The sequence below is a fragment of the Saccostrea cucullata genome, unplaced genomic scaffold (assembly GCF_032062105.1).
Source record: "Saccostrea cucullata isolate Sc308-1 unplaced genomic scaffold, CSIRO_AGI_Scuc_v1 ctg44, whole genome shotgun sequence".
NCBI lineage: Eukaryota > Metazoa > Mollusca > Bivalvia > Ostreida > Ostreidae > Saccostrea > Saccostrea cuccullata.
In genome coordinates, this window is record NW_026938421.1 from 494,167 (window position 1) to 566,255 (window position 72,089).

At 33.8% G+C, this 72,089-nt stretch overlaps 2 protein-coding genes and 2 non-coding genes across 4 annotated transcripts in view; 1 reads left to right on the forward strand and 3 right to left on the reverse strand.

The window, feature by feature from the left end:
* Window positions 1-750: 750 nt before the first annotated feature.
* Trnat-agu (transfer RNA threonine (anticodon AGU)) lies at window positions 751-824 on the reverse strand. The gene has a single exon. It is a non-coding gene; the product is annotated as a tRNA-Thr (tRNA).
* Window positions 825-1,012: 188 nt separating this feature from the next.
* Trnat-agu (transfer RNA threonine (anticodon AGU)) lies at window positions 1,013-1,086 on the reverse strand. Its single transcript has one exon. It is a non-coding gene; the product is annotated as a tRNA-Thr (tRNA).
* Window positions 1,087-16,727: 15,641 nt separating this feature from the next.
* LOC134250160 (myomodulin neuropeptides 2-like) lies at window positions 16,728-26,579 on the forward strand. The gene is made up of 2 exons (XM_062732512.1): window positions 16,728-16,937; window positions 25,693-26,579. Exons 1-2 carry the CDS (start codon window positions 16,883-16,885, stop codon window positions 26,376-26,378), a joined length of 741 nt encoding a protein of 246 aa, XP_062588496.1. The 5' UTR covers window positions 16,728-16,882; the 3' UTR covers window positions 26,379-26,579.
* A 25,179-nt stretch (window positions 26,580-51,758) lies between these two features.
* The window catches only part of LOC134250202 (myb-related protein A-like), a 20,709-nt gene continuing 378 nt past the window's right edge, over window positions 51,759-72,089 (reverse strand). The window contains exons 2-16 of the mRNA XM_062732557.1: window positions 71,504-71,639; window positions 71,216-71,368; window positions 68,458-68,561; window positions 67,232-67,360; window positions 64,613-64,822; window positions 63,899-64,002; window positions 63,495-63,640; window positions 61,205-61,516; window positions 59,657-59,778; window positions 59,416-59,527; window positions 58,621-58,716; window positions 54,778-54,888; window positions 54,529-54,648; window positions 53,836-53,904; window positions 51,759-52,428 (exon numbers count right to left, since the gene is read on the reverse strand). Coding sequence (XP_062588541.1) covers window positions 52,327-52,428; window positions 53,836-53,904; window positions 54,529-54,648; window positions 54,778-54,888; window positions 58,621-58,716; window positions 59,416-59,527; window positions 59,657-59,778; window positions 61,205-61,516; window positions 63,495-63,640; window positions 63,899-64,002; window positions 64,613-64,822; window positions 67,232-67,360; window positions 68,458-68,561; window positions 71,216-71,368; window positions 71,504-71,639 — 2,026 coding nt within the window. The 3' untranslated portion in view covers window positions 51,759-52,326. The remainder of the gene's footprint in view (window positions 52,429-53,835; window positions 53,905-54,528; window positions 54,649-54,777; window positions 54,889-58,620; window positions 58,717-59,415; window positions 59,528-59,656; window positions 59,779-61,204; window positions 61,517-63,494; window positions 63,641-63,898; window positions 64,003-64,612; window positions 64,823-67,231; window positions 67,361-68,457; window positions 68,562-71,215; window positions 71,369-71,503; window positions 71,640-72,089) is intronic.

Consider the following 72,089-nt stretch of genomic DNA (forward strand, 5'->3'; position numbering starts at 1 on the left):
GCGAAAAAAACCTTTGATTTATTAAGATTCATAAGCTGCAGTAAAAGTTGTTCCTGAGGTATGGATATGCCGAACAGTGGAATTCCACTGAACAATACAAATAATGGGCATAGCAAACTTGAACCTCTAAAAACATTAGATGTCGGATTAGGTGCCATAGAAGAGTAAGCATCACCTTTTAACCGTGTGTTCCTTGTCATTATCGGGCAAACAAAACTTCGTAGACAATTCAGTGTTGAATAATGGCTTAACAATTATTCTGTCAATTAACATTCGACTTAATGATGGATAATATTTGTACAAGTTCATTTTATCAACCGTAGAACTTGCAATCTGTTACGTACCGAATCAATTGGAAGACATAAACCCAATTTGCAGGTAATAAAGGAAATTGCTACATTAGTACGGGAAGGTGACAATAGAAAAATTCAAGTCATCAAGTTTATCATAAAGATTTTTGTTAAGTTACCTTTAACGTTTTCTTTTCTAATAAATAATCCAAAACTGAAAAAATGCGCCAGAACCTGTAATATCTTTTAATTCGAGTTCACTGGAATATATCAATTCTACAAATGAACATTTATTTTTTATTATTGATAATATGTCATTAATATTCCCAAATGTTAAAGTGACCGAGTTGACGGCTAGAGCAGTGTCTTTACTTTTTCTTAGTAACTTTTTGAATAAATTCTGCTTCATACATGTATTAATACATGTAGTAGGAAAGGAGAAATGCACAAAGAAAACATATGGCTGGACCGGGAATCGAACCCGGGACCCCTGTATTACTAGTCAGGTGCTCTAACCACTGAGCTATCCAGGCCGATATCCACGGTCCGTAAAGCCCCAACTTCTACATTCCTCCCTCCTTAAACAGTCTTCGACCTCGAAGACACAAGTTCTAGGGCCCTGCCAGGAATTACTAATTTACACATACACTGTAACCTGAACAAGGCCCCCCACACTGGCCACCAAATGTAGTAGGAAAGGAGAAATGCACAAAGAAAACATATGGCTGGACCGGGAATCGAACCCGGGACCCCTGTATTACTAGTCAGGTGCTCTAACCACTGAGCTATCCAGGCCGATATCCACGGTCCGTAAAGCCCCAACTTCTACATTCCTCCCTCCTTAAAGGTCTTTGGCCCTCCAAAGACCCCAACCCAGGCTCATCCCTGGCAGGTCTTTCACCTGTCAATTCAAGGACATGGCACGGCACCAAATCTGTAACAGGAAAGGAGAAAATGAGTAAACATACATTGAAAATTCATAAATACATATATATTGAAAACATCCTCACAAAGTTAGATGATTTTTATGGGAATGTCTGCACACCGGAAAACATCATGCAGAAATTTTATTCGGATCATCAACAGGAAGGTGAGTCAATTGTTTCCTATGGGTCTAGATTAGAACAGTGTATATCAAAGTCTGTAAAACTAGGTCATATTGATGTAAATGCCAAGGACCCAATGCTTAGATCAAAGTTTTGGTCAGGTTTAAGAAGCACACAGTTAAGAAATGCAACAAGGCACAAGTATGAAACTGTTAAAGAGTTTCACTCCCTTCTTAGAGAAATAAGACAGATTGAACAAGAAGAAACTAGTTTGAAATCTGTAAATTCAGTTCCAAAATCAAGTGTGGCTATGTCAAGTAATGTAGATTCATTGACAATTCAAAATTCTGAACTGCAAAATATGCAAAAACAACTTACAGAATTACTTTCTCAGATGAAGAAACTTGATAGCAGAATGGGTAAAATTGAGCAAAGTTCAAATGCAAGTAATCAAACCCAAAGAATTGGTTTTAATAATACAGATTCTTTTCAGACAAATACCTCCAACAACACTTACCATAGAGTAAATTTCCGGGGCATGAATAAATTTGTCAACAGAGGCAGAGGAATGTATTTCCAATCTCAGAATCAACAGCAACCGCCAAACCAGCAGCACCAGATTCAGCAACAGACTCAGCAACCATGGCAACAGAGGCAGTTTGCTGGTACAACACAGCAGTCTGGTAACATGAATGGGTTTGGTACAGGTAGTACTTTAAACTAGTTTCATCTCCTGTTGCGGGGCAAACTGGAGATTCATTTCAAAATAGCCCTAATTCTACCAAAAATCCATCCAGTCTTTTGTACAGGTTAGTTGGAGAATCCAATGAATCTGAAATTATTGTCAATGGTATAAAAACCAAAGCTCTCATTGACTCAGGATCCATGATAACCTGTATGTCAGAAGAATTTTTCAGAAATTTAAACCCTAGGCCTGAGTTGCATGACCTTTCAGTATTTGAACTCAATGTTCAGAGCGCTAATGGCAGTGCTTTGCCATACAGCGGCTATGCAGAAATTGACATATGTGTACCTTGCTTTGGTGAATTTCTAGTAGTTCTAGTAGTTCCCCAGACAAATTATTCAAGGCAAGTACCTATGATTCTTGGAACTAATTTCATTCGTTTTTACAGGAATGCTTGTAACCAGAATTCCACTGATTCAGATGATGTTCCAGAACAATGGAAGATAGCATTTGACAGTATGAATGATGAAACACCAGTGAAGACGACTAACAAGTGTACCATTCAAGTATTACCAAATGAGACAAAAGTAATCAGAGGTCTGGTAAGAAATAACCATGGTATTGTATCAGCTTTGACTGAGCAAACAAATACTTCATTATCAGGAGGTCTCATTGTTTGTCCGAGAGTTATTTCCCTTACCCAGGGTAAGCAGACTACTACTATTCCTGTTAGGGTTTGCAATATTTCAGCATCTATTGTACATATACCACCGAAATCACTTTTATGTTCAGTAAGTGGTGTACAGTTATTAGACTCTTGGAATCCTGAAACACAGGATCAAGGTATTAAGAAACCCAGAAAGTCTTTACAGGAATTGGACATCAAGATCTCTGAGGACAACCTCACTACTAGGCAAGTAAGTCATGTGAAACAGTTTCTGTCTAACTGGACTCATTTATTCTCGGATGGTCCCACAGATATAGGAAAGACAGATTTACTGAAGCATGAGATTAAACTGACAGATGACCAGCCATTCAAAGAACCTTATCGACGTATACCACCAGGTATGTATGAAGAAGTCAGACAGCATGTCAAGGAAATGTTAGATGTAGGAGCCATTCGACCATCACAGAGCCCTTATTCATCTAATATTGTACTGGTAAGGAAAAAAGACGGAAGCTTGAGATTCTGTATTGATTACAGGAAACTGAACTCTAGGACAGTGAAAGATGCTTACAATCTTCCACGCATAGATGATACAATTGATAGGTTAGTTGGATCCAAGTTCTTTACCAAGTTAGATCTGACAAGTTCGTACTGGCAGGTAGAAATTGATGAAAGAGATCGAGAAAAGACAGCTTTTTCGGTAAGTGGAGTAGGTCTTTTTGAATGTAATCGAATGGGATTCGGATTGACAAACGCCCCGGCTACGTTTCAGAGAGTGATGGAAAGTTGTATGGGTGAATTGAATTTAAGGAAATGTTTAGTTTTTCTAGATGACATCCTGATATTTTCAAGGACATTTGACGAACATATGGACAGACTTACAGCTGTTTTACAAAGACTAGAACAAAACAATCTGAAACTTAAAGCTAAAAAGTGTGAATTTTTCAAAAACAGTGTAAGTTATTTAGGGCATGTAGTTAGCGAGAGAGGCATAGCGACAGATCCAGAGAAGACAAAAGCTATATCATCATGGCCGATTCCTGTTAACATCAAAACTCTTAGAACATTTTTGGGATTCTCAGGTTATTACAGGAGGTATGTGAAAGATTATTCCAAAATCATTAAGCCTCTTAATGATCTACTTAAAGGCCATTCCACAAACAAAGGTAAGTCATGTAAGACAAAAGCACCAGCATGGAGATGGAGTGATGAGGAAACCAAGGCATTTGAAACCATTAAATAGAAATTGATGTCTCCACCTATTCTTGCCTATGCCGACTTTGACCATCCTTTCATTCTTCATACCGACGCATCATGTAATGGTTTAGGTGCTGTTCTCTACCAAATCCAGAATGGTGAGAAAAGAGTTGTTGCTTATGCGAGTCGTGGGTTAAAGAACAGTGAAAGACACTACCCAGCACACAAACTTGAATTCCTTTCCCTGAAATGGGCAGTTACCGATAAGTTTCACGACTATTTGTATGGTAACAAGTTTGAAGTTGTGACAGACAATAACCCTCTCACGTACATTTTGACCACAGCGAAACTCGATGCTACAGGCCACAGATGGTTAGCTGCACTCAGTAACTTCCAGTTTTCCATCCGCTACAGGAAAGGTACAAACAATGCAGATGCAGATGGTTTGTCTAGACGACCAAATGAGATGGTGGAAGTCAATCCTAATGTTGTCCAGTCTATCTGTAGTGCATATGTAGCAGATCATAAAAGTTGCCCTTATTTTGAAAATGTGTTCCTTACAGGAAAGGAGGATCCATTAACGTGCATGACTGTAAGTACTAATGTACTAATGAACTCGGATAATTCAGACAAATCAGATCCCATTACTAGTGGAACTAGTGAGTGTCATTCTGATGATACTTGTGTTTTCTCAGACATTGATTGGGTTAAGGAGCAATCATCTGATAGAGATATCAAAAGAGTTATTCAGCTTGTTGAGCAAGGTTTTCTAAGATCAAATCTAAGAGAAGAGTCAGAAATTGTTTGTAGATATTTGAAAGAGATTGACAAATTAACTTTAGAAAATGGTATATTGTACAGAGAAGCTATTTTACAGAATGAGAATATTAAACAGCTAGTTTTACCAAGTCATTTCAGAGAAACAGCTTTTAGACTCTTGCATACAAACCTTGGACATCATGGACGTGACAGAACCATTCAGCTCATGAAAGAAAGATTTTTCTGGCCCAGAATGATTCAAGATATTACAGAAAGAATCAAGAATTGTGACCGCTGTGTGAAGTTCAAAACTCCTGAGAAGATTTCTGCAGAACTGGTCAACATTGAAAGTTACCAACCATTAGATCTTGTATGTATGGACTATTTATCACTAGAAAAAAGCAAAGGAGGTTTTGAAAATGTATTAGTAATTACTGATCATTTTACTCGTTATTCTCAAGCTTTTCCATCAAGAAATCAAACAGCTAAAACAACTGCTAAAATACTATTTGAAAATTTTATTGTTCATTACGGATTTCCAAACAGATTACACAGTGATCAGGGTAGAAACTTTACTAGCAATGTTATCAAAGAGTTATGTAAGTTAGCAGGTGTACAGCAGTCGCGAACCACTCCCTATCACCCTATGGGGAATGGGATGGTTGAGCGTTTCAACCAGACTTTGATCAAAATGCTTGGTACACTGGAAGACAAGCAAAAAGAAGACTGGAAATCTTATGTGAGTACTCTTGTGCATGCATATAATGCCACAAAACATGACAGTACCGGATATACGCCTTTCTTTCTTATGTTCGGCAGGCATCCGCGTTTAGCTATCGATGCATACCTCGGCTTAGACTCTGACACAGAAAAGATTCGCAGTCGCGACAATTATGCAAAGAAACTCCAGAAGCGTCTAGAGTTCTCTTACAAGATTGCATCACGTGAAGCTGAGAAAAGTGCTTCTCGTCACAAACTCAATTATGACTCGAAGGTTAGAGAAGCCACGGTACATGTTGGAGACCGTGTTCTCATTAGAAATGTTGGTTTAAAAGGAAAAAATAAACTGGCAGATAAATGGGCCAGAGATACCTATATTGTCATTAATCAGCCCAATTCTGACATCCCAGTATTTCAGGTCAAGAAAGAGTATGGGAAAGAAAAAACTAAAACTTTGCATAGGAATATGCTACTTCCCATATCTTATATCCCCAAACTTTCTGAACAGGGTGAACATTCCCCTAAGGTGACCAAACACAAATGTGTTCAAAAACAGGAAAACCCCAATCAAGAGAAACTATCTAGAGTAGATAATGATACTAGTGTATCTAGATCTATTCATTCTCGTTCTGAGTCTGAGTCAGAAGATTCAGATTCTGGTTCATCTGATGGTGGTAACATTTATATTATACCACAAAGACGAGTAGGTCCTAGATCAGGTATAGGTAAGTCTACGCCATTTAGTTCCATTCATTCAGAACATGGGAGCAATTCTGGTATTTCCAACACTAATTCAACATTTGATGTTAGTAGTACTTACAATCCTTCGACACTGAATCGTAATGTATCATCAAATTCTCCCTCTGTAAATATCAGTATTCCACCAGTTCCAAGAAGATCCACGAGACAGGTGAGAAAACCTGAGAGATACGGTGAGTGGGTACATCAGGTGACTCCAGTATATTTTGTGTAAAACACAGAGGAGAATGTCACATAGATGTTAATTTTGTTTGTAAATATGTTTGTGTTTAATACTTTGTCCTTACATGGCAAAATGGACAATGCAATTTGATTTTCATAACTTTAAAATGTCAGGAGCCATTTTCCTTAGCAGGGGAGAATGTCACAGTTGATATTTAATTACATACTTTATTAATAATTCATATTTGATTAGCGCGCATTGCTAATCAAACGTAGCGCTGTTTGTGTGAATGAGTGCCATGTGTGAATGTTTTGTTTGTCACGTGAGGTTTCTATTTTTAGCTTCCCAACCGACCAGGTATACGAGTACGACCAGTGGACCAATGACAGACCTCTATCTGATAATTAATATGCATGTATACTAACTTCGTGCACTATATAAGCGCTTATCCCGCCAAATAAGATATCTATCAGCTTTTACCTTCACGGTTTATGAGGTCTAACCATTTATGAAGTCATCGAGTTATACGATGTCTTGATTACTATTATTATAATATTCATTATTTTATGATACTGGATACCTGGTAAGATTAAATTCTAATGATGTAAATACTTATATCAATTTTGATAATACGTAAAATATCTTAATGACAGCGACGTGAATTTGCATGTTGTGTAATTTGTAACATTGTTTAGCGTGCTGTATTTGTCTCTTGTTAATGTGTGTGTTGTGAGAGTGTTTTCTATGTTTCTAGGTTTCTTTTTGTTATCCACAATAAAACATCATATAAAACCGAATCCAGCGTTTTTCTGAAACGATTGACCCTGTGACATACAAAAATATGGTCCGATAATAACGGATAGCATAAGGCAGCCCTGTATATTCAGTCAGATTGTTAGAAGACCTGATCTCCCAGTATAAATATTGTCAATCAGAAACGCAAGCATTTTTTTTTAAATGTAAAACCAGAGTTCTTGTGTGTACAATCAAAATGATTTTTGGAAAATTATTTTGCAAATTATCAGTGACAAGGTCTGAAAATTTACCCGTTCTATATTTTATTGAAAAAAAAACAGCCATCTTCGAAGTCAAAACATGGACTTTCGAGGAAACGGTTGAATAAAAGTACCCCCAAAGTTTCTGCTTCACTATTGAGAGTAAAGTGAGGGGAAAGGAAAAGTGTTAAGTAGAAGATTTACTAAGTCATGTTCGTGATTCTTCCAAAAACGGAATGGTAAATACATTTCTCCTTTTCTTATACACATGAGACAAAATTGCATCTGTTATGATCTGAATATAAAAAATAAGAGCGTTTGAAAGTTACAAATTAAGACAACTGACACAAAACTGATAAAATAACCAACTTAAATTACATCAAAGATTAAAAAAGCTACATAAATGTATATGTATTTAATCTACGTTACAAGGACAATTGAAATAAAGTAGTAACCCTAACCCCCTACACTTATTTTAGATATATCGACGACGTATTGTCAATTAACAATGGTAGTTTCCATTCTTTTGTCGATACGATATATCCTGGTGAGTTTGATATTATCCCGTTGCACTTGAAATAAGATAAACCACAGCGTCTGACACATCTGTTTCATATTTGGATATTTTACTTGAAAAAGACGTTTATGGTAATCTAACAACCAAGCTCTTTGAAAAACATGATAACTTTAACTTTTCACATTATTTGTTCATTATTTACACACCGAATTTTTCTGCTATATCCCAATCATGACAAGGGGCACACGACGGATGCAGGGGATGCTCAATCCTCCATGGCACCTGATCTTACCGCTGATTTTTTGGAGGTTTGCTCTGCTGCAATTTTGTATTGTTTAATGAACTTTTGAGCTGTTCATATATCCATAGATTTAATTTACATATTTCTCCTTTTCTCCTTAGCTATTTCCCGATCATGACAATGAGCACACGGTGGATGTGACCGGTCGGCAGGGGATGCTCACTCTTCCATAGCACCTGATCCCACCTCTGATGTTTTGGAGGTCCATGTAATTGGGTTTTTTTTAACTTTTGAACTTGAATACTGTTCATTATCTAAATATATTTCATCCGCAAAAGAATTGAAAATAGGTACAATTCAATCGTTAATTTGGCGTTCCATAACCTTCTGGGAGACAGGGACAAAACCATTTTCGTAATCGTGTTTACTTTGATAAGTCAGACAAAATTGCCTCCCAACCTTAAAAATTCAAATTCTCTGACACAGAGTTGCAAACCGAGGCTTCTAAAGATAGACAACTGAGGAGGAGCTGTAGATTTAAACTTAAAAACTGAGACAACTTAAGGAAATCTTTCATTAATTAGACAACTAACAAAAAGAAACATTTTTATTCTTCTTTAACCTCAACAACTGATACAAAATTGTTCGAAAAAATCTCTAAACTAACCTGACCAATTAAACTCTTGATCAGCTCCAAGACTCCCTGACATCCCACTCACAACAGCATGATGTCAACAATGTGTCACTTCCAAATTGAAAGTTCTCGTTACCTTTCCTTAATTAATTTTTAGATCAATCATTTCTTCGTTTTCATAGAAATACTCTATGAAGTCCTTTTTGGCATTAATGAAAATAATTTTCAAACAAATCATCTGGGATAATATACAAACGAGTTTGTAATGTAAATGTATCAGAAATGTCAATATTTAACAATTTTATTAATGAAATATATGGAGATTTCGAACAGTATTCAAGCTCCATAGTCCATTAAATAATACAAAATGGGAGCGGAGCAAACACGGGTCTCCAAAACATCAGACGTGGGATCAGGTGCAATGGAGGAGTGAGCATCCCCTGCCGACCGGTCACATCCGCTGTGTGCTCCTTGTCATGATTGGGTGATAACGGGAAACTCCATTGACAATTCAGTGTATATTTAATGGCCTAAAGATCAGTATGAAAACCGTCCACCAGCATTTGATTTCAGAAGGATATGGAGATAACGAACGGTATACAATCTCAAAGTCCATAAAACAATACAAAATAAGAGCAGAGCAAACACGGACCCTCGAAACATCAGAGGTGGGATCAGGTGCTATGGAGGAGTGAGCATCCCCTGCCGACCGGTCTCACCCGCCGTGTGCTCCTTGTCATGATCAGGAAATAACGTTACAAATCCGTCGTCAATTCAGTGTATAAATAATGGACTAACAATTGGTATGAAAAACGTCAGTCAGCATTTGACTCAATGATAAACTGTATTTGCTGACAAGGTCATTGTATCGACCATAGAACTTACGAAATGATGACTTTAAACGAGACTGCTGATATTCTTGTTTTGTCAACTTGCTTGTCAATAATTTACCTCGTTTTGGAAATTGTTTCTACGTAGAGCATGCTCTTGCGTATCGAATCAACTGAGATACATATACTCCGTATGCAGGTGATGAAGGTATATTGCTGCATAAGTAAGGGAAGTTGACGATAGAAAAGTTTAAGTCATCACGTTTATCATATAGATTGGTTGTTAGATTACCATTAGTGTCTTTTTCAAGTAAAATATCCAAGTATGAAACAGAAGTGTCGGAATCTGTGGTATCTTTTATCTCAAGCTCACCAGGATATATCGTATCGACGTAGGAATGGAAATTACTATTATTAATTGACAATACGTCGTCAATATATCTAAATGTCGAGTTGAAGGCCACAGCAAGTGTTTTCTTCTTTTCACGCATAAGATTTTGCATAAATTCTGCTTCATATTCACCTGTCAGTATTCGAAACTGACAGGTGATTTTGAAGAATTTCTTCCCTAGAAAAAAAGAAGTATGAGTATAAGTAGGATTACCACTTGAAGAATTAAATCCAAGTTCTTCTAGAATGCAATTTATATAATGAGCCTTACAAACGAAGACAATGTTGTTACCTGCTTTGTCGGCAGGAACCAGTACGTACTGATCGTGTAATCTATCTAACTCCTTTTTCACTTCTGGTTTTTTGAATACAGAAGGATATATGGTTTTCATATTGCCCCTCAATCTTTTAATACGGGACTTTAACATGGATCTGATACATTTAATCCATTCTGACAAGGTGTCAATGTCTTCTTTTTCATATCTCGCCCATCGTCTGGCATATTTTTCCACAGAATCCATAATATTTATGAAATTCCGTCGCCAGTTGAAGGATCGGGGTTCCCTATATTTAGGACCTTTTAAAATAAGTAATCTAATCCTCATTCTATATTTACGTCACCTGTAATAACGTGTCCAGCAGGACTATAGTTATAGGGCGAAGAAGAACATGAACACGAAGGAGGATTATGTTTCAGATAGTCGGTATCCAGGCCAAGTAAAGTGTTTTTGTAATTGCAAAGTTTGGAAGCAATGGTCGATGTATATTTGTAGGAAATACAAGGTGTAGTCTTTAACTTGAAATTTGGTGGAATACAAGACTGGACCCTTTTGTGATTAAGAATATTACTTATATTCCTTTATTGGCATATTGAAGTTTAAGGAAAAGACGGATTGTTTTAGCTGCATTTTCTTCCGTGAAGCGTGCGGGTTTAAAGAGCCTATGATATGCAATATCCTTAATCACAGATCCGAGTCTATATTCGGGTGACGAGGAATCTGAAATTGGGTGTTCCTTGGCCTTTTCAAGAAGACTATTTAAAAGTTTCAAAGGGACAGAGTAAAGTTTTGTTCGAATATGATGTAGACCTAACTGTTGATTTACATAAGGTAGTAATGAATCAAAAGAGACGTCGTGTATTGCATGTTTATTGTACGAACGATGTCCATGACTACGCTTACGTCTTTGAGTATGGTTAAAAAGTCCCATCACATTTACATTATTACACTGCGGACTGGAAAGATTTCCAACACTATCGACATTGTCATTACATCCATAGGGAAAGACTGTTCCTAATTTTCTATTCAAAAATTCGTCTCGTTGTCTACGGAAAGGTGTACTCAGCGACGGACTATTTGTGTGGTGATAAATCTTTTCGAGAATTCTAACTTTCATTGATAAAATAGAATGATCAGGTGAATTAAAATGTTTGTATAAAAACTGCTGACCACCATGATTTATTTGAAATCGATGACCTGATATTCTTTTGTTAAGCGATCCCTTGGTTTCACCGACATAAACAAGTCCACACAGATTACATTCTATTCCACAGACAACATTAGAAGATTTGCAGTTCAGATTTTCCCAAGTTTTGGTATAAAAGCTCTGTCCAGTAAGATTACTGGTGAAAGAAGTGTCAGTTATCAAAATGTCACAGGTTTTACAGTTTCGCACAGAACATTTTGAAACAGAAGACATGGGATCGGAAAAGGAATTATCCAATACATCTATAATCTTTACATTCTTTCAATTTGGTGTATGATGTATTGGTTTTATGCCAAAACTGGGAATCTGAAGACTGTACATATGACATATGTTTAATATCCCTGAGGATTATCGGAGGGGCACTAAATGAACTCCTTGAGTCTGTGTCCCTTATAGACCCAAAGGAGTGACGCCTCTTTATACTGGGCGACGCACCTGCCAGTATCATTTCGTTATTCTGTGTACTCATGAATGAATAGGTACCGAACGACAAGTATCCTCGGGGACAAACTGTCCACCAGCAGAGATACATGTTCGGTGGTTAAAAGAAGGATATAGAGATAACGAACAGTATACAATCCCAAAGTCCATAAAACAATACAAAATAAGAGCAGAGCAAACACGGACCCCCGAAACATCAGAGGTGGGATCAGGTACCATGGAGGAGTGAGCATTCCCTGCCGACCGGTCACACCCGCCGTATGCTCCTTGTCATGATCAGGAAATAACGGGAAAAATCCGTCGTCAATTCAGTGTATAAATAATGGACTAACAATTAGTATGAAAAACGTCAGTCAGCATTTGACTCAATGATAAACTGTATTTGCTGACAAGGTCATTGTATCGACCATAGAACTTACGAAATGATGACTTTAAACGAGACTGCTGATATTCTTGTTTCGTCAACTTGCTTGTCAATAATTTACCTCGTTTTGGAAATTGTTTCTACGTAGAGCATGCTCTTGCGTATCGAATCAACGGAGATATATATACTCCATATGCAGGTGATGAAGGTATATTGCTGCATAAGTAAAGGAAGTTGACGATAGAAAAGTTAAAGTCATCACGTTTATCATATAGCTTGGTTGTTAGATTATCATTAGTGTCTTTTTCAAGTAAAATATCCAAGTATGAAACAGAAGTGTCGGACTCTGTGGTATTTTTATCTCAAGCTCACCAGGATATTTAAGGAATAATTGTCATATTTTTCGATTTCATGATGTGATCAATCGATTGGCTTGAGTGATAATTTGAATAAACGCCGAAGGCGTTTATGCATAAAATTATTTTATATCGAACAGAGACATTGGAAATGTAAATGTTTAATGATAAATTGTATTTGCTGATAAGGAAAACATATCAGCCATATAACTTGCGAAATGATGACCTTAAACGAAACTGCTGATATTCTTGTTTCAGCAACTTGTTTGTCAATAATTTACCTCCTTAAAAAAATTGCTTATATGTAGGGCATACTCTTTAGAATTGAATCAATTGAGAGATATATAAACTCAGTATTCAGGTGATGAAGGTATATTTAAGGAATGTGTTTAAGTTTTGTGTGCGCTTCATTAAATATACCTACGTGACAAGTCTGTGTGATTCACACACCAATAATTCACACTAAACTTAAAAATATTCCTTATATTTACATTTTGCATGTTTGGAAGCAACTAAAATATACTCAATATTTGAATTTCTCGCTGCCCTATATCGTTGCATTTTTACTAACTTCGCTGCAGCCTCATTGTGATGTCACGTTAACGCATGTTTCTCTGGGTATATTTCTACGCGTGAGTATACACGAAAATGGTATTCAAATCAATTTCACTGTTGGTTTAGTAGAAAAACACAGCGAATGTAAATATTGTTGTACAAGTAAGGGAAGTGGACGATTGAAAAGTTAATGTCATCTCGTTTGTCATAAAGCTTGATTGTTAGATTACCATTAAAGTCTTTTTAAGTAAAATATCCAAATATTTCACAGATGTTTCAGACTCTGTGGTATCTTTTATTTCAAGCTCGCCGGGATAAATCGTATTGACATAAAAGTGGAAGCTACCATTTTTTATTGACAATACGCTGTCATTATATCTAAATGTCGAGTTGAAAGCCACATCAAGTGTTTTCTTTTCGCGCAAAGATTTTGGACAAATTCTGCTGCATATATACAAAAATGGTCTGCTAATAACGGGGTGCAAGTGGTACCCATCCTATAGACTGTTGGAATTTCTGGTCTCCAAAAACCACATACATGTATTAGTAAATGTCAATCGGATTGCATCTGAGTTAGTAGTGTCTCACAATTTTAGACTGAGCAAACCACTAGTTATAAACATATACATGTATCCTCAAAAGTATCTTGAAAGTTAAATTTAGTTTGCAATACTACATCATGCTCATTATATTAAAGAAAAACCTCGGTTCTTGTTTCGAAATCCTGAAAAGGAATTATTCAATTGTTTCATTTGAATAGATAAGGTCAGCCTAATAATTCCTGATTCTCATCTCACGTAAGAGCAAGCTCTACATATGATCAGTTTTTAAACCGAAGTGAGCTACTGATCATGACAGCTAAGATAATGTTACAGGAGTTTTAACAACTTCTTTTTAAGTCAGCATTTCGTTAATTCAAGGCCGCATTATAATGACCTTAAAAATGTTACTTTTTACGTTTCTTTTCAGTCCAGTCGTCCAGATCCATACACACCATTTTGTGCGTGTTTTGTGACAGGGGGTGCTTACTCCTCCTAGCCATCTGATTTAACATTTGAAATGTCCGGAAGTCCTTGTTTTTAAGCTCTGTTTATAGATTTCATTTCTTAAAATCGATCAATATTATTTTTCACCTTTTTGATTACAACTGTTGAAAAGTAAATACAGTAAACAGATGATGAGAAACATATACTGCTTTTAAACGGATATTTTTTGGCGGGGGAAAGTTTACACTGTAATACATGAAACATTCCCAAAGCAAGCGACAAAATGTGGCGCAGACAATTAAATTTTTATACCTTTGATTGCTGTACTTGCATGGGTCTAAAGAACTCTAAATCTTTTGTCAAAATTATCTTAATCAGAGAACTACAATTCATGATCAGCAGCTATACCTTAGTGTGATATAATTAAGTAATCAAAAAGTGGAATAACAGATTTCAAAAGTATTCTCAAAAATCACTGGAACTTTCTTAACGAATGAAGTTGAAATTTGGTGTTAACACTCGTAAGATCATGATTATATTTTTTGACTTAATATATTGAAGAATAGTCATATTACTACTATGGACATCCTATCAAATATAGATTCAAATGTGGTTGATCATGGCCCTGAGATCACATTTGAAGCCACCATAAAAATGCAGTATTGTAGATCAAATTTTTATTGAGAATAAAGGTGAAAATTTTAGAGTTTACTTCATTAACGCATGTCATAAGAGAGATTCTTTTGAATATATTTCGATTTAAGTTCATAATTTAATTACATAACTGTATTTTTGTATTTTTTCTTCACAAAACTAGAGGTACTGTGAGCAATGAGCTCACTAAATGATACCCCCCGCCTCCCATATGAATATAACGGCAGTGTCCATGTTTTGCTCTGGAAAATCAAAAATGCATGTCAGATCAAAAAGTAAAATAGGAGGTGCACAATGGCAATATGTAATTAAGAATCTGTGAAAGTTTCATGAAATTTCCTTCATTGGTATGAGAGGAGTTGCGGATAAGAGAAGGGTACCCCAAAGCGTAACAGACGGACGGACAGACAGACGGAAGGACGGACGGACGGACGGACGGACAGACGTACAGACGGACGTAATTAACGATTACTATATACCCTCCCGCTTTTCAAGCGGGGGGTATAATAAGAGCAAACATTGCCTTCTGCGAAAAGTGTTACATGCAAAAAACTTTGACACTATTTCCAATTTTCATTTTTTCCCCTCGAATTCATAAAAACCTTTAAATAAACGAAGGAATTGATGACAAGTAGGGGATTAATTAAGGCCAAAAACAGGAAACATTTGATGAATCTTTCAGATGATCTTAAATCAATAACATCGAATTTATTTCACAAAAATGTTTTATTCCACCTTGTTTATTCAAATTTAGATGAATAATATACCTGATAATCTTCTTTTTAAAAATAAATCAGTGAAAAATTGACTAGAAGACAATATTTTCTTCCATAGAGTGTAGCTACATTTAAGAAGAGAATTGATTTGTTTGAGTTCCACACCTTTATCGCCATCATCCTCATAAGATTTAATTTTTTTATAGGAAGGTATCATTTAGTTTTCTGTTTGAAATGATATATAACTTTAAAAATTACATCTATAAAATATAGATATTTATAACCGAATATTAAACGCAAATAATGGATCTTTCTGTCGTAAATTCATTTGATGTTATTTGTAGAACCTATATGCGCAACAATTTATTCTCCCCGCTCCATTCCCTCAGCTCCTTGGAAGACGAATTTATACCCAGATAATTATATCACACGATCTGAGGTGTTTAATGTAGAAACTACAACGACAATATCCCTTCCTTATCATTCTGACATTCGAAAAAAAAAGTTAAAAATCAATTCAGGATCGTTTTCTGGATTAAATGTGGCAAGGAAATTAGCAATAAATTAAAAGATGTTTTGACGTGTTCTATTTTATCAAAAAGTGCAGTAAGGTTCATTTCTACAAATTATGGATTTTTTAAGATTACCTCATGATATTTCAATGTCTTCCATTTCATTTTTTATTCTCTGACATTTCTTTGGAGTGTTAATGTTCCTGTATTTGACATTTTTTAGGTTGTTTCCGGGGAAAATTATTAAAACTCATATGTTTCTTTTCTCACGTATCGACGTGTTTCGATATAAAATATGACTCTAGAAGTACACTTGATTCTATAAATTGAATTTTATATGCTGAACAATTATATCGCCCACAACAGTATACTATGAATACTCCTCGGGGTGCTACTGCGGATTTGCAAAATCAAACAATTTACTAGTGCCTCCGCCCTGGTAGTTTTTTTAATACAAAAATAGACTATGGCATCTATGGGTCAAGATCGATCCAAATTATTACATGAGCTTAAATTCATATTAAAAACTAATTCCTCAAAAGCTGATCTTCCACAAAGTCTGTTTGGAATATCAGCATAGAGGATAGCAGTTTAAGGAACAAGGATGTCAATTGATCATCCGCGCGCAATAGGCGGAGCTAAGGAGGTAAGCGGTGATTCTGATAAAATATCGTTTAGTCAATGAATCAATTGATTCTTATCATGACGTCACAGTCTCTACCATATACACATTATAACTCGTTATAAATTGGCATCAAACTTGATTTACTCTCGTAAGAAGACAACCCCTTTACAAGAATAAGACCACTTTCTTTTCTGACATTATCTGCTTTTTTGGACGAAAAAAAAAATACTTCAAAGAATTTTGGAAACCTTTATTTGCTTGGGACAGTTTTAGTTTTCTACATTCAGCATTAGATATGAAATATTCTGTACATTTAATTTTACTTCTTCAGTTCCTACAGATGGTATGGGGTGAGTACATTTATACGTTTCTTCTTAACAATTAATGGATGCAATAATGAGAAGGAAATAATCTGATAATTTAAAGCTGATTCAAATCAATATATTTAAGTGTATTATTCTTCATCATTTGGTTAATCAAGGTGGAATAAAACATTTTTGTAAAATAGTTTCGATGTTACTGATTTTAAATCATCTTAAAAGATTCATAAAGAAGCTAATCCAATGTTTTTTGTTTTGTTTTTTGTTTTGTTTGTTTGTTTTTTGTTTTTTGTTTTTTTTTGGGGTTTTTTTTTTTTTACAAAAAATGACCTTTAAGTTTTATTTCACTTTCCTATTTAAAAGAAAGTTCGTAAAATTTAATTTGTATTACCAAACTTCCAATATGGTATATTTTTGTGATGTGGATTAATACTGATATCTACTAAGTATATAGGAAATTCATGCAAAAATACCTTGCTCTGCTAACAGTTAAATTCATCACTTTCACATTTTTGAAAGATAAACTTTATTTTTATAAATTGTACATGCAATTTGTGGCTGCTGTCACAAACTGGTTCTGTCATTATTTTTAAAGAGAGAAGAAAATGACTGAAACCGATTTCTCGCGTTTGAAATACAAATCAATGTCACGTTATGCGTTTAGGGCATTTTATATCTATTTTAACTAGTTTATCAAAAGAACAAATCCGTTACAGAGGATAAATTTCGAATCCCACTAATTACCTCAAGTTTGATGGAATCAGCGACCACCATGCCTGTCTATAATATCTGATTGCGATTCCAAGCATTCTTATTTTTTACCAATTTCTCAAAATCTTCGTTACTACAAAAATCGGGAAAAACGAACCAAAACTGACATCTTCTTTATCTTTCTAGGAAAGATATTGATGTAGAAGACCATGGTCATGAATTCTTAATCAATTTCTTTGAACAGAATGTGTAAATTTTTATTCAGTTGTGTTCCATGATGAATTTCCATTTGAATGACATGGTCTGAAGATTCACACAATACTATTTTGATATATGGTTTGTATTTCTCCAGAAAATTAATTCTATTTTGGCAACTCGTGCAAAAATATTCTGTCATTTAGTTATCGTCGACTGATAAGTTTTCTAAGTATTTTCTGACTTTGGTTGTGGTTTTGTTCTGAAAGTACTGGAAAATAAAACATTAGCGCCGCACTTTAAAATTCTCCAAGAATCCAGCAATTTATTCTATTCGGGGGTTGTTTTCAATTCATTGAAAAATAAAATAAAACTGTTAGTAGAAATGTATAAAAATCCTTTGCTGTGGAAGATCACCCCGACCTAATTTAATGTTCTTAATTAATGTTCTAAATTACTTTATTTCTAAACAATGAAGTACTAAAATTTTGTAACAGTTTAACACTTTGAAATGTGACACCTGTAGGAAAAGATCATTGAATGCTTTGATATAAATTGTTTTAATAGAGGTATTCTCACGAGCTCAGTTTTCATTTCAAACTCTAAGTATGACAAAAAGAGTAAACACATGTCTAATTAAAACGAAAGGACGGGGATTATTTATGGAAATTAACAAAATCTATGGAAAATTAACTGTCCAAATGAAAATCCATGTTCATCCTTGTTTGCGCTACGCAATTATAATAGAAATTTGATAATATTTACAAATATGAAATTGATTTGAACGCGACCTCTGAATTCGATAACTGCCGTTACATGCATCAACCATTCTGTAGAAGTGCGTGTAATTTATATCTAAATTGTGGTTTCGTCTCTATTTACATGAATCTCTGCCTGATTGAACAAAGCCTCAAATAATCACGATTTCTACATCTTTTAAAAAATAAAGTGACAGCATCATTTAATACACTCTCTTTAATTTTCTACCAAAAGCATCTATTATTTTTAAAATCATTTTCTCGTCCTTTTTCTCGTTAAAATGAAATTTTCATCCCTTTTTATGCTTTCCACATATGAATGCCTATAGTATTTCTTTTGTATTGCTTAATTGTACACACTAATATTCTGTACAGCTCATTTATAAAATGTTGTTTGAAGGTTGATGAGTATCATTAGTTGCAATTTACTATCCTCGGAGCAACAAAGCGAGAACTGAAAACTAGATAGAAACCCCGTGATGATGAATATCAAGAAAGTGTGTTTTTCAACTGAAAATTGCACACTTTTGTTATATTCAGCACATTAAAGAAAACAGTATGTGAACGTTGTATCTCCATTGCTTGACCTCTGCCTCCTCCATCCATTATTTGATTGCGGACGATAATTGACGACACATAAAATGTATTTTTGGAGTTGATTCGATACGAAAGAGCATGCTCTACGTATGTACAATTCCTAAAACGAGGTAAATTATTGACAAACAAGTTGATTTAACAAGACTACCAGCAGTCTCGTTTGAAGTCATCATTTCGTAAGTTCAATGGTCGATACAATGACCTTGTCAGCAAACACAATTTATCATTGAGTCAAATTACTGACGTTTTTCATATTAATTGTTAGTCCATTATTTACACACTGAATTGATGACGGATTTTCCCGTTATTTCAAGATCATGACAATGAGCACACGGCGGGTGTGACCAGTCGGCAGGTGATGCTCTCTCCACCATGGCATCTGATCCCTCCTGTGAACTGCAATTGGAGGTCCGTGTTTGCTCCGCTCCTATTTCGTATTGTTTTGTGGACTTTCGAGCTTGCATACTGTTCGTTATCTCCAGATATTTCATTAAAAAAGACATATCTGTTGTAAATGCATGTACCATGAAATTTTCAGTTGCTCTCGGCTTATTTTTCATTTTCTTTTAATTTTTCCTTATTGATTTTTCGAGTTTTGTTTTCGGAAACTTTGAAATAACAAGCAAATCAATATACTGAATTTTTCATAAAATATTTAGCATGCTATACGTCTGCATCGTATCTCTGTGATTGTAAGAAAATATTTATACTCTAAATGCTGATGAGAAATAAGGAGTACTTGTATAAGTCGCGCAATAAACGTATCCAGGTATGTTGTATATCGATAATCCAATTAATTCAGTATCAAAATAAATGAAAAAGTCTGAAATATCGGATAAATAAGCTAGCATTATGCAAATTGTATGGAAATTTATTACTGGAATTTTATATATCATGACAAGTTTAAGTTTCTGTTTCTTTTTATATTTTTGGTAGGCTTTTGCTAACAAACACACATATCCTCTCGAAGTTAAAGAGTTGCCTTATTAATAAACGCATGCAATTTAAAAGTTTTTTTCCTCCAAGGACTGCTTCTTAGTCACCCCTTTTTAAAAGGCATGTAACATGCTAAGAAGTAATGAAGAAAGGACAACAAGAACTGTCATTTGAAAGTACTTTTGCAAAGCAGAATCAGCGGCTCTGTATGTGAAGGAACTTTCTCAGAAGCACAGTCATGAGAGACTCTTCAAATGTTCAGAAAGATTTGTTTAGAATCAAAGCGCCTGGCTTCTTTGAAGTTCGACCTCTGTCAGGACACGATGATACAGGCTTAGTCGAAGCCTCTCTCATCATATTAAGTCTCTTGTCAATATCAGTCCTGTGAAGTATGTAATTTTGTGCTGTTGGTTGAATAGAATCCTTTTCTTTGTGTAATAGAAATTATAAGCTTTGTTCACTCATTGCTATCTTTGAGTTTCTACCTCTTTGATGCTGTGATAATTGCAATCTCTAGATCTATACTTAAAAGGGCAATGAGCATCATTGTTTTTGTTAACTGTTCTTTCTGCTATAACAATTATTATTATTTGGCGACGAGGTTGAAGAAAAATGGACCTCAAAATAACGTTTTCAAAACAAGAAAGTGAGACATTACGTACAATATGTATCAAAATATATTTCAAAAAACATATCTCTGCCCCATCTTTAATTCGACATAATATTGATAATGTTCATAATTATTGGGAGAAAAAGAAAACCAAATTCTTTGTGCATTAAAGTACAGAAAATATCAAACAAAATATATTGAATTACTTGAGATCGTAATGAACAAGCAAGAAAACACGCCAAAGAAAATGGTATAATGAATTATTTTTTCTGGAAATGGTGTGTGACAGTGCAACAATTAAAAATAATAGTGAAAGTGCCAGTCTGGTGTTCTTTTCATCTAAAACTTTTTCAAAGACTGCGCTAATCGCGATATCGATACCAAAAGATGGGAAGTTATTTGCGCTCGCTTCCGGTTGCGTCATAAAATAGTTCCCGAATCACTGGGAAAATGGCAGCTTTCTACAAAAATACCGCTAATTTGAACACTTACTGTCAAAATTCTATCAGATAAACTGTTAATGATTGGTTTAACCATTTTGTGTCAATTGAAGTTTGATAGCCATAAACAAGGTCAATTAGGAATCAACATTCTCACTGTTGCTCAATTGTAAAACCTAGCTAAAATAATGATTTGAAAATATTAAGATTTACATATTTAAATCTCAGTGTAATTCAATATTAACATTTTAAAGATTGCTTTCATTTTTCGTCTGATTGATACCACAGCCACCGAACGATGCCATTCTTTCCTACTATGAGGTCGATTATTTTTTATGCATGCTTCATGAGTTTTCATTATGTCTTAAACCAAAAAATATATTTAAAGCTTAAACATAATAAATAGATAAAAATATACATGAAAAACGTGTCTTTACAAAAAAAATTGAAGAAATGAAAAAGAAAAATTCGATATATCACCTATTGCGTGACTTTGAGTCATAAAAGAAAAGGTAAACCATATAAAAACATGTCTTCATAACCAGGAAAGAATTTCTTCATAGTATTTATTTTCCTCTTTGGGAAATTTCAACTGATCGAAGATTATGTTTGAAATCCACTTATGAAATTTTACCCGCGCAATAATCTCTTTTCTGCTTCAAGAATTATACAAATAGTAATCTACTGTGAGAGTTTATCAATGCTAATGGAATATCAGATAGATTTTTCATTATCACTGATTATTTTCTCATTTTTCTGTCACTCTGGCCAACGCTTGCAAAGTTTTTTGCTGTTGTACCTAAGAACCATCTTATTTGTTGACAAAAGGCGAGGTAAAAACGTAAATATAATAAATAATCATTTCAAGAAACATACCTGTGCTTGTGTTTTACACTTAACAAAAATGTGCAAGGAATAGAAAATGACATCAAAGACTCTAACGAAAATAAAATAAAAGTTGGTCAATGAATTATTTTAAGTTACTTTGTTGATTTCAAATCACACACCCGAAAGGATTTTGACCGCTATGGCCTATATTTAGAGGGGGTAGGTAAGGATATAGCAACAGCCCTCTGTCGCCATACGTTATTTATTTTCCTCATCTTTGTCGATTAAAGCGGAAATCGAAAGGCGCTTAATTGTGGATCATTATTCTTCTAACTTTTGATCTGTCACTTGCCTAGTTTTAATTACTTGGGCTATAACCATCTCACAAAACATCTCATTTCATTTTTTTTTTTCATTTCGAGCTTAATTTTCATTTCGTTTTGTGGGTGGCTGGGTTTGAAATCCTTAATACTATATATTATAAAGACACACCGGAAGCCGCTGTAAAGTGTCAGGAATCCTGCTTCTATATTGTTTAATTTATTTCTGCTTAATATTATCAGACCAAAAATGAATTTAAAAGTTTGCCAGGGGGAGTTTCTTCAGTAAAAGCACTAATTCTCTTTATCAAAATATTTTTTGTCGAGGAAGGGAGGGGTGTCTCTTTGCTATTCTGCATATGAATCGACAATGCTACCGAAAACTATTCAAACACGATCTCATAAACTGAAAAAAAATCAAAAGTAAATCATTTGCTTAGAAACTAATATAAATTATATTATGCCGACAAACAAGATATTGCTATTTGTCATGAGAATGATACACTGACGTCATAAAAAGACTGACCATTGATTTAAAGCAGCTTATTAGTTATCTATTATCATCACACCGGAAACTGGTTCCGCCATTTTGGAGAACTGAATGGTCGACGTTGCCCGCCTGATAGCAACTGTGACATAAGAAAGTTTTATTGCGTTTTCTTCATTTCCCGAGCAAGTTCACACGACAGCCATTTTATTGACTTTAATTGACGTTAATGTGCTAATTGACGATTTGGAGCCGTTCCGTCACCGCATTACACATTTCAGCTTTGACATCTTCCACTTTCCTTTCGCCAACATTGCGTGACCAAGCATTGCCGAGGCTATAATAAGACCGTTTTTCTCAGTCCTGCATTAGGCATAATGAGAATGAATTGTCTGTTTTATTAGTGGCCACTGAATAATTCCCGCCATCGATAAATTTGTTACAAGTTCATGAAATGTTAAATGTTAGGTATGATTATTTTATTTGAAACTAATTTCTTCGTATTCGGAGGAATGTCAAATTGTATAGGATGCACAGCGGATGCCAAAAGGATTTTAATATCGAAATCACTATACATGTTTGCTTTTCGAATCCGACGACTTCCTATGCATAGTCACATAGTTCTATGGAGGAAACTATAATTTGGGTTTTTCATTGTATGAATTACTAGTATTTCCATGAGCATACTAAAAGTACAATCATTTTGTAACAATGTTAACTTAACCAGGAAATAAAAACAAGAATTTTCAATTAAGGAGCCGTTAAGGAATAAAAAAAGACCTTAAACCAGATTCAATGATTAATTTTATGGGGAGAAAATGCCATTATAATCCGGGGTCTCAGTCAATTAATGTTGGTCTCTCTAATAAAGAAATTCATAAACTAAACGAATAAAGGTGTGGGAAGGCCGGGGTTAGATCTCACCTGTAATTATTTACATAGGCCTCCACCATCCAAGAAATTGTGCAATTTATGATCAATTTCGCCTGCAAGAAAAACACTTAAACAAGTTATTTCTGATAATGCCTCCTGTAATGTTCCAATTTTTCGCTTTGATTTTTCAAATTCTGAAAGATGGAAATGAAAGTCATTTTTAAAGCTTTTCATACATGAAGTGAAAGAACTATCTTCTTAACCATAACAAACTTTGACACCTTAAACTCTAATTAGACTTGTGTAGGTTATGACAATATTTTTTCTTATTTTGGTAATTGCGATTTAGATTTCAAAGCATTTAACCTTTAGTTTACAAAGGTGAATGAACAATAATATTATGTATCTTGAAAGCATGTGAATGACTTATAGACAGTTCTTTTTATCTCTGTCACATCAAAATCCCTGCCCGGCGTGACTGGCAAATAAAGGATTAATAGTTTAACGTATTGTATAGAAAATTGTCTTTATAATCTCATCATAGTCATGAGCGACCATACCATACGATGGTATTCGATTCGAACCCCCGCCATCTTTCTGCCTAATTTCCTCTTTACATCAATAGACGTTCTCATCAAGATAGAGCAATCCCAGCCAAAACGATCTGGTGTTCTTATAAGATAGAATACACATTAGCAATTGTTTAATTTCGTCCAAGTAATTAAGAAACATGGAAAAATAATGAAGATTTCAGTTAAGAGATATTTTCTCAGATTATTACTGATCATTAGATAAAACTCCACAAACAGTATGGAATACGAATAATCAGTCACTTGATATTGTGCACTTTGTCATAGAAGACATCCTTGATGGTGTTTACCAGCATCGGGTTAAATAACATAAACTTTAAATTTCACATTAATTAATAGATTTAGATTTATTCCTAATTAAGCAACAGACATGACAATATTAGAAAAATTATTCAAACAGAAATATCCATGGTACCTCTTTGTGTTAGAAGAACCATTGCACTTAAATAGCTTTATAAATTCAGAGAATTTAACTAAACAAAATAAGCTGCATTTTACTTCAAAATTGAAAAAAAATTAATTTCTATATAAAACGCCATATAGCTTTTATTTGAATTTGAAAACTTAACATTTCTAATTAAAATTAAGTAAAATTTTATAAATAAGAATTATCAAATTGATTTAATATTAGTTTGCATACTGTACTTAACTTTACTAATTAGGTAAAAAAATCTAAATCAGAATTCTCAAATTAAACTAATCAACTAGGTACATGTATTTAAAATGCTTTGCAGCAGGGAGAATCTAAAATCGAGAAAATGGTAATGTATCATAAAAGAAGTGAGTAATAATGTTGTTTTTATTTGTGTGTGTTTTTATCTGTAACAAGGCGACAGACAGTTTAGGAGGAACAGTGTTACACTAAGAGATACAATAATCTGACAATCTCTATATTTGGCACGAAAGTATTACTACAAATCGTATTATCGATCTTACGTTAATTTATACCATAGATTTATTATTGATAATTACAAAGAACGTTGGGTTTCAGTAATTTGTTTGGTTATATCAGATGATTTTATAAGTAACGATGCCAGTGAACTCGGCTCTAACTTTTTCTAGCGAAAACACACAAGGCTAATAGCCATCAAAGACTATTTGCTCAACAACTAGGATTATTGTGGATTTTGACGGATCGCATTGTTTACATTCGTGTTCTTTTATGAAGAAGGAATAAAGCTGATATTAAGTTCCCTAATTATAGGAATAATTGTAGTTACCCAAACTGATGGACATAAAAATTTCACATGAAATAACGGAAATTTAAAAATATATATATTTTTGCCCGTTTCAATATGACAAACAATGTAAAAAGATGTCCATCTACTGTAGCATGAAAGAGCAAATTCAAAATTAAAACAAAAGTTTAGTATATCGTGGTGTAGAAAACATGTACAATCATAGCAGTGTGTGTCAGTTCTTTATTTTCATTACTTGCAGGTTCCACAGATTCAGTGGATGAAACACACGCCAGAGTGAGGCGAGGTGGACTGAGCATGCTCAGACTTGGGCGCGGACTTCAAATGTTACGATTGGGGAAGCGGGGGATGCCGATGCTTAGATTAGGTCGTTCTAATGGACTGAGTGACTCAGACGAAGAGGACTTTATGTACCCCGAGGAAACAGAATTAGTGGACGGACGAAGACAGGTTCCTCTGCCAAGATATGGCAAAGATCTGCAGCAGCAACTGGAACTCAATGACTTGTTAAAGAGTATGTTTATGGATACTAACGGTGTCAGGATTATTCGCCCCGCTGGTCGTCCAGGACGTTTCAGGAGATCGCTGAAACAGGACGATAGCGCAGAAAAAGATAGTCAAGAAAGAACCATACCACAGCCCCGCATTGGTCGCTTGCTTCCGTCAAAGTTTGATGGATATTATTTAACCGATTCTGAAGTATTTACTGATAAACGAGGAATGCCCATGTTACGACTTGGTCGCGGTATGCCCATGCTTCGTTTAGGCAAAAGGCTTCAAGGTGATGAATCAAAACGAGGCATGCCAATGTTAAGGCTTGGAAAACGCACAAATTTTCAGGAAGATTCTGCATCACAGCAAGATTCACAGACAAATCAAAATAAGCGAGGAATGCCCATGCTTCGTTTAGGAAGAAATCTAAACTAAATTTAAAGAAAACTTTAATGATAAACCAAAAATATCTCAACTCTTTGCAAGCAAACAAACGGTTCTAACATTCCGAAAACTGTACAAGCAAACAAAACGGGGTTATCTATTTTTAGTACGATGTGTGTAAAGATGTTTATTTTTTCAGTTTTAACTTAATGTTAAAATAATCAATGATTTATTAAATTACTGTCGCAATTATCAAGTATTATTTTTATGACTGTTTAAAATATAGAACTCTGTGATCATTATTAATTTATTTTGATTCATTTTGTATACATGATTAAAGGTGTTGATAAAAAAAATTCTATGGCTGGTATTCTATTTTCACTGGATTGATAAGAGTTATTGTGTGTAGTTACAATCTTGATTTGTTGATGATAGAAAAAGCGGCAAAAATTGATAAAAGTATCCATTTAATGGTACAATAAAAAAAAAATGATATTGCATACACCATAAAGCATGTAAAGGTAAATGTTACTTACCTAAGATCCAGAAATGCAGGATAATTTACGCTTCTTTAGATCTTTGTACCTGAAAAAAATAATGCTCAATAAGTGCAATTAATAGGAAATACAAAGCATACTTCAAAAAAATAACAGCAGAAATACTAGTATTCTGGAAAATCTTTATAAAATAGAGCAATATATTCATATGAGAACCATGAGATCATTAACAATTAAAGGCTGTCAACATTTCACTACTCTGATATTTTGACACTGTGTTTTCTAGGTATTATTCTGTTAATCCGAACATGACAAGGAGCACACAGCGTGGGTGACCCAATACTTACTCCTCTATGGCAGCTGATCCCCACCTTTATTTTCAGGTGTCCGTTTTATATTTAGTTCATAATTTGTATCGTTTAAATTTTAATTACCTTTGAAAATTATCGCTATCTCCACACTTTATCTATATGACATTGACTTTTTACCAATCATTTTGAGTAAAGAATTAGCTAAATTCTATACAAATGAGATATTGAAAAACACAAAAAAGTCATTTAATATTAGTTTACGAAAAATTATAAATAAGCAAACTTAAATAAATAAATCAACTAACAAAAAAAGCTAAAAATATACAAACAAAACAGAAAATCTGTTGTTGCTACAATGAAATTGTATTCCAGCCATATGACGCAGAAATACTCTTTAACTACCAATTTTCTAAAACATACAATTATTTGGCCATATAATGAAAACACTAACAGAGAGGACTGGGTGAGATAGTGCGAATCGTGTCATTTCTACAACTTAATTAAATTCATTTGACAATCACCTTGCCTTGGATATTGTAAAACCGTGCAACTTAAAACCAGTATTCTATGCATTCTAAGACAATTGAAATAATTGGATGTCATTGTGCTTTTAAAATAGGGCGACAGGAAATGAGGTTGTTTGTTGTTTTGTCCAATGGGCTTTCTCCAGTCTATATTTGTCTTGCAACGAACAATTTTCGTTGCTTTGATGATTCAGTTAACATTGACGTTTCTTCTACAAATTAAAAATTGATACAAAAATTTTACCGATTTCCAAACCGTTTTTACCCAAACAGCATTAATATCAGATGAAGACTGTCTCTTCAGCGTTTATTCTTATTTTTTACAGTGTTTCCTCAAACATCTAAGATGGATATATTAGATAGTTATATGAATTTATTATTCTCAGATGTCTGTTATAACAAAGATTGTATGTGCAATTTATAGAAGCAAATTCTATTTGCATGGGACCTTGTTTCAGTGTAAAAAAAACAGTGCAAACATCAAGGTTTCAGATGTTATATGGCGTCAGAAGTTCTCGAGTAAGCGCCCTCTTCGTCCCCCTAAACTGAATGAAATTTCTAAATGTATGCTGAAGCTGATTTTTATATAGCTAATTCAATGTTCTATAATGAATTGTTCGAACCCGATCGGAAGATGAACTTGCCACAAGCAAGCTTCCTACATCTTTTTTTCGGATGTAGTACATGCAAGACCACCAGTAATGGTACAATGTCAAAATTAATTATATTGCTTGTAGCAAACTGTATCGAAATATACCAATACAAACTGTGCACATTCTTCTAATTAACGGCAAAGAAATAAAAGTGGTAAATTTAATAGTTATGGTCTGTGTCAGCTAATACTGAACCATGAATAAAACATGAAGGTCAATGTTTCTTTAAATTGACTCTTGGCTAAGGATTCTATATTCAGTGATCGATTTTAAATTTTGTACAACAATTTTACTACATGTTATTATTCAATTGCTTTATATTTAGTCACAAAATTTGAAGAAATAGATATCCTACGAGTGTAAAACTTCAGTTCTTATACATAGCAAGAAATTAGATGGATAGTAAATCAATTGGATTTCATTTCTGTTCTCAAAATTGTCTTCGAAATTACATTACACTAAATCGCAGATCGTATCACGAAATACGAAATTGAATAAAGCATAATAGGGGTGAAGTTAAGCCAAAAAATATTTCCAAAGAAAATTTGAAAATCAAATCTTCAATTGGCAGCAACAGGGAAGTTTGGTCATATCTATTTTTTTTAAAATAAACATAGTCTTCCTATATTGATTAGTTGATACAGATTGCACCAAAAACATAAACAATAAACATCAATTTACGTCCCTTCGATAAATTTTTATTCTGTAAAAGCAACAAAATATGAATGAACATTTATCACTTAAACTGTTGGTATTTTTATGGAGATATTTCAACAAAGGGTTTCTTTCCCTAGCATAAGAAGATTATACATAAATAATAGCCTAAATTCATGGGGAGGTGTATTAATTACGATCCTTGGGGCAGATTATTGTTTCCAAAATAATTCTCAGCTAGAAAGTAACAAGGATATTATTGGAATAACATTTGGTAAGTGTTTTACCCTTTGTGCCTGAAGAGTCGATTGTCGTTCTAATTACAGGTGAATAGGACCAATACAGAGAGAAGACCCCAGTGTTCAGCCAGGGGTAATTCCGGTCCAAACAAAGCCACACTTTTCATCAAACGGTTCCGTAAGACCCATTAAACCTCGTTATACCACCACAATCGATGGGACAGTAATATTACTTAATCGCTGGCCATATTCTCGGCGCGAACATCGGGTGAAAAATGTATCGGAACCCTTTTGCATGGTCACTAATAACTTTGATGGTATTAAGCAGATATTGAAGAAAAGTGTTCCGACGCACTGGGGATGGCCATCAAGAAAATAAAAACCCGGACGTTGTCACTTCCGGTTCTTTAATATTTATAACTCAATTTTTGTATCCGAGTTGCAGACCCATCACGCCCAAGAATCAAGCTTTTATCGGCCATTAATGGTGTTCACAACTACCTAGTTTTCAAACGTAAATAACCCACGCTCTATCTGACTGTCCATACATCAACACTTTAATGGTTGAATTTTCACCGTAGTTTTTTTTTTATATTTGCGAAGAAGTGAGTGATGAATCAAGAATTTGCGAAAATCTGTATTATGGGTCACTTTGGAATTATAGGGTTATTCTTTGTTGGTTTTACTTAAAGTACAATTAATGTGCTGTAAACCTAATTAAATATTTTGGCGAACGTAGATTAAAAAATATTAAAGTTACGGTATATGTACTGTAACAACCGTATCCAAATGGGTAATTGAATCTCCGAAAGCTTAGCAAAGAAACTTTCTTTTAAGTAACTAATTTAATTATATGATAATGTCATTGAACAGAAATCTAGAATCTGGTTGTGAATCCTGAATCTTCCGATATTCTTCAGCTATGCTATAAAATTGGTAACATTTCTATGACTGCTCATCTGGTAATTGAAGGAGTGAAATATTTGGAGATAACGAACACTATTCAAGCTCAAAAGTCCATAAAACAATACAAAATAGAGCAAAAACGCACCTCCAAAACATCATAGGTGGGATCAGGTTTCATGGAGAAGTTAGCATCCCCTGCCCACCGGCCGTGTGCTCCTTGTCATGATCGAGAAATAACGGAAAAATCCGTCGTCAATTCAGTTTGTAAATAATGGACTAACAATTAATTTGTTTGAAAAACGTCAGTCAGCAATTTGACTCAATGCTATATTGTATTTGCTGACAAGGTCAATGTATCGACCATAGAACTTACGAAATGATGACTTTAAACAAAAATGCTGATATTCTTGTTTCATCAACTTGTTTGATAATAATTTAACTCGTTTTTGAACATCCGAAGAGCATGCTCTTGCGTATCGAATCAACTGAGAGATTTAAACTCTGTGTAGTTGATGAAGGTATATTGCTGCATAAGTAAGGGAAACTGACGATAGAAAAGTTATAAAGTTATCACGTTTATCATAGAGCTTGGTTGTTAAATTATTATTAACGTCTTTTTTCAAGTAACATAACAAAATATGAAACAGACTTATCAGACTTTATGGTATCCTTTATCTCAAGCTCACCGGGAGATATCGTAGCGACATAAGAATTAAAATAACCATTGTCAATTGACAATACGTCGTCGATATAATTATCTAAATGTCGAGTTGAAAGCACAAGCAAGTGTTTTCTTCTTTTCATGTATAAAATTTTGAACAAAGTCCTCATCATATGAATACAAAAATAAGTCTGCTAATAACGGGACGAATGGGAATTCCAACAGATAATAGGGAGACATGGTCTCCAGAAACCACATAGATATTGTCAATCAGAAACTCAAGCATCTCTTTGATGTCAACTTTAGAGTACTTATGTGTACAATCAGAATGTTTTTAACATAATAATTTTGAGCTTGGTTATTAAATTACCACTAACGTCTTTTTACAAGTAAGTGTATACAGTTGAAAAGTCGTAATTTTTAAAGCTGTTGATTTAGTTACAGTCTTTTGATTTCAAATTGTCTAAAGGTCCCTTGGAATTTTTAAATATCCACATCTGACTTACACCACTTATTGAATATATGTTTACACAGTACTCCTGAGGTTTCTCCTTCACTACTGTTAATATCTTAGTGAGAAGTAAAGAAAGAGGCTTGGTTGAACATTTACTGGAACCCGCTATATATCTTTCTTGTAAGGATTTTTTTTTATTAAATTTTGGAATCCAATATAGATATGGTAATTCAAATTCATTTTGGTTGTTTGGAAGCTATTCTTTATTGTGAAGAGTTTTATAATACGGTTAATATATGAGCAAAAAAAATGTTATTTCTTATAAGTGTCCTTAACTCGCACCACATTCTTTAGACATTTTTAATGAAGTATTTCTTGGCTTCAGTGACATGCTAGTAGTCGACGGAAGAAGTTTTTACTTTAATGTAAGCAGTTATGTCATTGTTAACTTGGCTTTTGACAATCTTCGTGACAAATGTTGTGTTCATATGTATCATATATATATATCTTAACATTGCCTCTAGTGTTTTTATTTCGAAATTATCGCACAAAACAAACCTACATTTGTTAGTCGGATAGATAGGTTTATTAATTTATAGGTATTTTCAAAGTTTGGTATGCTCAGGTTTGCCCATAAGCCGTTAGTGAATTTCATAAACAGAAATTTTACAACTTACTTAAACTTATCCTAATCCTTTGTCGTCTTCAGGATCTATCTGCATTAAAAACTCTAGGCAAAAACCAAAATTAGTTAAATTAACATTTGTATTAAATATTGTTCTGGAGTAAAGAATACGTTTATTTGTATTCTTCAGCAAATCCTTAGAATCTGACTATAGAATTCTAGTTAGAAGAATGCCATTTTATTATGAACTTAGAACGGTTGTAAAGTTTAACAATCCTAAAGAAAGTAATACATTTTTATCATTCAATCACCCAAGGTGACATTAATCTACCCTTCCTGTACTGGATTCATAAACTTGGTAAAAAAAAATCCTATTCTTACAAGCAAAGATACATTGCTAGGTACAGCAAATGCTCTAACAAGCCTTTATCTTTACTCCTTACAAAAATATTACTTTAGACACACAATTCAAAGGCATTCAAGAATTGGTGTAAATCATAAGTAGATCCTCAATAACTCTAAAGAACTTTTAGAAAATTTGAAATCTCCAAATTTTTCAAAGGTCAATTGTCATTTAAACGTATGACAATTCTGCACTTTATACAATTCTTGACGATGAATTCAAATCTTGAATTTTTGATATCACAGACAATTGTTTCTTCATTAAAAAAAAAAACTCTCAAGTCTTTTGATTTTCCAGCTATGCTTGCACTATTGGGTAAATTACAGGTAAATTGAATTCAGACTTCTTATATTTTTAGTCCTTGGAACGAGGATACCGGTATGGCTTCTTTCTGGATTAATTTGCTGTGGGGTGGAATTTTTTTAATTTTATCTTGATACGAGGGACGTTCAATAAATAATGTCATCAGCTCGATGACATACAACATAGAAATCATATGCCATTAAGCTTGACTTTCTCTAATTATTGAATGAGTTGATTACAGTTTATTTGACCACTTTTCATCACATAGTTCCATTGTGAGAAGCTGGAAAACAAGGGCTATTCGAGACACTGCATTTAAAATGAATAGTCAAGAATCGGTAAACTAGAGTGAAATTAAACGCTTCATTAAAGCTTCTGTAAAACTTGTTAAGAATCCCAAAGATATAGTAACTGAAATATGTGAAATTTACAGCAACCAATGTCTGTTTTATACACACATGAGCAGGTGGATTTCAAAGAACAAAAATGATATAATGGGTCTCAAAATTGGGCACTGTCCTTGGCGACAAGGACATACAAAATCCAATGTATATTTGCAAAAACTCAATAAATTATCACTGATTATGTTAGATTGACTTTTTGACAGATAGCAAATTTGATAGACATCATTTTGGGGGAGTTCAACTTGTTTTAAAGAATCGTTTAATAGTAAAAAAGTTTAATACTCAAAGGTCACCCAATATTTTGAAAAATGAGAGAAAACGACAGCGTGTAGGAATATCTAAATAATTATTTTTAAAAATTTAAAAAAAAATGTACTTATTCATGTTTGTTTGAAATTCAAACAGATCATGAAACTTGAATCCATTTTCCTTCAAAACCCTCAAAACAAACTTGCAATGAGATGCACTTGACAAAACAGCAAAGGCCTGAAAAGAATAAAGAATTGCAAGAGCACAAATTATTTTCTTAAATATTAGTGGTCTAATGTTGTTCAAATTCTTATTGGGGGAGTAATTTCAATTTCTGGAAGAGTCTAGAAAGCAAATATTTTGCAAAAAAGTGAAGGGTTTATAAGATGAAGGAGCCGGAATGAGGGATTCATTACATTTAATTTCTTCATGACAGCGTCCAAACCCATAGGCCATGAAGAGAAAAGGAGTTCCATGGGTAAGTTAATGTTTTGTCACACCAATTATATTGGCCAGAACTTTCAACCTTTGCCTTGTTTCATTTTCCAAACTTGAAAAAAACATCTTTCAGAAAGAAGAAACAAGTACAGGAAATCATAGGATCTGCCATATTCCAGTACACGAAGGGTCATACTCAAAAATGTGTTCTCAAACCAATTAAAAATTGAATAGAAATATTACGGATATTTTCTTTTAATTTAAAGAGAATATTTTAGTTTTATCATTAAGACTAAATCATAGAAAAACGTTTTCTTGTTTCTTTGCGAGCAACGATGACATAATTTATTGAACGTCCCTCGTAGTTCTTGATTTAAGAAACGAAATCAATTTGTTTCATATAAAACTCTTTATGATAATCTAATTTGTAATTCAGTCTTAATATTATTTCTAGATGTGGATCAGTCCCTATGGAGTTCTTCATTTATTACGTTTACATTTGTTGGAAAGTTTTACCATCCGATTCTGATCTTAGTTTTTAGCTCTACTGGTCAGAGATCAGAAGAGCTTATACGATAGTAAGGTGTTCGTCTTTCGTCTGTCTGTTAACATTTTATTTTTCAAAATGCTACTCCTCCCACAGTTTTGGTCTGATTTCAATACAACTTGGCACGCAAGTAGACAAAATTAAGATACATAATTCTATTTATCGTTTTTTTTATTTCGATGAACGGTGTTGCCATGGATACTAAAAATAGAAAATTCTGACAAATACTTTCAAAATTTTACTAATCTCACAGTTTTAGTCTATTTCAATATAACTTGGCACATAAGTAGACTACACTAAGATACATATATAATTTTGTGAATTGTTTTTTTTTTTCGATGAACGGTGTTGCCGTGGTTTCTAAAAATAGAAAAATTGTGCAAAATACATTCAAAATGCTTCTCCTTCCACAGTTGGTCTGATTTTAATATAATGCAGCATTCAAGTAGACTACACTGAAATACATTATTCTCTTTTTTGATAAATGATGCTGCCATGGTAACTAATATTGAAATTTCTGTAGTATTCTTTTAAAGGCTACTCCTACAGTTCTAGTCTTATCACAATCTTGCCACAAAAAGAAACTAAATCAAGGATCATCATTCTATTTTTTGCTGTTGCAAAGTTGCAAGCCCAACTGCTACTTTTCTCTTCCTTTCTTATAAGTACGAACCAGTAGAGCTACAGTAACGATAAAAACTAGTTTTTAATAAGCCCAGGTATATAAGTTCGTTTTTAAAACAACTTCTACTATTAATGTAGTGATATGTTAAATTATGTAGTTAAAATTTTAACATGCCTTATTGAAATTTGAATGCCATCAGTTATATATTTAACGACTTAATATTGTTCATGTGTTCAAATGACTTTGATAACCCTTTACATGAGTTTACAAATAAATATGACGCCGTTCTGCTAAAGTACAAATACTCATACTGAGTAATTGTTGATATGATGTCACAAAAGAATACTAACTTTTCAGAGCCACATAAAAATATTTTTTTCAGAAACATATGATCCGCTTGAAAGTTCTTTTTGTTTGTTCGTTTATTTATTTTTTTACTTTGTGTTTGTATTTCTGAGACGGGATTTGTGCTTTTGTGTGAATTTCTACACTCAGCAAAATATTTTGACTCAGCAAATGTTAAGGAAGGTTCATACTTTTACGGATCCGGTTTTTATTTTACACGCCAATTTAAAATTCTGATTATTACTTGTCTATTGAAATAAAATCTTTTTGGATAATTGAAAATAATTTAGCAAGTATAATTTGTTTTTTATAGTGTCCCTGTGCTGTCCCTGTGCTGAGAAAGCATTTAATATTCATTATTTATGGAAATTAACACTAAATGCACTCTGTATATGGGATCTATATTTCATTTTGTACATACCCAGACACAAAATTCCTAACTGCCTTTATGGACCTAAAACTTTTTTAAAAAAATTTAAACAAACTAACTTGAGATCTATTTTTATCGATTTCAAAGGTGCATGGACACAGATTTGAAGTTAATATTTTCTGTATAATATCACCGACTTATATATTTTAATGGCATTTCACACGAAAATAAATTAAAAATTTTATTTCTTAGAGTTATTGAAACTTCAAATTTTTGGGTGGGGTTGATTGAAACAAATTTTACTTTTATTCTTAATAATTAGTAAAAGTGGCAATCTTGTTGTGTAATAATGCAAAATATTAAGACTTTAATCCAGAAAAATAATTATATTTAGAGTAGAAATGTTAGAAAGCAAAACCCCTTCACAAGTATCCTCATTCTGCGCTAAGTTTTGTGTACAGTTTAGCAAATTGATCACACCCGTGAAACGTACACAGTTTTTGTAAACTGGGAACGAGCTCTGTTATTGTTGATGTTAAGGATTCACCGGGTGTGTTCAATTGTTAAAGTCTGCTTACCACAACTGCACGAACTGACAATATACTGTGTGTATGTTTTGCTTTCGAACATTTCTACTCTTCGATTATAGTTTTGATATTTTTCATTTATACAAACAAGATTGTCACTTTTCCTAATTACTAAGAATAAAATTAAAATTTGTGAAAGTGCAAGGATGTGTCAATCAAACCCGTCTAAATATTTGAAGTTTTAATAACTGTTAGATGAAATAAGATTTTTAATATAATTTTATGTGAAATGCTATTAAAAGAAATAAGACATATTATGCAGAAAATATTAACTTCAAATCTGTGTCTATGCACCTTTAAGCCTACATCATATTTTTAAATTTTACTTTTTTTTTAATTTTGCAAAGAATGGTGAAAAAATTATATTCCAACAACGGGGGTATACGTGTTCGAAAGGCTATTTTGTTAAATTTTTCTGGTCAACTATAATAGTATGTATTTTTGTTAACCTTATATATTATTCTTAAAGTTTTAAAGAAAAAATAGCATATAAACAGTTTAGATATTGAGAATTATTAAAAATAAAGATATTTTGAGATTTTTTCCTGAAAGACGTAGACAGATTCAACATCAGTTTGTTAAAGTTTTCCATAAAGATGTCAAACATTCTCTTGGCAAATGAATATTTTTGATTTTCATAAGTTTTAATACAGATTTGCTGTGATTTGGTGCATAGCTAAATAAAATATGATATCACACTTCTTTGCGTTCAATTTTTAACTGTTGAATTTTTAGAGGTATGTAATCTGAGACATGTTGTATGAAAATTAATCTGCAAAGATATGTCTTTTATAGGTGTTTTAGTTAGTTTATGACTTATTCAAAGTATTCCGATTTTTAAAAAAATTATCAGTTTGACAGAATTTTTTTAAAGTACGGACCTTCCTTAAATCTAGAACACATGAATAAAAATCAAAATGGGAGTTCAATTTGACTCTGCCCCCCCCCCCCCCTAATTTATCAAGCCTAAAGAATGAAAGTAAAATGAATTACAACAACATATTTGATATAAAAAGTTATATGCAGTGTTTTGAAATACCTTTGAAACCATGCATTATTTGTCAATGCTTATTTTAACATTTCTGTGCATGCTAAATTCTACAAACACAAAATGCACTATTATTTTGAAAAAAATGAAGGTTGAACTAATACTGTCGTTTCATCCAGCACAAGTAAACAAGATTATATGTTCTCTTGATTAATATCACGTTTGTATTTAATGTAATTATAGGATTGAAAATTTAATAGACACTCCTACATTCATCCGATGGATTGTCAATTTGTTATTTTATAAAATTAAAATCCGTTAAAATAAGAACAAGGTCGGTCTACCGTCATTATTATACTAGCAATCTTTTTCAAAAAATAGAAAATTTTCTCTATAAACTTTATTTTAGTCTCTCATAATATATTAAAACTAAAAAAATAAGAAAAATGAACATAAAGTTCAAGAAAGCATATTAAAAAGCACAACAAATCCAGAGCTTTAGAAAAATATTTTGCATTTAAAAATAAAATGCGTTATACTGATGGAAGATTCAAATTACCAAAACTTCAAATGTCAGATTTAAACTTTTTTAAAAAGAATCAAAATAATGAAAATTTCAAAGAGCAAATAAAAGGTTACAAAAGACTGATAGACCTTAAAACAGACCTTACATATAGTGACACTAAACTTTCCCCAAAAGACTATATTCCCCGAACAGGTTTATTAAGAAGAGGATTATTCGGGGGGGGGGGGGGGGGGGGGGGGGGGGGGTCAACGTTAAAGACAAGCTATGCATGTACTTTACATCAATGTAAGAAAAGTAACAGAACCTTCTATATTATTTTTTCCAAGCTTTAGAATATCATTTACTAAAAAATATTCAAGTTGCAAATACTCATCTTTGTTGGTGAAGCAGAGTGAACTTGTGCGTCTTCTATGCGTACAGTTATTCATGTTGCAAAATTCTTGATGTGATATCAAATTACGACAATATAATCTGACCGCTAACTAACACCAGAAATGCGAATTTTCATAATTTTTGTAGCATGAAATATTTGCAAATATATTACTATTATTATTAAACTGATGTTTTGGAGTTTCGTGTTTGCTCTGCTCCTATTTTGTAATACCTGGTATTTAATGTACTTTTGAGCTCGAATACCCTTCGTTATCACCACATATTTCATCGGAGAAAACAAACAGTATTCAAGCCCAAAAGTACAATACAAATCAAGAACTCTTAAAACATCAGCGGTGGGATCAGGTATCATGAAGGAGTTAGCAACCCTTACCGACTGATCACACCCGCTGTGTGCTACTCGTCATAATTGCAAAATTACGGAAAAATCGGTCGACAATTCAGTGTGTAAATAATGGCCTTACAATTGATATGAGAAACGTCCATCAGCTTTAGTGATAGATTGCGTTTGCTGACAAGGTCGTTGCATTGAATATAGAAAAAAATTATGACGAGGCTGTTGATAATCTTGTTTCATCAACTTCTTTGTTAATAACTTACCTCGTTGAAGAAATTGTTCATGCGTAGAGGATACTCTTGCGTATCGAATCAATAAAAAAATATAAACCTCATATGCAGGTAAGAAGGGTTCAACTAAATTGCTGCATGTGTAAGGGAAATTGATTGACTGATTGATTGTATATGGTTTAACGTTCCTCTCGAGAATTTTTCACTCATATGGAGACGCCACCACTTGCCGGTGGAGAGCTGCAAATTTTGTCCTACACTTTGCACTCAAAGCCATTGAGCAAGGAGGGATTTTTTTCATGCCAGTACCTATACTGCGACACGGGACCTCGGTTTACGCAGTATCATCCGAATGACCGGTCTCCACGTCCCACAGTGGGATTCGAACCCGCGACGTAAGGAACAATTCCTTACTTTGCGATTCTAGAGCAGACGCTCCAACCACTGCTCCACGCGGGCGACGTAGGGGAAGTTGAAGATAGGAAAGTAAAAATTCATCACGTTTTTCATAAATCTTTTGTTGTTAGATTACTATAAACGTATTTTTCTTATAAAATATCCAAACATAAAACATGTGTCAGACTGTTTGGTAGGAAATCTTATGTCCACATATGAATGGAAATAACTATTATTAATTAATTATACGCCATGGATATATCTCATGTCGAGTTGAAGACCACAACAAGACTAGTGCTTTTATACGATTTTGAATAGTGGTAAATTCTTCTTCATATGAAAACAAAAATATGTCTGTTAATAACGGGATGATGTTTAAATAGGATTGTAAAATACGTATGTATTGCATTATCTTATACACATATGATAGCAATTAGAAATAATAAAATACTGATACTTATACTGATACCTATTACTATTTTAAAATATTATGTGGTTTACGTTTTTTTTCTGTTTTGTAAAAAGATAATTCCAATCACACTAAACAGGGACAAATATTTGAAATAAATAATTATCGGCTATCCAGATTGTTGAAATAAGAGATATTTCTACTCTATTGGATTGCATTTTGTCTGCAATTAATTATACCAATTGCTACGTCATTGTATTATGCTATTTTAAACAAATGACTATTTTCTGTATCTATTCATTAAATAAACCTCACTCTGGGTATGACAATCGACAGTGGATGTTTACTCCTCTTGAATAGTTGATGAAATATATGGATAGAACGGTCAGTATTCAAGCTCAAAAGACCAGAAAATAATACAAAATTGGAGCAGAGCAAAAACGGACCTCCAAAACATCAGAGGTGGGATCAGGTGTCATTTTCCCTCTAGCATTTTGCAGTCTCTGTTTTGAAAAGTTATAGTCATCACTTTTACCATTAAGTTTTATTGTTATTTTAACAAAGATTTCGTTTTAATGAAATATCCAAACATAAAACAAATGTGTTAGACTGTCTGGTATCTTTTATTTCAAATTCACTGGGATATTAGTATATTTAATGTCAAAATTTCTAGGATAAAAATTATCAAGACTTCTCAGTGACGTTTTCTGTATTAACGATTTGATAATTTATAAATTGTACCCTGTTAAATAATGTAAAGAAAAAAAAAACTCCATACTTTTTCTTTATTCAATGACAAACCTTGGAAAATAGAAATATGTTGGGAAATATTTTTAAAACAGAACATTGACAAATAGCAATGTGTAGGCAGAGGCTGTGTTCAGATTAGATGACAAAATACAATCTGATTAAATTACGGTAAATATTTGATCCTATTAAAGGATCTTACTTTAATCATGTTGGATGAAAATATTAAAATATCTATGTTCTATGCAGGCAATTTTTGAAACTTTTGCTGACAAATATGTGATTTGGTGTTTATATTTCATTTAATAAGTTGTAGCCACATTGTGCAACGGGTCAAGATGCTACAGCACTTTTTAAAAAAATTCTAATTAGACTTAGATCAGTTAAATTAAATATTCAAGACGTAAAGTATTTTTTTTCTTTTTTGTCATTTTTTTCTGCAGTACTTTAAGACTACAGTACTAAAGAGAAGTCAATGCTCTATGCTAAAGTATTTAGGAAATTTTCTATAAAATCCTTGTTTCACATCAAGCGATTGAAGGGCAATATGACAACCATATATCCTCTGTCTTTCATCTGACTTCCACTGTACAGAAGTGAAACAAGAATAAGACAGATAACAATCAGTATGTACTGGTTTTAGATGACAAAAAATATAACAACATTATCTTAGTTTGTAAAGCTCATTATTTGTATTGTATTTTATAGGTAGTAAGATTCAATTCTGCAATTTGTTACTAGTATCCAACTTACACCCATAGCTCCCTTCCTAAGGAGAAAAAAATCAAAATCATATGCTAATTTCCTATTCCTATCATAAATATGAATTTGAATTACCCTACTTATACTGGATTCCGTTACTCTGTTAAAATCCTTACAAAGATAAATAGCGGGTTTCAGTAAATGTTCAACCATGCCACTTCACTTATACTCTTCAATAAATTATTTACAGCAGTGCTGGAGAAACTTTAGAAATACTGTTAAACACTATATCTAAACTTCCAAACTTCATGTAGCTTTAGAAAATTATTATCTCAAAATTTTACCAAAATTATTAACACCAAGACGTACGATTTTTAAAACTTTATACAAAGTATTACCGAAGATAAATTAAAGTCAAGCCTTTTTCATATCATAGACAGCTATTTTCCAATAAGAATAAATCTCGAAAATATATTTACTGTGTCTGTGGTCATTTTCAAAATTCTTTTGTTAAAAAAAAGTCGGATTATGCAAACAGGTACCCTAAAAGTTGATACAAAATATGCCTGAGTTTCTGATTGACAATATTTATGTAATTTTTGGAGATCAGGTCATCCAACAATCTGCTGATATTCCCAGGGGTACCAATTGCGTCCAGTTATTAGCAGAGCCTTTTTGGTATATATACAGGAAGCGGAATTTATTCGACAGCTATGAAAACACCTGCTGCTTAAAACTCGACATGTAGATATGTCGACTAGTTATTTCCATTCATATGTCGACTCGTGTTTGAAATAGAGGATTCCCTAGATTCTGACATATCTCTTTCATATTTGGATATTTCATTAGAAAAAGAAGTACATGTATGTAACAGTTAACCTAACAATAAAACTCTTATTACATTCAATGTACTTAGTAATAAATACAGGATTTTTCATATATGCGATATGCCTGACGTCACGATAGCCGTATCAGTTAAACTAAGTATGTCTTGCTGTTCAATGGATTTCAACAACAATTTCGAAAATTCTGCGGCTGTTATAATAACCTCGTTTTGAATACATACTACCGTATCGTTGGTTCAAATCGTTGAAACAAATGTTTATACCATTTTGTTAGTTTTTTTTAAATGATACTAAATTTGACAACGGTATAATCCATTCACCTGATAAATACAGAGGGATCAAGGAGGATGTCGGCAGGTATGCTTCTTCCTCGTTAGCATCTGATCCTGGTTTATGTTTTGGTTATTCTCTCTTTTCTTTTTTTTTATTTGTTTATAAATTAACAAGATTATAAATTGCATTATCTTTTTTGTTGTTTTCATTCAGGCTATTTCTGTTTTTTAAATGCTTAAAGTGATCAAGTCTTCGATAAATGCATTGCTTTTGATCTGCTTTAATCCTAGAGCAGATGTAAATAAAAAGCTTAATTAATCACAACGCTAGTGACAATGAAAGGTAATCCAATGACGGGCTTCGTTGCACTTCTGTTGTTGCACAGAAAAGGTGCTCTTTAATTGTGCAGAAAAAATAGCCCAAGGCCGGACGATCGTCAGTGTTCTCATCAATGAACAAACTCGTATTTCTATTTCCTTCACTGACTTGTTGTTAATTTTAATTGTGTGCAGTGCTTTTTACCTGCTTAAAAATCCGTGCCAATCACCTAAGGTCACGTGACGCATGACGCCGGTTTTTCGGTAATTAATCACATAACTTGTATCTGCCCTAACTCTAGGACTTCTGCAGTGCCATCATTTCCGTGTACTTCTATATCTGTTTTTCTGTGAACTTCCCGTTATGAATTGTGGTTTTGCTTCATATAGCATTCCCTTGAAGCAGCAAGTTTCATCCACGTGCAAACTATCAGTTCTTATAAACATTATTAAAATAAGTGCAAGCTCTGTACCTTCCCATCTGATCCATGTCACTTAATGCACTCAATTCCAATACCTTCGATAATTTGCACAACTTTTTGGACAAAAATGCCCATATAGGATACACCAACTGAGTTTTTTTGGCTTGGGAAACAAATTTAAGTCACTTTATGATAATACATGTTAATGCCTTATTAATTCTGATTTTACATTTATTATACATGAGACTACCGTATTTTATCACATATGAAAGGTCCATAATTGCAGCTTCTGATTTGATCTGTGACTACCTGCTTATGAAATACGCAAAAACACCATGACCTCAGTAGCCACACAGATGTGATCGCAGTGTGTCATGAGTGAGGGATATCTACAGGAATACTGAGTTAGAGCTTAGTTCTTGTGGAACCTGTCGACAAGGGATACTTATTCCTCCAAAGCACCTGATTCCACAAATATTCTTTGAGTCCATGTCTTATGGCCAAAGCGCAGATTTGTCTTGTTTGCAGGGTTTTTTGAAATCGATAACTGTTCGTTAGTTTACTTTTTTTCATTTTGCCGAGAACGGAATTCAACTTTTTTTCGTTATCTACAGTATCCAACTGCAGAAAAAAGTCTCATTCTTGTGAACATAGAAAAGATAAGTTACAGATATCGAAACCTGTCTAAAGGGTGTAATATAAATCAACAGGTTAGGCAGATTTTGGTTGTTTGTTGGTATTTATCTCATACTCTACATATACTGAAAGGAAAAAGAAACGTAGGGTAAAATTTTCAAGTGAAATAATTTTATTTTTCCTTTTGTATTTTTAGCTCACCTGAGCCGAAGGCTCTAGTGAGCTTTTCTGATCACACTTTGTCCGTCGTCCGTCCTTTTGTCTGTCTGTCTGTCCATCCGTCTGTAAACTTTTCACATTTTCGACTCCTTCTCAAGAACCAATGGGCCAATTTTCACCAAACTTATTACAAAGCATTCTTGGGTGAAGGGGAGTTTAAATTGTTAAAATGAAGGGCCAAGTCGCCTTACAAGGGGAGATAATCAAGATAAGACAAAAATAGGGTGGGGTCACTAAAAAATCTTCTTCTCAAGAACCACTGGGCCAGGAAAGCTGAAACTTATGTGGGAGCATCCTTGGGTAGTGTAGATATTAAATTGTTAAAATCATGACCCCCGGGGGTAGGGCGGGGCCACAATAGGGAATCCAAGTTTTACATAGAAATATATAGAACAAATCTTTAAAAATCTTCTTCTCAAGAACCACTGGGCCAGGAAAGCTGAAGCTTATGTGGAAACATCCTTGGGTAGTGTAGATATTAAATTGTCAAAATCATGACCCCCGGGGGTAGGGCATGGCAGCAATAGGGAATCCAAGTTTTACATAGAAATATATAGAACAAATCTTTAAAAATCTTCTTCTCAAGAACCACTGGGCCAGGAAAGCTGAAACTTATGTGGAAACATCCTTGGGTAGTGCAAATATTAAATTGTTAAAATCATGACCCCTGGGGGTAGGGAGGGGCCACAATAGGGAATCCAAGTTTTACATAGAAATATATAGAACAAATCTTTAAAAATCTTCTCCTCAAGAACCACTGGGCCAGGAAAGCTGAAACTTATGTGGAAGCATCCTTGGGTAGTGTAGATTCTAAAGTTTTAAAATAAAAAAGGGAAGGGAGTTGTTGGGCATGATAGGTATAGCAAGAGGGGGAATCTGGTAAAGATCTGCATCACCCAAGTTACTCAGGTGAGCGATGGGGTCCATGGGCCTCTTGTTTTCTTTATTTTGAGAATCTCCAGTATTAGCAATGAAAAGCAGTCATTTTGAGGAAATATAGGCATCACATCCTAGGAAAGAAGGATTTTTTCCCGGGATTTTAGTACAATACTTATGACAAACAGCTACAAAACCTTGAAAAACCATAATATTGTTTAAAATTTTATTAAAAATGCAAAAATTTGATTTCTGTTAAGAGGGCTAAAAAGCAACTTCCGGTAGAGGAAAGAAATTCATTCAACCGTTAAATAACTGATTTGGCAAAGTAAAAGATGTCCTAACTTTTTTGGTACATAGTTATAACCTGTATATACTTTTCACCCTTTAGAGTGTTGCGTTTTCATTGACGGTGAGTATATATACAATTCCATGAACAAAAAGGTCAGTTCAATTTATCAAATTTTGAGATCTTTGAAAGTTCGTTATAAAAGATGTAAATTTCATCATATTTAACTTCAACGAGACCCAAAATCAGTTCGCTATATCTGTAAATTCGTTATATCAGAGTTCGTTATAACCGTAAAATTTAAACAAGGATTTGTTAAGAATTTAACATTCTTTGTAAGGCAGATGTTGTTAGCTCACCTGAGCCGAAGGCTCAAGTGAGCTTTTCTGATCACATTTTGTCCGGCGTCCGTCTAGCTGTCTGTCTGTAAACTTTTCACATTTTCGACTTCTTCTCAAGAACCGCTGGGCTAATTTCAACCGAACTTGCCACAAAGCATCCTTGGGTAAAGGGATTCAAGTTTGTTCAAATGAAGGGCCACGCCCTCATTCAAGGGGAGATAATTGGGAGTTAATGAAAATTTGGTGGTATGTCTTAAAAATCTTCTTCTCAAGAACCACTGTGCCAGGAAAGATGAAACTTATGGGGAAAGATCCTCAGGTAGTGTAGATTCAAATTTTGTTCAAATCATGACCCCCCGGGGGTAGGGCGGGGCCACAATGGCCAACCAAAGTTTTACATAGAAATATATAGGAAAATTCATTAAAAATCTTCTTCTCAAGAATAGCAAAGCCATAATTGATCATATTTATATGGAAGCATCCTCAGGTAGTGTAGATTCAAGTTTGTTCAAATCATGACCCCCGGGGGTAGGGCGGGGCCAAAATGGCTGACTAAAGTTTTACATAGAAATATATAGGAAAAATCTTTTTTAAAAATTTCTTCGCAAGAATAGCAAAGCCATAATTGATCATATTTATGTGGAAGCATCCTCAGGTAGTGTAGATTCCAATCAGTTGAAATCATGACCCCCGGGGGTAGGACGGGGCCACAATGGCCAATCAAAGGTTTACATAAACATATATAGAAAAATTCTTTAAAAATCATCTTCTCAATAATAGCAAAGCCATGATTGCATGGTCATGGGACTACTTTTGGATTTAAACTTTTCAATAATAAACCAATTTCTACTTTTTCCTAGCCACAGTGCTCAGGTAATTGATCATATTTATATGGAAGCATCCTCAGGTAGTGTAGATTCAAGTTTATTCAAATCATGACCCTTGGGAGTAGGGCGGGGCCACAATGGCCGACCAAAGTTTTACATAGAAATATATAGGAAAATTCTTTAAAACACTTCTTCTTTAAAACTCTTCTTCTCAAGAATAACAAAGCCATATTAAATTGGATCATATTTATTTGGAAGCATCCTCAGGTAGTGTAGATTCAAGTTTGTTTCAATCATGACCCCCTAGGATAGGGCAATGGCCAACCAAAGTTTTACATAGAAATATATAGGAAAATTCTTTAAAAATCTTCTTCTCAAGAATAGCAAATCCTTGATTTGTCATGGGACTACTTTTGGATTAAAACTTCTCAATAATAAACCAATTTTTACTTTTGGGGAGCCACAGTGCTCAGGTGAGTGATGTGGCCCATGGGCCTCTTGTTTCAGTATTCGTATCTAACACCATAACATGTAAAATTTACATTTTAAACTGGAAAAACAATAATGTGTACTACATATCTGTACCCAAGCAAAATGATTCCGTCTTTGGAAATACGAGTATTTCCCACTTCTTTGTCAACCCTGTATCAGACCCAATCAACCCTTGAAGTTTCCAAATCAGGGACACTGAAGATCTCTGAGGAGGTTGAGATCACTTGGAAGAAACACATGGTGACAAAGAGCAGTGGAAACGCTTAGGATCATGTGATCGAATAGAAGAGGTTTCAGAACCAGAGGAGCCAATGAATGAAAAGGAACCATCATTGAAAGAAATGCTAGATGTTGTAAAGAGAGCTAGAACATCATCAGCTCCAGGCCCCAACGGCATCCCCTATAAAGTCTATAAGAGATGTTCAAAGATTCTTATACACCTATGGAAACTATTCAGAGTGGTATGGAGGAAAGGGAAGATTCCATCTTTTTTACAGAAAGGCTGAGGGGTGTTTTGTGCCAAAGGAAGAGAACTCGGAGGTGATAAAGAAGTTCCAGACAATCTCCTTGTAAACATGGAAGAGAAAACCTTCTGTCTTGGCGAGGTTGACAGGTTCCATGACAAGGAATCACTTTATGGATATATCAGTACAGAAAGGAGAAGTAACTGGGTTCTCCGGATGTATTGAACATACTGGCATCATAACACAACTAATCCATGACGCAGAAGTCAACAAGAAAGACCTCACGGTTTTTTGGTAAGATTTAGCAAATGCATACGGAACGATCCATTTATGCTCATAGAGGAGGCCCTTGAATACTACCATATACCAGAACACGTTCAGATGATGATCAAATGTTACTTCTGTGGGATACACCTACGCTTCACAACGGCCAGCTATACAACATCTTGGCAGAAACTGCAGAAGGGAATTGTGACAGTGTGTACCATCTAAGTGATCCTGTTTGTAATGGGTATGAATATGACCATCAAGGTCGGTGAGAGCAAAACCATAGGTCCCATGACATCAAGCAACATCGGGCAACCACCCACCAAACAGAGGCTTCGTGGATGATCTTACAATAACAACAGATACCATATCCAAGCAAGATGGATGCTAAAGGCTCTAGAAGAAACAGCATCATGTGCAAGAAAGACATTCAAACCTAAGAAGTCAAGATCCTTGATAATAAAAAAGGGAAAGAACCACAGAAGTTCGTGCTAACAATCCAAGGGGAGAAAATTCCATCTATAATTGGAAACCTATAAAGTATTTAAGTGCTTAGGCAAATGGTTTGATATAACACTTGGAGACGAAGCCAACATTCAGAAAACAGAACAAGTTAGAGAATTGATGAGGAACATAGACAAAGCAGGATAACCAAGGAAATTCAAGGCATGGATTTACCCACTATGGCCTCTTACCACGCATGGCCTGGCCATTGATGTTGTATCATATATCAACAACAACAGTGGAGGAATTGGAGAGAATCATCAATAAACACCTCAGGAAATGGTTTGGAGTACCAAGCTTTACATCAATCGGCTTGTATCGCAAATCAGCCAAACTACAATTTCCTGTGACATCAATGGTAGAAGAGTTTAAGACCGGCAAAGCAAGGCTTGTCATGACCTTGAAGGACTCAAGAGATGATCAGGTCCGATTATATGGAGTAGAAGTACGGACAGGGCGGAAATGGTCAGCAACAAAGGCAGTAAGACGCGGATATAGGCCGTAGGCCTGCTGTTCAATCCATATTCATATTGTACGTTTCTTTGCATATTATGAATAAAATACTTCTTAAACTAAACTAATTAAACTAGTAAGAGGCGGAGAGCAGATTGAGACATGAAGACATTGTAGGTACAGTGGCAGTGGAAAGGCGAGTCTATGGACATCCATTAGCAGCTTTTGGACGAAGGAGAGGCTTAGCATGGTGCAGAGAGATTCGAGCCAGAGAGGAAGAAATCCGCCAAGCTAAGGCAGTAGAGATGGGAGTCGTGGGTGCTTGGACACGACGGGAAATCGACCAACGGACACAGGTGGCATTATCACAGGGAAGATAAATGTGGCGCCATACTCAGATTCTACAGGAGATGGCAGACACTATGGAGAAATAGCGGAAGAATAAAAGCAAACAGACAACAGAGAAACATATACATATTTGCTTTGTAAGAGAAGGCGAAACTGAAGAAGAAAGAGGTCCTCTGGAATACTTAACCAGGCAGATGATTGGAAACTGGCTGTGGATCTAGGTCAGAAACTGACATTCCCAGAGATAATCCCAACTAATCTCAAGCCTGATACGGTACTGTGATCAGCAAGTAGCTGCAGAACTGTAGTATTTAATTAACCTTTCAGCGGTTTATGGTTTGGACATCAAAAACGGGAATCTTTTAAACTGACATTCCAAATTAAACTATTAAGCACTGCTTCAGACCGTTAAAAGGTAAATGAAGTATCAAAAATAGGAGTAAAATTTATGATTGATTATCAGATACAATTCCAAAAGCCAGAGAAAGCATAAACTACAAGAAATAATGCCCTAAGTGAGCAACAAAGAAGCAGTGGCGTAAATCAAAGGTTTTTACAACGCATGGATCTGTAGCTCTGTGCTTCATCTGTCCGAATTTTCTCAAGCTCAGGGGTACAGTTCTGCACCTAGTAAGCAAGTACTACGATCATTGTCATAGAGCTGAAAGTTCCCTGGGAAGAAAGATGTGATGAAGCCTATGAAAGGAAAAAGGCAAAATATGACTCACTGCTGGCAGAATGTAGGGATAAAGCATAGCAGACCTGGAACTATCCAGTAGAAGTTGGTTGTAGGCTTCCTGACACAGTCAATTTGGAGGATGTTCTCTGGGCTACGGGTGACAGGGAGAAGCAGAACGACAGTCCAAAAATGACCCAAGCAGCAGAAAGATCATCATGCTGGGTTTGGATAAAGAGAGAAACTAGTAGCTGGATACCCACCACCAACACGCAGTGATTGATCACCACTGTGGACCCCCCAACCCCTCCTGAGAGTGTACCAAACTAGGGATCAAAACACACAATATGGGATGGCCTCAACTGGAAACGTTGATGGTGCAGCAGCAATATCAAAACAGCTGTATATAAGTAAATAACTAGAAAATATCTCTTAATGATGAAGTCACACTAATATGGTTTTATAGGTGACATTTAACTTTCTGTATCAGAAAATTTTGTTATTTCATATCTTTGAACATGCAAACAATCTGAGAAAAAAGTTGCTTTTCCAATTCTTTTGCTACTTTTAGGGCAAGGGTGTAATAAATTTTTAGTTCTTATGCTCAAACCTTTGGTAATTATAAATTAAAAATAATAATTTCACATTATTTTGTTTTGCTATCTGTTACAAGGATTCCCCCAAAAATCTTGGAAAGATTATACATACTATGTACATGTATATTTCTTATATTTTCATTAAAGAAGATTTATACAAACAAATATATTTTAACTGTAGTTTTATTGTACCATCTACATGCTGTGTTTGTGAAAATGTATCCTGTATTTGAAACAAAATCAAAATAATTCAAAACAAAAGAAATCAACAAGCAATGAACAGACAAATAATCAAGAACAAATATAAAAATCTACAAGACATAAACACTAATAGCACATCATCAGAATAATCTGACAAAAGATATTACTTATTTTCTCTAATTAGCACATTTTTATTTATAAACATACTGTATCTTAGCACAATGACCCAATATGATATGTTTGTAAATCACGTTACAGGCAGACTGAACTAGTCTGTTAGTGCAGAGTAAATAACTGTTTTGATTAATTCTCTCATTTTTTATGCAAAAGACAGCTTCCAAAGATTGATATATTCCATGAGAATTGCTATAGAATTGTGAAAATTACAAAGTTTTAATACAATTTGAAGAGCCAAAATAAAAATTAAAAATAAATTATAGTTTATCTTTGACAAATCTAAAAAAACATTTTCATTTTGAAAATAAACTAGAAATATGTCCATAGGACATGAATGCCCCGCCGAGGATATATTAGTAAAGCAACATGAAAATTTGTATGTGTTTAAATTTAATCAGTTTGGTTCAGGTAGGGCTTATAGTTACTAGGGAATAAAAATGTAGGTCAGATCCAGCATCTGAAGCAAGTCTGGTAGTGTCCATCCCTAGATGCATCATCCATGAAAGTTTGGTTCAGGCAGGGCTTATAGTTACTAGGGAATAAAAATGTAGGTCAGATCCAGCATCTGAAGCAAGTCTGGTAATGTCCATCCCTAGATGCATCATCCATGCAAGTTTGGTTCAGGTAGGGCTTATAGTTACATTCCCATGTAGGTCAGATCCAGCATCCGAAGCAAGGTGTCCATCCCTAGATGCATCATCCATGCAAGTTTGGTTCAGGCAGGGCTTATAGTTCCTAAGGAATGGACCTGCTCCAAAAACTTTAACCTGGTCACTCATCTGGAAAATGTAAGTCAGATCCAGCATCCTAAGCAAGTCTGGTAGTGTTCATCCCTAGATGCATCATCCCTGCAAGTTTGGTTTGGGTAGGGCTTATAGTTCCTTGGAAATGGACCTGCTCCAAAAACTTTAACCTGGTCACTCATCTGGAAAATGTAGGTCAGATCCAGCATCTGAAGCAAGTCTGGTAGTGTCCATCCCTAGATGCATCATCCATGCAAGTTTGGTCCAAGTAGGGCTTATAGTTCCTTAGGAATGGACCTGCTCCAAACACTTTAACCTGGTCACTCATCTGGAAAATGTACGTCAGATCCAGCATCCGAAGCAAGTCTGGTAGTGTTCATCCATAGATGCATCATCTGTGCAAGCTTGTATCAACATGTGAAGTTTGATAACACCATCTTGAATGGTATGTTTAAAACTGAGCTAAACACGAATTTAAGAAAAGTGAGGTCAAGGTCAAAGGAAAGGTCAAGGTCAAAAAATGTTGATGCAGTTGCATAGCTCTCATCAATATCTATCAGCATATGAAGTTTGATGAAAATATCTTGGATAGTTTCTTTGAAACTCAGCTTTGAACAGAGCTAAACGCAAAGTGTGACAGAAGGACAGAAGGACGGAAGGACGGAAGGACGGAAGACAGACATGACAAACACTATATGCCCCGGCCATATTCATGGCGGGGCATAAAAATTACATATGATTTAAATAATTATAACAGTTATGAAATAAATGGTGACAATTATTACATTTTTACAGAGTTATTGTAAAAGAAACTACTACAAATAAATAGCTACACTTAAATACAACAAAACATAACCAATAAACAACTCTTAAAAAAAAATGTGCAAATTTTATAACCTGTTGGAAAATGTAGTATCAAATCGTTGAATCATGAAATCTTCTACCCCCGGGGGAATACCCTGAATTACATTCAGTCTTAATAAATCAATGGAGTAAGAAATATGTCATAACAGATTATCAGTGCTTGCTTCCAGTAATAAACAACAAGGCATATTATGAAAGCAGCTTTTGCACATGTACATGTTCATCTATACAAGAATTGACAAATTTACTTCAATCCTAGCAATACCCTTACAATATCATTTTTACTGTTCTATCAATCTGTCAACAAAGGCAAGAAAAAAAACAGGAATGAAAGCTGCCATATCATAACTATTACATCTGACTATCAAATGCAAGAAAATTTAAAGTAACTACACAAGTGCTTGCTTGCATTCACAAGCATAGTCTTTGAAGCATAGGATTACTTATGGATTTTTAAAAAATATTTCCTATGCTACAACTGATACCATATGATCTGTAAGTTAATTTTCAGGAAGACAAACAATTTAATTTTCTCAGAACAGTGGAAAATCCTTATCTTAAACACAAATCCATCTTGCTGATTCATAAAAACTGCACAGTATGATAAGAGCTTGTTTCATTTCACAATGCTGTGTTTTTACGTCAGCTATATAAAAGAAGCACTTTTAACTATGCTCCTGGCATAATCAATCATAAGGATTTGATCATCAGTTCTTCCACAAGCAATCTTCACATAATCTTTATTCATCTGTAAAAATAAAAAGCAGAGAGTCGGAATAATTGTAACCCTAAAGATTAAAATGCCACGCCTATCACTTCTTTGCAAAATTTGGTTTTTCTGAGGCAGTAGTATAATGAGATGAAAATGTGATTTTTTGCATGCACTTCATGAAGCAATGTTTTTCATTCTGTTATTGTGGTATTCATTATACTTGTATTATACTGCTTCAAGTTCTGTCCTTAAAAAAAAAAAATAAGTGCCCCATGCAATATTTTGTATGAACACATAAATTTAAATTTGAAATTAATACATTAACCACATTAAAATAATAAGAGTTTGAAATTTGTATTTTTGTATTCATTCACTAGAGGGTGTTTTAATTAGTGTTGAATAATCGGGAAAATTTCATAATCGATAATCGGTCAAAATCGGAGAAGCTTAATCAATCAATGATCGACTTAATTGGTAATTAAAATTTCAAATACAAAATTCCATTTCTTTATAGCATTCATCATTTATGTAACAAACTAAAAATAAAATTTTATTAAGTTTATTCTAAAGACAAGTTTTTGTATTATAAGTAACAAAGAAACAGAAAAAAAATACATATTTGCTCATAAAAACTAAAAATGTTTGTCATGACATCAGATTTTGCATTCCCTTGTTATAATAACCTAACTGTGTCTCGGTAAAAGCCCTCACCACAGTTAGAATACGTCCCATATAGGCCTACTTGCAATGTAGCAAATCGGAGTGGATCCGCTCCAAAATGATTTTGAAGAATATAAAAGGATTTGCACTGGAAATAACTTCCAAATTAATTGCTTATGACTTTTATCCCAAAAAATAATCCATATAAAGACGACAAATCCAATTAATGTTCTCCACGTTTTCTCTTGCTTCAAATTTACCTGCCATGTTTACATTTGGAACTCTCTAGATTGTCCGAGTACGAGTTATTGCCCGTGTTTGTTTCGCTACATTACGAATACAGTGAACAAACTCAATCGTTAAACCCGGTCCGTAGGACAACATCATTTTAACGATAGAACGGTCTATCTATGCATTCCCTGGATATGGGTAAATTTCTACTTGATTGTTGTTAACTTCGTCTTCGGACGCCATTATTGTTGACCTCCTTTCGTTTTACATGTATTGTTAATGCGTACGTATTTGTTTCATTCAAATTGTACGAGTTTATTTGGGCAAGTTTATGTGGGCGACAATCGATTATGAAAAACGCAATTGATAATCGGAATCGAACACCCAAAAACAATCGACAATCGATCGTCGGCGACAATCGTTTCATCACTAGTTTTAATGATCCCTCTATCATAATATACCGATATAGTGAGACTATATCACCATATATACACTGGCATATCATCTTAGTAATACATAATCCTTTAGTATTATTTGCGTCCTGACACCTACCTTTGAATTGCTGAGTGACTCTGTTTCTGCAAACTGGATTTTCCTACTGGATTTCCTTACCACAGAACTCTGAAATAATCAGTTTATTAACTTCACATGACAAACTGGAGATCTCATAACATGACTAATACATGTATATCCTATGGGGGAACATTCTAAACATGACATGAAAATAAATTCCAGACATTTTTTTTCTTGTTTTCCACACAAGACAAATTTCTATGCCATATATTTTTTTTTTACTTTTTTCACTATAGAAAACTTGTGTTTCTTTGAATTTAAAAGTAAGATAGTGGAAAACAAATGAAGATACTTTTTATGGTTCAACTTTAAAGGCATGTGCCTAATGGACACAGACTGGGAGGCCAATTCAGTTTATGGTTTGATTAAATATATTTTATCAAAAACATTTACAAATTCCACATTTTTTTTTTAAATCTACTGTACTTTATAAGTATGATTTATATCAAAAGCAAAATTTATGAAGATGCAACTGAAAATAATCCAGTACATGAAAAAATTTGCCATAAATGTGGTTAATTGGCTCTCAAAGGCAGGTATTTTCTTTTCTTTAGAGCCATTTCCCAAATTTGAAATATTTTTTATTTGTATATTTTTTGTAAAATTTACAGGCATGAATTTCATACTGGGAGTAGAGTACTAATGCACTGATCAACCTCCCAGATACTGTACCTTATTGGTGGCCTCCTTTTTGGGAGGTTTTGTTTCCTCCAGGATTTCCTCTGGTAGAGTTTCCTTGATGATGGAAGGAGGAGAGAACAGCACACTGGCATCATTCAGCAGCGATTTACTCTGAAAAGTTTGAAAATGTAATAAAACATAAAGTACAGGTGTAGAAAAGTGTAATCTTTAGATATCCATATTAACATTATTATGATTAAGAATAATATTGAATAATATTAATATTGGAATTTGCCTTACTGGTGTTTCAGGTGATAAAACCATTGGTTTTTCCTCTGGAAAGCCTATATTTCTCCTTGGTGACAGCCATCTTGTTGCCAGACATTTTCTCATCTTGCGCTTTGGCTGAGCCTACAGATCACATTACAGATTCAGTACAAATACATGCATTGGTGTCATAATAGAACTGTGAATTGTAAAACTGCACAGTCATATTCAAGAATGTTAGAGCTATACCTAAGGAAGCAGGGCCTAAGTTTACTAAACACAGACACTAAAATAAATTTCCAAATCACAGAAAACAATATAATTTGCAATTTTTAGGTAGTTAAAGCAAGTTTTTCACAGTGGAAAATTTTCTATTTTGTAGCAGATCATTATTTGCAGACATTTAATTTCACAAATCATGGCTTTGAAGTACTTGAGAAGGAGATTATAACAAGATTTCTATATATTCTTAAATGAAAAATTTTTCATTTAATCTTGAACAAATTTGTATATATGTTTTCCACATGAGTTTCAGTTTTGCATTTATTTTTTTTTTAATTTTTTCACTAATTCATAATTATCTCCCCTTGGAAAAGGGCGTGGCCCATCTTTAAAAAATTGTCCCCTTCACCCAAGGATACTTTGTGCCAAGTTTGGTTGAAATTGACAGTGACTGAGAAGAAGATAAAATGTGAAAAGCCGACAACAACGACAAGAAACGGACAAATTTTTTTCTAATAATTGCAATTTTTAGGTAGTTAAAGCAAGTTCACAGCAGAAAATTTTCTATCATGTAGCAGATCATTATTTGCAGACATTTAATTTGAAATGTCCTCAAACAAAGAATATAACATAAGTGGTTCATCAACTTAAAAAAAAGTTTTCGTTTACCTACCAACATATTTTGTACGAGGGTTGATCCAAAAGTAATGTCACAACTTTGATAAAATTGCTATAAATCGACGTAAAGCAACAAAATTATACATGATGAAAAGCTTTATTTATTTAAAATCAGAAGTGAAAAATTCAAAAGAAATGATTGAGATACTTGGTTAAAAAATGTAAACAATAACAAGCCGCACCTAAATATAACGTCATATGATGGATACTATACTTTTAAGCGTTATTCGTTTCATTAAAAAATATTTGTGATTCGCAAACACTTTCACCAAACTCTCTTTAAGAATTCTTATTTTGACACTTTTTAATTAAGCCCTTTGTCAAATTTTTTGAACAGTAGCATAAGACAAACTTAAAAATTCACATGTCACTTAGTCTGTCTTTTTTATAGCAAAAACGATGTACAAACTCCTTTCTTTTGGAGTTAACCTTATCATTCAGTGACCAATCACCCGCCCAAAATTGCTGAAACCATCTATTATAATGTCTCTTATTTACATTCTTTATTCTGGGTGATTATTAACGAAAATATCGCTAGTGATGATTTCCGTATTTTGAAGCAAAAATGCATTACAACTCGTCGAGCCTTTTTTTCTCCATTTCAACAATCCTTTTGTTCAATTCAACTGTAAAACAACAATGTTTATGATCACAAAATACCAATGCCGTCGTTTAATTTTCAATTAAACCTAGAAAGTGACGAGAATTGTGTCTTTAAAAAATGGGAGATTAGGTGCTTATTCAGAATTTTTTTAATGTGTTTGGTTTTTTACATAGAAAAAATGCACTTTAAAAGAGGTTGTAACATGGGCGACAACCCCTATGCACTATGTTTTAAACATCTATAAAATAAATTCAAATAAACATTATTTAATTAAAATTTCAATTTTAATTAGATTTATATTTGTGCATCTTTTGGTATATTGTATTTGACAATATTGCCAAACATAAAAGATATGGACATAACATTACTTTTGGATCAACCCTCGTATATGTTTTTTTCAGTTTTGCATTTATATTTTTTAATATTTTCTAAAACTACGTTTGTTAGGCCATCTTTAAAAAATTGTTTGCATCTTCAACTAATCAGTAAAAATGGCCTCACTAGAAACTTTTTTCTACATTCCAAACATGAAATTCTTTTTTCCTTTACTCTCTCCCCGTCAACAATTAAAAAAGATTTTGCACACATTGCAACTATTTTACCCCGAGTTGTGAGAGGGCAAGCAAACATTATTTTAAACATGGCCTTACATGTTCAAAAATATTTGATTAATCGCCATTCGATTCATCGCCATTTTCAAACATGATTTTCAGAACATTTTTCCTGCTATATAAAATTCTCTTTATAACGCCAAATTCCCCCCATCCGCCACCCTGTTTTCATAACAAACGTCCATTTTTAAGTGTCCTTGATAATACCGCCACAGGTGCGTGTGGTCAGTGAAGCGCGGCTAATTGGTTGTGACGCTATTCCTGTTTAAAGCATGTAAAGGCAGACAAGGTACATGCAATTAAGTAATTAAACAAGAATTAATAAACAATAATTTTAACATGAACTGTTATAATAATTTTGATTTCTTTTTAAAAATCATTTATATACATGAAAGCGGTAGTTGTTAACAATACAGTCGAACCGTCAAACCTAACACCAGAATCCCTTGACGGGGGTATGGCGCTACAAAATTCACAAGTGCCGTTTTGGAAAAACGTGTGGTCCACAAAATATGCTCGTGCAAAGTGATGGATTATTTCGTAGCTATGTACTCAAATTTGATAGATTAAAGATGTTTAAAGAGATTGTATTGCGAAAAAGTATATGTTTATTGTAAAAAAGAATTCAAAGTTGTATTTTCCTTATCCATGATACAACTAGATTTTTTATTCATAATTTAATAAAACGGATGAATAAACAAACAATTGCTTGTTTAAAGTTGAACTACATATAATTCCCTTCCCCGGTATTAAAAATCTTGTGTAATTAGCATGTTATTTATTATTTATGACACTTTCTTCGTGCATGTTCGAATTTTTGTCCTGTAAACAAACTTTTGTGCCTCAGAAATGACGAAAATAAAGACGAAAACATTTTTATTATTTTTTTTTTGAAAACAGAGGTGTAGACAATTTATTTTTGTATGTTTATGATTTTTAAAAAATATAATTTTTTAAATAAGAAGAGTTATCGTTCTTCTGCCGAGCGTTGCATTTAGAAGGAAAACCCTCGTTTGAGGGTATACCCTCGTTTGAGGACATAAAATTCACAATTTTAAGCCGATAACGATATTATTTTGATGATCTCTGCCTTAAACGATGCTAAGTTTGCTAAAAAAATAATTATATGTGGTATAACTTGTGAACGTTTCATTATCGATGATGCCATAAACAGTGAATTTAGAATTTTCAAAGAAATTCATTTTACGTACTATCTGCAATATATCACGACGATCGACCCAGCATTTTTTGTTCACAGACGTGCAGATTTACAAGCATACACATGTACTTGTCTTTATTTCATAACTGCACATTTTGTTTTAGCGAAATTATACATAAAAAAATTACTTGAAGTATTTTTAAATTTAGAAATATAATTTTATATACAATCATGTTCATGTAATAATAAGAATAGAAACGCTAAATGGTATTTCTAAGAACGGTAACTCTACTTCTTGTTTCCTAAAAATGGGAAATTCAATTCATCGCCAAATTCGTTATACCGCCATGATTTCTAAATTACAAAAGGTGGCAAGGATCATGAAATTAACTGTAATTGCTTTTGACCAGTTATACATAAAGAAATGTATTGAGATCATTTGGTTACATATAAATGTGATAACAAGCTGGAATGAATTTATGAGACTATATGTATTCATGCAAATATTTACCAGTATAAGGCTATTTTGACACTTTTTAAAATGATATTTATGAAATTTTATTTAGTGTTTTATAGCAAAAACAATGTACAGATGAGTTAACCTTTTTGACAGATACTTGTTTTCCTCCCCGGGTGATTTGAGCGATGTCTGGGGTAAATGTCAGTCTGTTTTCTTCCTTCCCATCAACATCTTCTGGCTGTAAATACAGAGAAGTGTATCAGATTTAGGTACCTATAGAAAAATACATAAATATGTGTTCTCAAAATACATGCAAGCAATAAAAACATAGAATACCACATTAGAACAGCATCGAACCCAAAGATGAATTGATTATATTTATACAAGGATAATTGGGTGAAAAATTAGTACATTTGTATATCAAGAAATACCTAATACTATTTCAATTGCTCTCCCAATAGGGGTACAGAGCAAAGACCTCATCCAAAAGTAGCCACAGAGGGACTTCTAATGAAAATTTAACTCATTTAAATGGGTACGTCAGATATGTCACCCAAAATAATGTCAGGGTGACATATTGCAATTGCCTCACGGTCTTTCACCTATAATTTTTCTGAGAGCTGTTCTTACAGATGACTTAGAGATTCCAGCTGAAACTTCACAGAAATGTTATCAGCAGGTCTAGTCTTGCTAAGTAAAAGGCCCATAAGATAGTTGGATAAACAGATGGACTTGAAAACAACAGCTGATCAGAAAAGTCACAAGCTTTTAGCCAAAAAGAGATAAAACAATATTTGAGGATGGATAGAATGAAAAACAATAAAACATACAGACAAAGTTGACATCATAAGACACCACTAAATTCTTAAAGGATTCTAAAATTTAGCATATCATTATTATTAGAATAACTTGCATTGTAATACATATGAAAGTTTACCATATCATTAATTTTATTCTTCTTGTCAGCAACAGCCTCCTTAAAAGGAGTGGGAGTCCTGGGGGTGGCATTCAGCAGGGTCCTCCTAATCCTGGGGGTACACTGGGCCGACCTGTAACAAGGTCAAGGTCAAACATTTAATAGGACTTAAAATCAACCACTATTGTATGTACCATACAAAATAATGCTGGCATTCTAACAAATAAATAATTTGACCATGTACAACCACAACATAACATACTTGGGTTGACTTGTTTTGGTTGCACTGCTCTGCAGTGGACAGGTGGGTGTGGCTGCCTCTCGCTGACTGCACACTGGAGTGGAAGTCACTCTACCCATAGGAATCCCAGGACTGTTCAGGAACTGCAAAACGGGTTTATATACATGTACAGTAGTACAGAGCTTTTCCAGTCTGATTGTAAACTTTACTTTACTATATATGGCAAGACTCATTTTAGACAAGAATAAAGGTTGCAAGTATATGGTTGGCAGGGTTCGACACTAACGGTAAACGGCCCGAGTCCACCAAAAAATTGGAAGGTCCACCAAATGTTCAGGACTAGGAGGACCGTCGGTCCACTTAAAATTTAAACACCATATTTAAAGACAGTGAAATTCCAGGGTTTCTTTTTCTTTAAATCGAAATTCGTAACTCAAATTATTAATTCCTCCATGCCTTTATTATAAAAGAATTAAATATACATGTAAAAAATGTTTAGGTAATGAGGTGGGGGGGGGGGGGGGGGGGAATAACTCGATATATTTTACATGTAAAATTAATAACTCCAATATTAACAATAATATTGAGACGCAAGAACATTCAACACGGACCTTGAATAAGCATGAAAAATCCGTGTCAAATTTAGCCAGTCTCTCCTCTGTTTACGTAATGCACAGAAAGGTGTGAAAATTACATTGGGTAACAGGAAATCGCTTCACGCCTGAACGCACACTGTTGGAGATAATTAGAATTGATTGACAGCTGCACTTAAGCATTGTTTTTTAAATAGATGTTCAAATAGGCGTAATTTACATTAAATGAACTATTATCTGCAGTTTCATTTTCTTTTCTTGATATACATATTATATCACTACTTATTTGAATAAATAATAAATTTAAAAGATAATTGATTAATACAGATACATGTACCTATGTCAGTTTTGCACCGTAGTAAAAAAAATGATCTAGCCATGGATACATGAAAAATTCACTTGTTTAATAATTGAACGAATTAATTAATAATTGGAGTTTTAAATTTAATCTACCTGTGGAAGTGAAATAAATGCAGGTTTTCACCATTGTAACTTAATGATAATTATTAAAAATATTTCTTTGGTTTATAGATTGATAGTTTTTTAAAATTTTTTTACAATATTTCTGAAAATATCTGACTAGTCCTTAATATTGATTTGATTCTGTTGACTGGTTAGATTTATGCTTTATTGGTCTGTCTGGTATCGGTATATATTAAAGTTAGTTTTAATTAACGCCTTGTGTAATGTTTCATTCATTTATTCAATCATTTATAAAGGTCCACCAGATATTAAGAAGGTCCACCAATAATTTTTGACAAGTGGACCTGCGGTCCACCAAGGTAAAAAAGTTAATGTCGAACCCTGGTTGGAACATACTCCTTTAAATGAATCATTATTTCAGAAACTTTTTGGGTTTAATGATACTGGACTTTTTTGGGGACACATTTCACCCACACCATATTAAAAGAACTGGTTAATATACCTCCTCCAGCTTTGCTGTGAAGAGATAATAATACACTAATGTAAAACTCACCACTGAGGGAGAAAATGGCAAAGTCTTGATTGGTGTTCCATTGGGAGTCACAGACTCTAGTTCTGACACGGAATTACTTCCTTTTTCAGGGACATCATCTAAATTTTCTGGATTGATCTCCCTCAGAACAACTCCCAGTTCTATCTGATTTACAGGCTTCTCCTTGTAGGCCTTGAAGGGCAGACCAACAGGGTCTGTGTTTTCTGTGTCACTAGCCTCACTTTCATTTCCGATGGCTGTACCTAGGTCAGCTGACTCCAGGTAATGTCTTTTTGTTATGTTTATTATGTTTCTCTTTTTTAACACTTTGCTCTGAAACAAAGAAAAGAAACATATGCATTAAAAAGATTTCATGCAAAACAAAACAGTGCCCTTGGAACCAATGATAATTTTATGCATGTCAAAATTTAATTACATGATGGGTTTGTGCATCCAAGTTCTAGGAATACAAAGAAATCCAAGCTTTGTTAGATTATAAAATTTAAATTGATAGCCAAAGCGAGAAAGGAAAATATTTCTAGCCTTGGAAGTATTAGATATTAAAGAATGGGGCATACTGTAAAATCACATATTTTCGTAAGATTCAAATTTTTAGGAAAAAATAGTTTGTGGGGATTTTATTTTGTGGTTGGAAAATGTTAAGTAGTACTGCATATAAAATTTTACATTTCGTGGTGGTCATAATTCATGGTTCTCTCCAAACCACAAAATCAACGAAAATTAGTGATTTCACAGTATGTTATCCAGGATAATTTTTTTTTTCATCTATGCACAAATAAAATTCTCCTAATCAAGAAATTTCAAAAAAAAAAAAGAAAAAAAAAAGATAAATGTGCTTCAAGCTTTGTTGAAGTCTATGTTGATATTTCAGCTGAATAAATAGTTTTTTCAGAGAACAAAAATTTGACCTTGAGGAAAAACAATGTCAATCTTCTTGACCATGAAAAAGGTTTGATTTCAATAATGCCTATTTATAATATTAAAAGTAATGTTTAGCAGCAATGATTAGGAATACTGAATTTTTGAATGTCACTTCCTCCTCTTTAGAAATAATATACAGATTTGTCACTATTAACCCACCAGATTGACAGAGAGAAAATAAAATCAACACTTAAATCCCCTACCAAAAGGGCAATAGTCTGGGAAAATATCCCGTAACTCACTAAATTCTATATCAGGTAATTTGCCCAGTAATTAAAACCTCATACGGAAACTTACCTTTTATTCCTGCCATAAGTTGTAATAAAGAATTCCTTAATTCAAACTTTGCTTCAAGGAAGACAATATATTGTTTTATAATGAATTCCTTTTCTTTTTACATAATGAGTTTTAGATATGTACAGTAAATGAATCATCAAATTTTTCAGTGCTTTGTATCATAATGACCTATAAACATGGCCTTAGTGGTAATCTACCCAGTGACCCTGTAGGGGACATTAGCTTACTGGATATTCATCAGTGTTACATGCCATAATTTCCAAATATACTGCATTGATCTTGGGAGCTCAGAGTCATATTTCTTTTTTTCAATCATGTTCATGCACAATAATTTAAACTATGTTAAGGATAACAGGTACATTTGTCCATGAACTACATACATGTATTTATTCCTGCAAAATCACCCTCAACCGAACTTGAGTTTTAAATTTTCCCTGGAAATGACACTTCCTGACATGTTCTATTATTTTCTCTCTCTCTTTTTTTTTTTTTTTGGTTTACATATTATATGTTCCTTCACTCTGAACATTCAATCATTGTTTCCTCTTCAATCCCTTAACCAACTCCCAGCATTCACTCAGTGATCACTCTTATAAGTGATATTAAAATTATTTGTATTTACATAGTAATTCCTTAAACTATCATTATCTTTGGAGTGATGGAGTCCATTCTAGATTGGAGTTAAAAATTTAATGCATTGTTGGATATTCATATAAATGGATTATTAATGCACACACAAGCATGGAAAAGTGCAAGCAGCATGTGAAGTGCACAAAAAATGTTTCTTTTCTCATCTTTTTTAAAATTTTAACTCAGAACCTTACATGTTAGGTTTTTTTGTCTTTGATTAAAACATAATTCTATTATTGATTGATAAATACCCTGGTACCTTAATGCCTCTCATAAGAGTTTTGATATGCAAGTAAGAAAGTTCTAAAATGCAAGTCCTCTACTTGCAGGTAAAATGATTAAATTTTTGTTTAGTTTCTTTGATGAAATGTGGTTTGAGCATATCAAAGATCAAACATACAGGTAATAAATCATCACCTTTTGTGAAATTAAATTAACCTACCATTTTGGCCACATTTTTCCTTCTGTCCTTTCCCCTTCTTAAGATTGAGGGTACAGCTGAAAACTTGGACGTCACCGGGGAGGGGATTGGAATCAGTCGTCCCGGACTCTTCAGTTTCTTTATAGCTTTCCCATCAAATCTGTACTCTTGAAATCAAAATAAGCTATTGCAAATTCTCTGAGCAAATCATTAAACTTGATAATAAACAATGCAATTTAGTGAAAATTCATTATCCAAATCTAGAAAAGTTTATGCCAAATAATATATTACCATAATACATACATATATAAAGCTTCAGATAGATATTTTTTTCCTAAAATAAACTACATAATTACATGTATATGACAGATTTTCAATTTGTAGGACTACTTAATGCATCAGTAGAGGTGCAGTAAACATCAAACCTTTAGAATACAGTGAAGTGAACTTTGATGGAGTCTTTTTGCTGCCTCCATTTTTTCCAACTGGTACAATGTTCAACACATTCACCCTCTGACCACCATCTGGACTGTGATGAAATTGAAATATGTGTAAAATTAAGTTCAAAGTTACAAGTTCTCAGTATATTGCTAACAGTAACTTCTTTATTTTTAGAAGTATAAAAATTTTAACATATACATGATAAAAAAAAGCAAGCCTCTTTAATCCAGATACCAATAATCAGGACATTTCACCTTCCCAGAGTTCAACACTAATGGTTGCCCTAAAATTGAGGAAGTCATTCAGCTTTTCCTGCTGGGCTGATGAAATCTTAAATTAAACACATTCACAGAAAGCAATTGCAAAAATTGTACCTTTCATTGCTTTATTTCTCTGCCAGCACTTTTTGGCTGCTAAACAACAAATTCTTGAACAGGGCCAGTTAGAATACGATTAAAACTAGTGTTGAACCCTGCTTCCAGTTTAAAATTGTAGGAAACAGATTTACCATTTATACATGTATTTACTTTTGTAAAAGGTATGTTTTTGTGATGCAACACTTCATTAGTGCTGACTATTAACTTGGAAACACACATTTCCAGATTAAAGAGGCTCAACTGTACTTAAAACTTTGTGATCTTCTTTTTAGCTGACTTCATCCCTAAAATTGATCTGTTTCTCCTAGTGCACAAACTCACCCTGTAATAAAGGCATTCACAGAATCTTGGCTGATGTGGGCATTAGGGAAGAGCTGGACTGGCTGAAGTGAAGGGACTGTGGAATTACTTGGAGTGCAGGGCTGCCCAGTAATGATCGCTGGGGTGTACGTAAAGTCAGCTGGTGGGATCCGCTCCTCATACTTTCTCTTCATTGTAGAATTCCAATGATTCTTTATTGCATTATCAGTCCTCGAAAAAATAAAAATTTCTTTATCTTTCATTGAACAAAAAAGCAAACTCATTTTGTACTACTTATTATCACTTGGGATAAACTAGGACAGAACTTTAATTGTTTTTCTTTACAGACATGTATGTTAATCCAACAAAGCATTGTTGCATTCTACATGTAAGTTGGATGGATTGTAAAAGAATCAATTACAGTATAGAACATCTTAACTAAATGTTGTTATAAGTAAGATAATCTCAGCATTCTATCATGCATAACAATACAATGCAAGACCAAGCTGAAAAAGTTCTTTGTTTGCAGTTACCAAACCACATTTTTAGAGTGGTTGGGTAATGGGTAGGTATGGATCTTTTTTTAAATTGATTTGTGATATCAGGTTTTTCTTACAGATTAAAAGCATTCTGATAGAATTATTGAAAAGTTTATGTACCTGCACCAAGTGCATGCTTCACTTAACTGAAGACTTGCACAAATAATAATAAGGATGTGCAATAGAAAGTAAACTGAGTGTCTACAATTGAAAAATTTGAATATCTAAAAAATAAATTATCTCCCTAGAGGATCCCTCTAAATATAGTGAGTTGTGTCATTTTGGGGAGGTCAGTAAGCAGCTTTCAATAAGCAATTTTGTTCTATGCCAAATATGTACAAGTTTTCTTTGGACACACCAAGTAACAAGAAACCCATGGGCCACATTGCTCACCTGAGTACCTTTGGCCATGCTGTTACCAGATTCCCCCTTTTTATATCTACTGTGACCACTTCCTACCCCCAGGGGTCACAATTGGTAATTCAGAATATACACTATCCCAGGATGCTTCCACTTTAGTTTCAGCTTTTCTGGCAAAGTGATTCTTGAGATTTTTCCTATATATTTCAATATATAAGTTGGATTCCCTATTGTGGCCCTGCCCTATCCCCGGGTCATGATTTGGACAATTTAGAATCTAAACTTTCCCAGGATGCTTCCACTTAAGTTTTAGCTTTTCTGGCTCAGCAGTTCTTGTGAAGAAGATTTTTTAATGATTGACAGTCAGCTCTCACCCTATTTTTGTCTTTTCTTGATTATCTCCCCCATAAGGGAACTTGGGCCCTTTATTTTGATAGTTTGAAATCCCTTTAACCTAAGGATGTTCTGTACCAAGTTTGGTTAAAATTGACCCAGTGGTTCCTGAGGAACTAGAAAAGTTGAAAATGTGAAAAGTTAACAGACAGAAGGATAGCTAGATGGATGGATGACGGACAATGGGTGATCAGAAAAACTCACTTGAGCTTTCAGCTCAGGTGAGCTAAAAACTCGATATGGATGCAGATGCTAGGGTGTAAAAATTTGTATAGAATCCAGTCATATTTTTTTCTTTCTTATTTTTTGTTTTTTGAATAATGAAAAGGAAGTGAGGCTATTACAACACAACATCTTTTGATAGATGGATCTAAACATTTGATCAACATCTTGTAGGGAATCGATTTAAATTCATTGGCATAAAACAATGTTCATTATGAAACCTGCATGTTACACAGACATTATCATCAACTGAACAGTGAAAGACCCACTGAATACTTTTTAGCATGTATACATATTCCTTATGCAGGTCCTAAAATAAATGAATTCCTAAAAAAAATGATGTCAGTTGGCATAAAAGGAGAAAAATTATGACAATTGTTTGTCTAGTCAACTATGATATTTCTGTGAAATGTCAATCCTCAAATTACGCTGTTACAGAAATATGTCAAATAACCTGAGGATCAAAGCGATCATTTTCTATCAATAGCCAAGACACTTAACTCTTGTCACATTTATGTGTCATCTCAAAGACAAGTGTCTACATCTTAAATACAACAAAGAAAGAAAATCTGCAAGAGGGCTTTCATGTTTCAGGTAACAAGGTAACACAGGTGCAAAGAGGAGGAAGTGGGCACTACCTGATATTCTATTCTTCATCATTCTTTTAAATTACCTAATTCTAACAAATTTCTTCCATCATTACATATATTTTTCATATTTCCCTTTTCCTAAAATATAATTATTATGTACATGTGTGCTTGAGGCGTTAACTACAATGACTTTTTAATCATACTGGATAAAAGAACATGGTGTCTTAGAATTATTGTACTAGAACTCTGACACAAAAGGTGCCAAAAAATTACTTCTGGCAAATTTTTCATATTGCATATTTTTCGCATTGCAATATTTGCCTTGAAGGAGGATTCCAGAATTCATAATTAATAACAAGAAAATGATTTCCCATTAAATGTAATTTGACCTTATAAATCTCAAACAAGGTTGAATTATTAACATATCAATAAGCAGTAAAATCTTAAGAATAAGCCTCAAACAAGAGCATCTATAATATTCGTTAGATAAGCCTGTAAGGTTCTGTTATCATGAGATAGGACAGCTGTGGGAGTACCTGCCGGGTAGATACTTGGCTATTTCTGCCCATCTGTTGCCGAGGGCCCCGTGAAGTCGGTAAATCAGTGCGTCTTCTTCTCGGGTCCAGGCCGATTTCTTTATTTCTGGATTTAAGTGATTATGCCACCTACAAGATGAATTCAGCAATGAATTAAAACATGCAGGATGTGCTGTTTTTTGTATTCATTTTTCCAGGTTTTACATTTCACAACTCCTGTCACTGAACAGGATTGTGGTTAACTTTTGAAACCTTAGGGGCCACATGGACTCCTAACTTCTTAAATTTTACTGGCCCACAATGTGATATACGGCCCACATTATATGTCAACTAAACAAAAAAAAATCCTAAAAAATTTTAATGTTTTTTTTTTAAATTATAGGCATCAATTTGCTAGTAGTATTTGAACTTTTTAATGCCCCGGCCATATTCATGGCGGGGCATAAAAATTTAAATGTTTTTTTTTAAATTATAGGCATCAATTTGTTAGTAGTATTTGAACTTTTTAATCTGGTTTTCTTTTTTTCATAAAACTTTGATAAAATTACAACAAAACACCCTTATAACAAACTTTGCTTTGTAATACCTTAATCTATTATATCCACTACGTTTACAATATTTACTGTAAGTGTTCACTATAAGCATTTTTCACTGTATATGTTCATAATCATTACATTTTGAAGTGTTTATAACCATACAAATGTTGTCTATGCTTTAACAAGGGGACATTATCAAACTACATACAACCTGTGATGAAGTTTGATTCCGTGCATTTGACACAATAATGTCAATTCTACATCTATCTATTAAGAACTAGTCCAGATGGAGTGTCTGACAACTGTAGCCGATTGTTAAAAAATTTCTATAAGAACAATCTCAAATGTTTGCTCTCACATGATCAAATTTATCAGAGATTTCAAATTTAGGCACTTTGATAAATCACCATTTTTGTTCTGTCACATACATGTTTGACTAATATGCTTGCATGCAACAAAAATAATCTAGGGTAGTACATGCACAGCATTTTCTTAAAAACAAAAACTACATGAACATTAAATCTGAAATGTCATTACGTTAAAAAATAATTGTTTGCCATGTGGGCAAGCAGATTTTCAATATCTAATCACCACAGCAAATTATTAGGCATTTGAAAGTGGGCAAGTGTTTATCCACAACCCTGCTGAAAGAAGCTAAGCTGTAATCTTAAAATAGCACTAGTTGCCTACCTCTCTCTGCACTGTTTCCCAGTCCTGCCCTGAAGCTGCTTGGAGATTTGGGTCCAATGCTTTGCTCCAATTTCTCTCACCAGCTGAATTACTTTTTCATCCTCCTACAAATAAAGAATGTAAATTGCTTTAAAAAAAATTAGGTTACAATCTGAACATTTGTCTTCTTCATTAAGGGGAAGAAGGTTGTATAGTCACATGACTCACTTTAATTACGTCATAATCTCTGATAAAACATGTACAAAACAAGATTGAAACTACAGTACTTGTAGAACTTTTTGACTGTTTGTTAGAGTTCACCATCTTGTATAAAAATATCTAAAAACATTCAAACTTTCTTGCAAATATTATCAAATTACGGAGTAGATTGATCCACTCTTCTGTTTCCCTACACTGCGCGTCCAACGAGTCATTGACGTCATAGTGGATCCCTTAGTACAGTAAGATTATACACGGTGAAACACGGGTTGTGTAATATCATAAAAACGGGTCATGATCAGTACATGGTGGGGTACTTTATGAATTAGAGAACACAAAAAAATATTTTTACATGGTTGTTGACGGAAATATTTTGTAGGTTTGTCTTATTTCGCTTATTTCGCAAATGTGTGACGTCACAGTTGGCTTATCCCTTACTCCAGAAATGACACGTTTCTGTCATGCTCATGTCTTGTTTAAGTATGCCCTGTGCAATACTGAGCTCAGCTTCACTAATTGATATTTTTACAGTTAATCAATAACATGACGAACTTGAATTTCAATGTAAATTTTCAAATATTGAATGATAGGATTTTTTGCAAATTAATTTTATTGTTGTTTAAGTTGTCTTAAAAAGTACGTAATTTTCCATCTTCAGATGCGGTGTGACAAAGGACTCTTGCTTTTTCGAATTTTTAACCATATTCATACTCTGAAATATTTTAAAAGACTCATGTTCGCTGACATATTCTTTATTTATGCTGAAAAAATTCAATTATTGACCGAGTAATGGGCCCAGAAACACAGAGAATCAAAACTCCACTTGGACACTGTGGGGCATAGAATTTGTCACTCAATATCTCAAAAATAAGTCTAGAAACCTACTGATATATCTGCTTAAAAGTATGTGGGACATACTTAATTAGAGATACAGTCAATTCTCGATTTATTGCCCCTCGATTCATCGCCATTTTCGCAATACCACCATGATTTCCCAAGAACGTTTTTCCTCCTATATAAAATTCTCTTTATGACGCCAAATTCGCATACCGCCATCCGCCACCCTGTTTTCACAACAAACGTCCATTTTTAAGTGTCAATTATCTTGATATACCGCCACAGGTGCATGTGGTCAGTGAAGCGCGGCAAATTGGTTGACGTAATCCCGTTTGTACAGCATGCAAAGGCAGACAAGGTACTTGCAAATAAGTAATTAAACAAGAATTAAATAAACAATAATTTTAAAGCGGTCGTTGTTAAAGTACGTCGTTAACGATATCATTTTGATAATCTCTGCTTTAAACAATGCAAAGTTTGCTGAAAAAATAATTATATGGTATAAATTGTGAACGTTTCATTAACAATGACGCCATAAAAAATGAATTTATTCAAGAATTCATTTTACATACTATCGGCAGTATATCACGACAATCGACCCGGCATGTATTTTTCTCAATATCAGACGTGCAGATTACATGCATACACATGTACTTGTCTTTATTTCATAACTGCACATTTTGTTTTAGCAAAATTGTACATTAAAAAAAATTACTTGAAGTATTTTCTATCAGAAATATGTTTTACATGTGCATGTAATAATAAAAATAGAAACGTTAAGTGGTATTTCTAAGAATGGTAACTCTACTTTTTGTTTTCTAAAAGATGGGAAATTCAATTCATTGCCAAATTCGTTATACCACCATGATTTCTAAATCACAAAATGTGGCGATTTATCGAGAATTAACTGTATACAAAATAGGACAAAAATTGAACGAAAGGTATCTTTTCAGCTAAAGGTCCTTCTTCCCCTTAAGGTACAAATAAGGCCATAATAAATAAATTGCTAGATTCTCATCCGAATTTTTTTTTAAATCGAGGCGGGCGGGCGGCTTTTATTTTATATTTTTTATTTTTTCAACTTTGCAGATTTTTTATTGACCTGGTCAATCGATGTAATTTTATCAACAATACCCGAATAAAAGTCACAGTAAAGGTTCAATTATCTCTCTTCACATCATCACCAATCTTTTTCAACCAATGACCGTTGTTTAGAATATATACGCATGTATTACAGCAATTACCATCTTTTAAAGCTGTCAAAATCATGTCAATTTCGCGGGATTTAAAATGAAAGTAGAATGGTAGATTATTATCATTTTATTCTACAAATTAAGACGAAGAAAAACAGAAATAAAAAAAATCGAGGCGGGGGTAAAAAATCGGGCCGGGCGGGGATTGGATTTAGGAATATTTTTATTATGGCCTAAAGTAAATTAACTACGTTAGTCCCTAGGATTTGAGTGCCCCTTTAACCTTTAGCAACATTCTCAAAATTTTTTTGTTGGAAAAGTGAAAAGTTTACATATGGATAGAGGTACGGACAGACAATGGGTGATCAGAAAAGCTCACTTGAGCTTTCAGCTCAGGTGAGCTTTAAAAACAGGTATTAAACAGTATTAAACAGTGATCTGGCAACTATGCCAGACACCCTTTGATCAGAAAGGCCCACTTGAGCTACAAGAGAAAATTATGTTCACATCATCTTTTCTTGGGTGCTTACTTCTTTGGTCCAGGCTCCTTTGACAAGATTAGGGTTGAGAACTTTACACCATCTGTGTTGACACTGGATGTCTGATCTATCAGGATAATAGCTAGCTATCTGCTTCCAGTCAGAGTCGCCCTTGACTTCTACAAGGCTGCGTAACTTTTCGTCCTACAATCAAGTAATGAATTAATATAATCAAATTTTCATTCAGATTATTTGCTATAATACATACCACTGTGTACCATTCCTGAAAGGGTCATCTCATTTTTTATTTAAAAATATGAAGAAGAACTTCAGACTTGCCTCCTCAGTTGTCCACCTTCCTTTATTAACGACTTTCTTGCTAGTAAACTGCTGACTATTGTAGTCGTGGTCAGCTAATTCACAATCACTAGATTCTTCTCCACTGCTGTATGACTGTCTGCTATAACTGGCAGAACTGAAATGAAATTATTTATTTACTCTCTTTTTAATATTTTTTCCTATTTTACTGCCCTATGTACAGTAAATAAAGATCGAAAATGGAGGCCAGCATCTAAGTTTTATTTTAAAGTAATAGTGCATATCTCAATAATATGTGTAATCAAAGTCCTTTTGTTTTATTAAGCTTTTTTGAATAGCATAATATAGCTGTTTTATCGCATCTTTTTTCTTATTTGTGACTTTGTGGGGTTTTTTTTTCTAAATGTACAAAAAGTTACATTTTAGACATAAATTCAGCTAAAAATGCTAATGTGGGATGTCATAATCATTTCAATAAACTTGGATCAAATGGCTGAAGAAGAACTACAAGTAAAAATTCTTGACTAATCTTGGTTGTCATATTTATATAAAAAAAAAAGCAACTTTTAACATTGTTGATCTCCATAACTAAAAATAAGGAGTTAAT

Coding starts and splice junctions, on each gene's coding strand:
- LOC134250160 (XM_062732512.1), top strand. CDS start 16,883: ATGAAATATTCTGTACATTTAATTTTACTTCTTCAGTTCCTACAGATG. Junction 16,938..25,692: donor GTTCCTACAGATGGTATGGG/GTGAGTACATTT, acceptor CATTACTTGCAG/GTTCCACAGATTCAGTGGAT.